The sequence below is a fragment of the Dermacentor andersoni genome, chromosome 9, assembly GCF_023375885.2.
Source record: "Dermacentor andersoni chromosome 9, qqDerAnde1_hic_scaffold, whole genome shotgun sequence".
In the NCBI taxonomy this organism is placed as follows: Eukaryota; Metazoa; Arthropoda; class Arachnida; order Ixodida; family Ixodidae; genus Dermacentor; species Dermacentor andersoni.
This window is the reverse complement of record NC_092822.1, coordinates 18,394,998-18,467,086: the sequence shown is the minus strand read 5'-3', so window position 1 is coordinate 18,467,086 and position 72,089 is coordinate 18,394,998. Positions and strand designations below refer to the sequence as shown.

The following is a 72,089-nucleotide window of genomic DNA, read 5'->3' as shown; positions in this document are numbered from 1 at the left end:
TGCATCTGGTTACTTCTCGTTTCTCTATCTTTTTTTTCTCTTAACATTTCTACCCACCTTCCCTTATCTCGTGCAGCGTAGCCAATCGCATATGGGCCACCTCTGGTGAATATCGTCTGGTTAATCGTGTTGCCTTTCGTTACTCTCTCTCTCTCACTCACTCTTTCTCTCAGTGCGACGTGTCTTTTCTCTTTCTAAATCATCCCGATAAGTTGTGATGAAAGAACTTACCACAAATCGATTAGGCCTTTTGATGACCAAGTCTTGAATCTCGGATACTAGAAAGTTTCCCAAGACGGTGGCGAGCACAACAAGGCTCACAATGACTGACGTCTTGTCCAGCTGAGTTGCCGACAACGTTATATCCTGGGCACGAAAAACAGGAAGAAAAAAATCATTCTGCCAAAGTTTGGCGGCCAAAGTAGCTTTGTTTACCACGAGCAAGATTAACGATAAATGCAGTCACACACACTCGTGTTTCCTTAAGAAACAAAATCTTGCTTTTTTTTTTCCGCGGGCGAGGTTGACAGAGTATCGAGACATGATTTATTCGCACAATTAAATATACGTAATTCAGTTTGATAAAAGTAAGAAAGCTCAATCTGAGCTCTCGAAGTCTAGCCGGCGACCACACAACGAGAAAAGCAACAGGCGAGCAGGAGGAGCGATGATAGGAGAAAACGAAGAGCATTTTTAAAATTTATTTACAAATATTTTATACTGTACAATACCCAAGATGGAAGGGCAAAACACGGCAGCTCTCATTGTAATAACTACAAATAATATAAGAAATATAAACCATGGGCATGACATACAAACACTTCCGTACGGGTAGTTTATAAGATTCAATCACAATTAGTAGCAGTATAGGAGATTATGTAGTTCTTTTGCTAAATAGTCGACAAGCACGACGAGTTCGGACAACTTATTACAGAGTCCTCCCGTGTTCTTGGCAAGTAAGAATACATATATGCATCAGTTGTGGCCAAATGAAATGTCAATACGTAGTTATGCCTCTAGCTTGTTTTACGTGTGGTTAGAATGTCTAAATAATTTAAAGGCTGCCTTTCCAATCGAGTGTTGATTAAAGAATGTAAAAAAATCATAATTGGGGTTACCGTGCGTTTTCTTCGAGCAGACTTTACCATATTAGCTAACATCGCAATAGCACTATAGTACGCGCGTGTACACAACACTGTGGCGTAGTACTACCAAAGTCACAAACCCAGTTCCACGTCACGCCAGAAGCCAGCAACGCATTAGGTTCTGAATCACAGCTGGTTCTTAAGGCAATATTGCTTTACGAAACTGCACAAGGGAGGGGCCACGGTGAGTAGCAAACAGACGCAAAGAACGCCTGAAACGCCTCTTCTATACTGTTGTGACAGCCCATACTGTTGCAGTCGCACACACAAGTACGTTTCCTCATATTATTGGAATTTCAGAACAACGTTTCACTTATTTCTCCGTTTCTACCTTTGATTTATGTGCGTCTTATTCGATTTTGTTTGACTTATCCGCTCTTTATTATTTATTTTTTCTTGTAATGTTGCTCGATACGCTTCCAATGAAAAGCCGCTGTCAAATGTAAGCGGGTTATGCAGCCTGCCATTGCAAGAGTTAATATTTAAGCCTTTTTAAAAGAATTGCTGTGATACACAACAGGTCCTAACGCCCACGGATTAAAAAGGAACTCTGGAGGCCTGGAGCATCCGAAGAGCCACGTGTATCGAACCACAAAGACTAACAACAAATATAGTGAACACGTCGAGTAGGCCACACACGTTTGACAAATGCTGTACATACGTGATCCTCCTTGTCTTCGCGTTTTCTGGCATTTCGACTCGCATCTAGCTTTGTTAACCAATAAAAGTATACAACTCGAACTTCTATTATTTTTGTGTTAAGAAATGTATTAAGCAGCTGCTAGCGTCTTTTCTTTCTGGAAATTATTAAATATTTTATAATGTTCCGTGCATTTTGCACGAAGTGGCCCACGCAGAATCTTGGGCATCGATACGCATACAAACGCTAACCAGTTGTCAGGAAAGTTTTGGCAGATGCACCGCACTTGTTGGAATATACGTTAGGCGACGCTTTCTTGAATCGTTTCGATTAAATGCTGCGAAAAGACACACATGATGCGTTTAATTACATTTTATTTGCAACCTAAGTAATTTGAACAGTTGCGAGGGAGGAGACCCCCTACACCTTAGCGACAGTAATGAGACAGCGTTATCAAGACTCGTCTGCCTCCGGAGCCGGCGCGCTTTATAATACGCATTAAAAATCTTGCAAGAGCACACAGGACTCTGGTGTGAAGATCGGCTCACCAAGTCACCACCAATGATTACGTCATCCGCATGATCAGCCCATTCGAGTGTTACATGTCTACGAAACCGGTCTTGCTAATTCAGCGAGAAAACAAACACCAACCCAGCTCCCCCCCCCCCCCCCTCCATGAAACCCTATTCCAGTTAGGCAAACGAAGCTTCGCCAAAACGTGTGTGAGTGTTTGACTTCGCTTCTCGATACCACGTCCCGGCGTACCTTCAGCTGCACCGCGGCCGTGCACTGGCAGTAGACGTCCAGCACGCAGGCTGTGGACAGCAGGCCCAGCAGAACAGCTGAGAACCCTGACGGTGGGAGGCACTGACGCCAACGCCGCCACAGCAGGATTGTCAGGAATGCCTGCATCGTTGTTGACAGCGGACAGAGAGCAAGGACAGTGGAATTGGTGCATACAACGAAGACCCGCCTCCTTGGGTACACTCGTTCGTTTAGCTGGTCCTGGCGAAACGTAGGAGTGAGCATCCTCTTAGTTTTTCACCACACGGTCTGCCATACGCCGTATTATCGTTAAATAAATGCATGTTATCATCGTGAAGGATCGGCATAAGCGGCCTGTGGAACATATGGTACATAGTTAACTGTTCGCAGTATGTGAGCAGGTCTGAATGACTGTCTTTGTAAGCAGGTCTGTGGGACAAAGAACATTGTCCGCTTATACGAGAGTACTAGAGCACTGTCAAATAGTCAGTGGCGAGATGGCTCACGGGCTAAATTCTTGGGCGCACCACAAACCTGCGGTGTAAGAGTACATTCAAGAACACCTGAATCACGACTTCAGCCTTCTCATAGGCTCAATTGCGACGGGCGCCTTTTTATGGTGTACCTTTGGCATTGCGTTGCATAATCCTTTTCGACAACCAAGCGCGTTTGTAATATGTACGTTTACCTTCTAGTGCAAGAAAGCCATACTTCCTTATGTTGATCTTTCTCTTTATTTTTGTTTTCCTTCTTTCTTTTCTTTTTCTTTTTTTTGCTGTTGAAGTTATATCGCGCAGAGCGTACTTTTCTTAACGATGCATTCAGTTCTATTTCCTGTGAGTATGATTTGCATGGGAGAAAAATGTGTATCGGATTCTTACAAGAGATATTGCCATCGCAAAACTTGACGTTGCTTCTCGTAGCTTCGATAAGCTGATGTAGTTGACAAGCTCATCGTTCTGCAAGGCATACGAGCCTTTCGTGATGGCCAATCCACTGGAGACCAACAGGAGCACCTGTGCAAAGATAAGCGGTGGTATGTTAGCGTTGAGCCTTAAACGTCGTCTATCAGTTTCAATTTTTCTCGTGAATGTACATAGCCACATTATGGCTTGAAACAACATTAACAATTCCCGCTAACCTTTTTATGGATGAAATCATGCTTCAAATGCAGATGCACACTACTGCACCTCGGATTACAATTTTTTCGGCAAATTGTACCGGAGGTGCAGTAGTTTTGTCCCTTTCTTTTTGACATCCCAAATTCAGACAGCTGCTCAATGGCACACTTACTGCCTGAAGAAATAATTAAATTAAACTATTGAGGTGTGAGGCCGAAGCTCTCTCGGACTGTAGAGGAAGCAAGGATCAGATGCGAGAAAGATGACGTCAGGAAGTGTCTTGCTCCCACAAAAAAAAATTAAATTATGGGGTTTTACGTGCCAAAACCACTTTCTGATTATGAGGCACGCCGTAGTGGGGGACTCCGGAAATTTCGACCACCTGGGGTTCTTTAACGTGCACCTAAATCTAAGTACACGGGTGTTTTCGCATTTCGCCCCCATCGAAATGCGGCCGCCGTGGCCGGGATTCGATCCCGCGACCTCGTGCTCAGCAGCCTAACACCACAGCCACTGAGCAATCACGGCGGGTCTGCTCCCACTACTCTTCAATGCAAAATGGCGAAGTAGCCAAATCTGTCACCGTCTGCATTCAAAACCTGAACCTGCGCGCATTAGATTTGTCTCTTGACTTCAGGGTCACGTGACACTGAGGCTAAACAGTTTCTACAAGAAGGGATTAATATCATGAATGGTTGAAATTGGTTTTATTCGACATAGGAAAAAGAACATAGACAGTCAACAGAGAGGAAATTGGAGAGGTTACAGGCTAGCAACAGCCACCGAATGATAAAAATTCATGGCGTGAAAACATAAATACTGAAAGAAGGTCGACCAAAATATTTTTACGTAGTACAGGAATACTTTTCGAGTTGTATTGCAGAATATTTAGCCTTCTTGTTCAGATGGTTCATGCGAACCTACAGCACAAGCCCTTCATATTCCGAACACCTACTGTCACTTCATCACTCTGCGTGCTTGTTACCGAAACCGTACCCTTTCTGACGAGCTACTCGAGGTATCTGGACCATTTTGCGACTCGCTACAATCGCATGACAGTATTCACAGGCAGTTTCATCATTTCCTTACACCTCAAACTCCAACACCTTCACTTGCAATTAAAACACTTAACCCTTCTTGAAAAAAATCCCCCTGAATATTTCTTCACATTAGTTACGCCTGATAACTCAGCAGAAGGTGGAAGTGCCACAGTTGAATTTCCCTCTGCTACGTATTCCGTGAGCAAAAAGTTGACTGTTTGACGAACCATCGGTTACGGCTGCTGAACTGTTTGGTTGATTGTCAGTGGTAAAATTTATATAGGTAAGAAAAATGCTTCCTGTAGCAGATAGGCAGCACACTGGCTCGAGAACAGTCCTGTAGATACTAACTGCGTCACACTAATATTCTGATACTACAGTCACCTCGCATAACTTCATAAACACTACATATTTCATCTGTGGCGAAGAAATCGATTCATTTAACTGGCTCACAGCATAAATATAGCTTTTTTTTTTTTGACGTCGGAGAAAGTGGCGCACGCGCGCATGCATTTCGCACACCATACAGCATAAATTTAGCAACGAGGAAATAATAATAATAATAATGATAATAATAATAATAATAATAATAATAATAAATTTAACTGGCTCACAGCATAAATTTAGCATAAATTTAGCTCACAGCATAAATTTAGCTTTAAAAAAGCTAGATGCGAGTCGAAATGCCAGAGATTTAGCAGTAGGCAGGATATTCCTCTTCTTGATTTATTGTTGCTACACCACAGGAAGTGATCTAAACCGGAGTAGGAAAGAGGAATAGCAACGAGGAAAGACTAGCGGCCTGACACATTTAAAAATTGTGCCTAAGCATAGCAACTGCCGGTAGCTCTTGGGCAGGCTGAGCCCACCTGCAGCTGGTAGCACCCTTTACCCCCTCCCCTATTATTCTATTCTTAGATAAAACAGGTCCGTCCTATTTCCACATGCCACCTTAAAGCGAGCAAGTAAACAATGGCAGAAAATGCACGAGAAGAAGGGAGAGAAGCGCGGCGTTCAATTTTTCACTAGTAGGATTCATATGAAGCCAGCAGACAATGAAGCTAAGGAAAGCATGAGAAAGAATATTTGTAGTTTTTATTTTGAAATGTAGGAACAGTTATGACGTAACAGTTCTGTGGAAACCCACAAGGCGGCGAGAAGTAAGGAACGATAAGGTGAAGAGAAATGAAAGTGGACGAATAAACAATTTGCCTAAGCGGTGGGAGCCGAACACACAATCTACCCATTAACTGTGCGGTGCTTTATCATAGAGATACAGTGACCGTTCCACCCACGTCTCCATTCCTGGGTATGTATGTGTGTACACGAGACCTCACCCTAGGGAAATGTTAGCCTGCGCCACTCAAGGCCATGGCGGCAGATCTAGCGCATCCTTTTGACCGTTGGCGTCACGTAGTGTGTGAACATTCAGGAACAGGCGGCTGAACAACAAACCCCGCATGTCGCCTGAAGGCATCAAACGAGCCGTAGTCGATACCCTCGCTATGACAAGTTTCGGGCTCGCCTCGCAGCGGCAGCAGGTTGCTGTTTCGTTGATTTCATTTCTCCCCTTTACCTTACAATTCCTACATTTCAATCGAGAACAACAAAAACAACCCCCGAGTTCTCCTTGGTTGGATATCTGTCGGGTTCAAATGGCAGACCATGCAGGCGATGTGTTTTCGTGCACCATAAAAAACAACATCGAGATAATGGTAACATGTAACAGACGTTTCTGTCACACCACAAAAGGGACAAGAGACAACGAAGGACGCGCACCATACAGACGCTGGCTGACAGCTGGCAGGTTTATTACAAAAAAGAAACAGCGAATAAATACAAAAACGAAAAAGCATACCTGCGCGCACGTGCACTAAAACGACGACACGACACCTTCCAGCAAATATATTTCAGAACAAAACAAGAAAATATAAATGACTCATATACGATTACCAGCTTTTCTTTATTTTTTCCTGATGGGGGAACGCTTCCAGAATATCATGTGCTCTCTGACTGACGGTAAAGCGAAATCATGCGCTTTCTGACGGTAAAGCGAAAAGGAAAAAAAAATGAAAAAGAATCTCCAGAAGTGTACATCTGAACATATCAATTTGAGCAAATTTAAGTACACATATTATATAAGTGGCTTGAAATACAATAAGAATACAACAACAGAAGTATTTGCAAGTGGGCGGAAGTGATTATGCGTCTCACATCAACTACCACAGTGCCGTGATCCGCGGAAAGTGCGAATGACGAAGTTCACCTATTTTTCACGCCGAATAATGCAGCAAACAAGAGGAATTCAGATCCAGCGTATACCTTGGGATCTGTGCGAAGTAAAAAAAAAAGAGGCTTCGCGAAGCGGTTAATGAAATGCAATTAAATTTGCCCGATTCATTTACTCGTCGGAGAAAGTGGCGCGCGCGCGCATGCATTTCGCACACCCGTGCTGCGCACTGCGACCCACGCGGTGCCAGACAACTGGTCGCAGTTGGCACCACAGAGGCATACACGCGCGATTAGGACCCAGCGGTTAGCGCATCGGGCCTGCTGTGCTGGGTGACCGAGGCTTAGTGCCACCAGCGAGCGCGTAATTTAGTGTTTCTTAAGCGTGAGCTATTCGGAAAGACAGCGGGAGCACCCAGCAGCCACGGTCAGAAAATTCCCGTAGGATTCACGAAGAGCTCTTCTAGTTGAAAGCAAAGAATTCAGTGTGTTGAAACAGGAAGCACACGTGGCCATGCACGGTGCATCGCCGTTACATTTCCTTTATGCACCACACACCGTACACCATTTGTAACCACAACAACCGAAGATGCGACTGCTGAAGTGACAAAAAAAAAAGCGAATAGACTGATTCAACGCTGACAACGTCATCTGGCAGGAAGTTTCATGTTTGCGGCGGAAGCGGTCTCCACGCGCGGAAATTCATCGAGTTCAAGCAACGCGGAGAGCCCCGCATTTTTTTGCGGCGCCACGTTTCGAATGAAATTGTGGTTGACAATGCTCTACTCGCCTACACTCCCACGCGCCTTCCTCGACCTTACAGAAAGTAAGCCCGCACACACGACGGCCTCGCATCCTGTGACGCTTTGCCGCGTTTGCAATTTTATCGCACGTGCACTTCCGGTGCGAGCTACTTCTTTTTTTCTGTGTCTAGGCTCATTAAATAGCCTGCGCGCGTGCGCTGTTTCTTAGCAGCAGCTGCCATCCGGTTGAGATCGGAAACGACATGAATGCATTGTGACGGCGACCAAATAAACATTTTTTCACACTAGAATAACACTTCATTGTAAACCCGGCCTCAGTATTCTCTGCCACATCATAGAGCATCGCAGACTCCGCCAGCTGCTCAGCGACTATGCTATGGGTGATGTCCAAAACACGGCCTCTGTGACGTGTTTCCGGCTCCTGAAGTACTTCCGGCGCATGCAATCAGCAAGACACAGTCAGCAGCCTTCGAGATCTGTCTCTCTTATCCACAGAGAGCCGTGGATGGGGCGTGGATTTTGGCACCACCTATTCAGCCAATGCGCCTCGTCCGCGGGTGCAAATCCAGCCCTGCCAGCCGCATTCCAGTGGCGATGAATAACCATGCACAGTGACTGTGTATTGTCTTCCCAGTATACTTTCTCCAGGAGGTGGACATTAATGTTGACACTAGCAGGAATATTAATTGTGCCTAAGACGTAGTCTTGAAGTGTTACCAGCCAATAATAATAATAATAATAATAATAATAATAATAATAATAATAATAATAGCGGAAGCAATCGATGAGCCAACCAAGCTCAAACATTCGACCGACCACACAAGAAGTGCGACCATGCAGTTTAAGAAAATCCCCAGAGACATCTATTGTACCGTCGGGCCATGCGTTCAAGTGCGTTTATTGCGTTCTTCTTGCAGTACGCCTATTCAGCTGTTTTACATGTGCTCTCTAGCAACATGTAAAAACAGCGCAATAACCCTAAAGGCATGACTCGACAGTGGGATGGATGTGGCCGTCGGACAGTACGGTACGCGGTGTGTGCCGACCTGTAATTCTTGCAACACGTAAGTGGCAAAATTTTTTCTTTCTCCGCGTCTGGCAAACTGCCGCAGGAAAAAAAACAAGAAAGAAATCTGTATGTCGCTGGTATCGAAACCCCATTAAGCATAGGGATCGCAGGCTCTACCGCAGCGCTGTAGGAAACGGGCAACTTCAGATCATTTCTGTACCCGCAGTATAACTTGTTGACTACAAACTGCTATGTGGCGCATAACTTTTGTTCATTTCGCCTTTTGCGAGCGCCAATTCTTGCGCACGTTACGTGTTCTATACGGTAACCTTTTATCTATAACGTATTATCTATATCTATAACCCCTGCAGCGCTCATAAACTTGTTTCGTTAGAAAAGCACGCCCTCGGCAGCGCTGGCACTAGTCACCACCGAAGTGGACTACTGTAGGTAGATTTTCGGTCATGTATGCGCAGACCCCCACCTAAAACATTCACTACTTTAAGTACCTCAGTGGCTATGGTGTTAGGCTGCTGAGCACGAGGTCGCGAGATCGAATCCCGGCCACGGCGGCCGCATTTCGATGGGGGCGAAATGCGAAAACACCCGTGTACTTAGATTTAGGTGCACGTTAAAGAACCCCAGGTGCTCGAAATTTCCGGAGTCCTCCACTACGGCGTGCCTCATAATCAGAAAGTGGTTTTGGCACGTAAAACCCCATAATTTAATTTTTTTTTTTACTTTAATTAGACAACGCACCATTAAATTATAAGCATGCGTTGACACGGCCACTTATTCTTTGAAACGCACGCAACCATCGCGACTGTTCGCGAACGAAACCTGCAAAGCAACTTTTTACAGAGCGGTCAGCAAAGCCAACTGTTCGGTGAGCAGTTGTACTTGGTTACATCGGGCTGGTTAACATTTCGGTTAATTTTGACATCGAAGTTCCGGCTTCAACATGTAGGTAATTAGTAAATATACCAACAACAGCTGCAACGCGGACACATTTCCGCCACTCACACAAGCTGATCGGTAGCGGAGCGTAAATGCCTCATTGGTTCATTTGCAACAAACACGCGTTGTCTCAGTGTCGCATCAAGAGGTTGCGAATGGAATGCGTTTTATTTTTTCTTGTGAAAACGCGCATGAGTGCTGTGGAAGCCGATGCGGTGGTTGTTGTGGCAGTGATGAGCGCGTCAATCTGCGGCTGCTGCGCCTCACTCGGGCGCACTGCAGCGCACGAGACACATAGAAGGATCCTTTACACGAGAGAAGCTCGTATTTAGCGTATGTCATGTTGACCGCCATTGTAAAACGAAGACAGAGAAAGAAAAACACTAAACGAGTGGACTTGGTGATGCGTTCTGTGCATGTCTTATTTGTCTATGTAATTCTACGTGTTGACGTGAATAAATCCCAAGTTATCGCCCGTGTCGTCGTTTATCTTTAAAGCGAAGCTGTACATGCCTAGCCGATTCGTCCGTCCATCTGTCGCCTGTACGCCGAAAACTCCTCTGGCGCAAACCCATGCGCATGCGCGAAAAAGAAAGAAAGAGAGGAGCGCGATTGGCTGCGCCAGTAGTAACGCCGTTGTTCTCTGTCGCAGCGGAGCGCGCGCGCAGCAATTTCTCTCTGGCTCCGAAAGGGGTAGGCCATGCGTCATACGTACTAAGGTCCCTCTATAATTTCCAAGGTAGCGCCATCTGCCGCGCGCGCCACCTAGGAAGTTCCTGTAGCAGACGGCGCCCACGCTAAACCGCGGCATTCGTGAGGTGAAAAAATATCGGCATACGCGCGGAAATAAAACCTTCTGGCGCCTGACTGTGGCGAAAAACGAAAGAAGGACCCGAACTGCTAAATTTAGTCCTTTAATTTCAAATAAGTGCTCCAAGAAAATAGCTCAAGAGAGCGTAATGAGGGCTTGATCGCCTCGATTCCGCGTGTTTACATTTCGTTCGTTTGCTTACGCTTAATCCCGTATGCTCTGTGAAATCTTTTGCATGTAAGTGTGCTGCGTACAGATAGCGCTTGCATTGAACGAAGAAGTCGTGTAAAAATGAAGGCTGACAGTCGCTTGGACCGGAAAACTTTCGACATAACGTCGCTCAAACGTGCGATTCTCAAAGCGCGCGACCCTCACGGCAACTAAACAACATCCTGTGTGTTTGTGGAAACGAATGCGCCAACAGTCTTCTTGTCGCTGAGTGTCTGTCGTGTAGCGATTACACGACGACTGCTGTGTCTTGTGGTTCAATGCTATGAGCCAGTGCAACTGTCGTGACATGATGAAGAGGTGGTATGGATCGTGTCAGCGTGTCTCTTCGATCGTGTTCGGGCTGCCAGCGCGATCTGATCTCGCGGCACACCAACATCGAGCGTAGTGTGTGCGCGTGTGTGAATGTGGTTGACTGTTGTCGTGAACCGTGCGACGTCGCCGCGTAAACTCGAATCATGACGCGCATTGTTGTGTTTATCCCTTTTCGCCTCCGTGCACCGCTAAATCCCCGTAAGAATTAGAGGGCCCTTATACGAAACGCACGCGGATTGACCCAGCTATTACTGCACTGTGTTTTGCTGGCAATCCGCGCATCGCTTGTGGCGTTTTTCTTATGTTCATTTGCACTTGTGTGTTTTTCATCAGTAAAATGGCAATGCCGATTACTGAAACATCTTCGAGTGTAAGGGAAACTTGGAAGGAACGAGCTTGCAGCTGTATGTAATGTACTTTGATATACTGTATTACGCTTTATTATTTGACGGCCAGTAGCTGTGGCTATGCAGTATTCGTTTTTAAAAACAGAGTAATGCAGGCACTTAGCAATATATTTATTCACATATGCAATGCACAATATACGATTAGGATATTGGAAATTACATTTTGCACATGTTGTAAAGCGCAGTTAACAACGCGCGCACAAACACAGGAAAGTGTAAAAGTAGAATTCGCTGCTGAATTTTATTTTTTATCGCACGTAACGCAATGCGGATATTTGTCAGCGAGTTAATGCGTTTCTGCCCCACTATTTACTTGCATGCTAGGTCATACTGCACTTGCTAAGTCAACGGGCTCGTAATGCACTAAAATCAGTAACCTCCTCAAACTTCGGCCATCAACATTCATGCGCGCGAATGAAATAATACTGCAGCTCTGCACACACAGGTGTATACTTTCTCTCGCACCTTCGTATCGCTCTACGTTACTTTCCTCGCATAGTCGTGCAGTTACCGACGGTTCAGTCTTTCCGTCCATTTCTATGCAACCAGAATTACCTTCTGGTTAGGTTTTGTTTGCTGCGCGGGATGCAAAATAACTTCTTGTCGTCCTCCGTCTGATCTCGGCACCCATCCGCACAGCAACAAGGCATTTCGGTCCTTCGCATCCTAGGTCATGCCGATCTATTCAGCGGGCTCACAGCGAACTAAAATAAATAATCTCCACAAACTTCTGCCCTCAACATTCATGCACGCGAGTGAAATACTATCACCGCTCGACACACGCACGTGTATACTTCCTATGGCACCTTTGTATCGTTGTATGTTACTTGCCTCGCATAGTCGTGCTGTTACCGACGGTTCAAAGTCCGTCCGTGCAATTCTGTGTAACCATACTTTTCGTCTGGTTAGGTTCTGGTTGCCGCGCGCGATGCAAAATAACTTCTTGCCATCCTTTCGTCCGGTTTCGGCACCCAACCGCACAGCAACAAGGCATTTCGGACCTCCCGGAACGAAATTATCGCAGCGATGTGCAAAGCACAACAGGCGAAACGCGCGCTCTTCGCCCGGCGCGCAGGAACTTTCATGGCGGCAAAGGGGCGGAGCAAGGTCACATGTCACCGATCAGCCTATCGCAGGCGTTGTCGGCTGAATCAAAGCCTGGCGGTACTTTTAAATGATTGAGGGACTTTAATACGTACTCCTAAGGAGCGGGCAGCTTTCGATCAGCAACGCCGCGAGCAAGAGGCGGGAACGAGCAAGTCTACGCCGTGCCGATGCTGCAGCACGGGCACGAGAACAGGCTTGTGCAGCCTAGCGCAAGCAGTAACTGTGTGCGGAGGATCCCGCAGCCTACCAAGCCATCGTTTATTGAACCGACGGGATTAACCTAGTGATGAACAACGGGGCCGCACCTTTCAGCTTCGGTGGGTAACTATCTGTACGGAGTGCCTGCGCGGTGATTTTTTTCTTTCTCTCTCATCGTCTTTCATTAGCGGTCAATATGACACGCAGTAAACACCAACTAGGCCAAAGTTCTTATGAAATGTATTTAGCGTTTCCACATGCTTACATGTTCGACGTATCTTAGCGCGAAGCATGTCGAAACCAACAAGATCCGTTTAACGCGCGCGTAAAAAAAAAATCGGACTGAGCTTAAGGCACAGCCTTATATTAAGTTGTTCAGGGCACTAAGAGACTCTCCAATATTTGTAGTGAGGTTTAGAGTTACAGAACTTTCACTTAACGCAAAAAAAATGTTAAGAGCCAAAAATTAGCGTTTCAATACTTCTTTAAACCGTGTCTAGTGAGTCTGGTGTTCGCAGGTAACGTAGCCCACACAGATTTAAAAGAGGGTGCATACAGTGTCGAAGCCACGACAGCGGGCTTACCACTTCAGCGGCATTGAGGAGCGTCCAGTACGGACCTCTTCGCACTTCGGGAAAGTTGTTGGGCAACGTCTGGGGTCCGGCGAAGAGCACCAGTATGACCAGCGGCGAGCATTTGAGCAGAAACGACGCAGCTTCGGCCGGCCGGAGTGCATCCGCCATCTGCGCGCCGCGTCCGTCGGAACCACAAATGCGGGAATCAACGCACCGAACACTTGCAGCGAGAGCTCAGCAGCTCGGCAAATGTATTGTACACATCCCGATGTGACCGTTCGTTCCCCACGACGCGAACATCAGAGAAAAAAAAAAAACAAATAAAACAGGTTACAGGAGGCGCGCTTGATAGTGCGTCGTCCTAGTTTCACCGAGCTATGCGTATGACAGCGAAAACAACTGGGACTTGCTGCGTGCGCGTCATGCTAACACCGAAATAAATGGATCAAATGTGCAGGCAGCGTTGCTGTTAGCACGCACACGCAAATAAATTGTAAGCGTAAGCGAATGACATCAGCAATCTGTCGTACCCAGAGTCAGTGCTGAATCGGCCTTGTGCGTAGTGATTCTTCTTTAATCGTATTGTTCCCAGAAAGAAATTCCGGCGACCATAGCTTCTAGAAGTGCAGGGATTACGTTTGTTACCGCTCAATTTCATCAAGTACATGATGGGGCAAGATTGCGGAATATTTAAGCGCAACGTGCTGTTCGACACTATCGGAACAGCATTACTTCAAAACTTTTGTGTCAGAACGACCTGAATATATCAGCACTGTGGACGAAAATGGCCGTAGGAATCCGATTATTTTGTTTCTTTTTTCTAGGAAATAAGAATTCGGGCTCAAATCGTGTTTCGAGAGCACACATTCCCGCACACGCACTCATTGCTGTGACAGATAATTTTTGTTTGTAACATAAGCTGCTGTATTTAACAGACGCATTCCGTACACCCAATTCTGAGATTGAATCTTCTTTGCCCGTTTCTACGGAAGTTAGATACCTCACACTATAGTCTTCGACTGAACGCTATACTTATTTGTGCCACCTAGGACCATTTACCAATCCGTCTGTGACAACTGTGGTGCGTCAAACGGTTGAACATATCTTACTAGAAATCCCAGCTGAGCGAGATCAAAGATCATTTTATGAAAGGCAAATGCACGAAATTGCTCAGGCACCACTAACACTAAGGAGTACTTTTCGACTCATGCCTTGTCCTTCAAGACAACATGCGGCTTTAAGCTTGTTGCTTGCTCATCATGTTTATGATGTTGGCTTGCTTAGAAAGCTCTTATGAATGGTTTAAAAATATTGAAATGATCGAACTATCCTACTTTTTTTCTCCTTTCAGTTCCACCTTCCCCCTCTAACCTGGGGCCTTTCAATCCCTTAATCCCCTCATCCACTTCCCCACGGAAAGCAGCGTGTATGCAATGTACGCACGCCGGAAGAAATTTCTGCCATTTCGTAAAAGATAATTTTCTCTACCTGCGTCTTACTAAGGTTGTGTTCCTGAAACACCAAGCTCAAAATATTTTCAGCGTTCTAGTTTTAGGTGTTCCTTTAGCTGTTTCTCTTCTTCATAATGTTCACTATTGGTTACTTGGAAACGCATTCTTGTAGTGGAAACCCCACCTACAAAGCATGATAAATTCTTAAACCTCCGGTGACACCTTGGGCATTATCTTGCACATTGATTTCAATCCGTCTCAAAATAAGCTAGGAAGCACCTAGGTAACATACATGTTCCGCCCGGATATGATGTAAGATGTACTCCTAAATTGCGTGAAAATGATTTACTCATATTCTTGCCACCAGCTTTCGAGGACTTCGACATTAATTTGACATGGGCCATTGTGGCCGTTACGGACAATCAAATGCAACCACGATGTGCGTTCAAAGACTCGAAAATGACTCGAAAATCTAGAACGCGACGTCAAACGATAATAAACCACACGATTATTCTTTGTTTACGCAATGAAAAATAGTTTTTTGCCTCACCAAACATAACGAGATGGTTATTCTGTTTACGTATATACAGGTCCTGCTTCTGGCATCTAACAGTGACGCCTTAACAAAATAAAAGAGCATTTCATGGTCGCAGCATACCAGTCGGTAATACGAGCCCACTTCAAGAGAGATTATCTCAATGAGCTCTCTTTTGGTCTCGGGAGGTTAACAAAATGAAGTTCCTTACCTGTGTTGAGGAAAAAACGCGTCCCTTTCACGTTAAAAATACAGCACGTCGTGTGACATTGTACACTTGTTTAAAGTGGCGCTCGAACCTAGAGCGTCGTGTCGGGCTCTGGACACCTGCTGCTCATCGTTAAAATATAGATGCTTTCCGGTGACGCACCTGAATCCCGTGTTTTCGGAAACTGGGATGGTCGATTAGGAAAGCAAATTTCCAGAATGCAACGCTGAGTGGCTATTCACCGGTGTACTGAACTCTGTCCCCTCGCTTCCTCGCTCCACTCGATTGTATTCACGTTTGCGTCGTACAATGTGACGTCAAGCAAAGAGAATGCTCATCTTCCATGTGTAAGTGACGTTAACCGCGAAACGCATCTGTATAGTGAACGTACTTAATGCCTGGCTCCAACCAAAGTGACTATTATGCACACGTGCTCTATGATGATGTCAAAGGAAACACTTAAACCTCGTGTAAACAGCTATTCGTCTATTCTTGTAAGCCCGAACCTCATTCACTGCTATTTGCTGTATTCGAAGGAATGGGGATTTAACAACACTGTCTGTTGTCGTCCTCGTTTTAAACAGTGTCTTTCCACTGGGAGAATTTTACTCAATCACGAATTTGGTCGTCTCTTTATGTGCGATCAATGTTTATTTCTAGCTTTCAGGGTGTCTTTCGCTTTTTTGGGGCGTTTTACGTTCACCTCCGATGAAATTGAATTGCTTTGACGGTCATGCTGTAATTTTGGCTGTTATGTTTCTGCTTTTGGTGCTGTTCTACTCGTTTATCTGCTATATGAGTAGCACATGTACGAAATGGAAGTTCCCGGCGGCGTATTTTGGTGCCAGTATCCTCTGGCATGTCAACAAACACGAAACCACGAAGGTGGAATGCAATCTTTTACTCTAACAGACGCGAATATTCTTTTACTTGCAGGGCTAGAAGCAGTAGTGGATATGGCAGGCACAGGGCCTCGTCACCCTGCAGCTGCTAGCTTTCAGAATATAGAAAGAGAACGAACTGTAGACTCCTGTCGAGTGAAAAATGTAGATGAAAAGTGTGCGCACATAGATATTCGACACATAGAAGAAATTTAGGGCTTCCATGCCACTTGTGTCACAATTGACCATACCAATCCTAGCTGGGAGAGTAGCCAAAGAATGGACACATAAACGATGACACATACCCAGCAGCACAAAGAATGTGGTAGACCAAATATAAGAAGTACGTATAACTAAGGAAAACGTTGAATGCCATGTGTGTTGAATGCTTATAGTTGTATTACGCGGAACACGGGTGAGCTTACCGGCAAATATTTTGTAAGCCAGAATGACGTTAACGATTAAAACAGTGCAAAAAAAAAGAAGCACAAATTTCCCCCACGAATACGATACTCCGTAATGCGAATATCGAGCGCAGCTGCTTAGCTGCTTTGAATTCGCGGTATGTTATGGCAAAAAAATCTGATTCTTCATGGACAAGGTGCCCTCGCCGGCGCCATGTGCCTCTGCTCGGCCAGCTCGTTTAGCAGCAGCAGCGGTCGAAGCATTTGCGTCGGTTACGTCGCTCATTGTTCGGAAAGAAAGCGCGAACACGGGAATCCGTGGCTCGCGCACAGCGCATGCGCACTAGGTCCGGAGCCCACGTAGGTGCTTTGTTTCCGCGCTGGCCGCATGCCTGCCTGGTCGTGCCGGCACTCCGCTTTCCTCCTCACCCTTTTCGCCATACCCTCCTCCACTTTCCAACTCCTGGTTCTCTAGGAGGTGTTCTCTGGTTGCGCTGCACCCTCCTCTCCACTTTCCTCCTCGCGTCTTTCATAACACTCCCCCCCCCCCTTCTCCCCGTCGCTGCGCTCCACGTTCGCTTTCCTCTTTCGCTTAACTTTCGCTGCGCTCGTTGCTCGGTTACGCCGACGGTCGCCGCAGGAACGGGCGCCTCATCAGAGCAGCGCTCTAAAACAGGACACAAAAACGAGTCCCTTTCGTGTGCTAGTTCCACAACCTTGTAATTCTGAACTCCATTTTTTGTTTCGCATTCTTGCGTCAGTTTGAAACCTGTTGCCATTCCTGTAAAGGGTCATGGCCATTCCTGTAAAAGGCATGTCACGTAGTCGCTCATCCTGAGTGCGTAAATCATTTGTTAAAAATAGAAAACCGTACGAAAAGCCGCGAGGTGGGGCGCCTACGTCAGTATCCGTCAGTTGCAGACGGAAGTTCGCACACACGTGCTCTCCGCGATTATTTGGCCTTTTATCGGGCTTGGCCTCCAGGCTTGGCAGACGTTCACACACGTGTCGCTCATGCCTCTGAGGTCGCCAATTGAAAGCAGTCGTAAATTTCCACCACTATGAGCAGAACCTTAAACACACAGCTCAGCGTAGGCGAACGTATATATATATATATATATATATATATATATATATATATATATATATATATATATATATATATATATATATATATATATATATATATAGTGTGTGCGTCTATTAAGAAGGCAATGCACCAAGGAGGACAACATAGGGGAAATTGAAGTTACTAGTTGCATTAAAGAAATTATTGGAAACGTTTATCGCAAATGAAGCGAAGGTACAATTGGTGATTGAGTCACCGTCTCCCAGTGAAAAAAAAAAACGCTCTGTAAAGCGAGGACGAGAACAGACAGTGCTGACCCGCCGTGGTTGCTCAGTGGCTATGGTGTTGGGCTGCTGAGCACGAGGTCGCGGGATCGAATCCCGGCCACGGCGGCCGCATTTCGATGGGGGCGAAATGCGAAAACACCCGTGTACTTAGATTTAGGTGCACGTTAAAGAACCCCAGGTGGTCGAAATTTCCGGAGTCCTCCACTACGGCGTGCCTCATAATCAGAAAGTGGTTTTGGCACGTAAAACCCCATAATTAAAAAAAAAAAAAAACAGACAGTGCTGTTAAATCACCATTCCTTCGAATACAGCAAATGGCCGTGAATGAGGTTCGGCCTTACAAGAACAGACGAATAGCTGTTTCCTTTCATATTATCATAGAACACGTGTGCATAAGAGTCACTTTCGTTGGAGCCAGGTATTAAGTACGTTCACTATGCAGATGCGTATCGCGGTTAACGTCACTTACAGATGGACGATGAGCCTTCTCTCTGCTTGACGTTACATTGCACGGGCGCAAACGTGAATACAGTCTCGTGGAGCGAGGACGCGAAGGGAGAGGGTTCAGGTAACCGGTCAATGGTGACGCAGCGTTGGATTCTGGAAACTTGCTTTCATGATCGACCATCCCAGTTTCCGAAAACACGGGATTCAGGTGCGTCAGCGGAAAGCATCTATATTTTAACGATGCACAGCAGGTGCCCAGAGCCCTATATGACACTCTATAGGTTAAAATATCACTTTAAACATGTGTGCATCATACCACGCGCTGTACTTCTAACCTGAAAGGGGCGCGTTTTTGTCCTCATCACAGCTAAGAAAATTCGTTTTCTTAACGTCCTGAGACCCGAACAGAGCTCAATGAGATAACTGCTTTTGAAGTTGACTCATCTTGCCAACTGGTATGCGTTCGAACAGGAAGGGCCCTTTCATTTTGCTAAAGTGTCATTTCTAGATACCAGAATCAGGACCTGCATGTACGTGAACAGAGTAACCATCTTGTCATGTTTCGTATGGCAAAAGACTGATTTTCGTTCTTGGCTTCTTATGATATGACTAATAAAGATCGAGTCCCTCGGTTCCCTTTCTTCTCGTTCATTCCATTACGCAGGTCTCGAATCAGGCAACATTTATGGCTCCAGGTAGCATGTGTGGATTTATTGACTAGTTGCCGTCACCCATACAGATAACTTACTCATAAAGCCTGCGGCAGAAAGGATGTTGCACATCCACTGCCTAGGTTTGTGAGTGGTGCGCTGGCTAACACTCCAAGGGTTAGTTCTAGTAGCAAGACATAAATATTACAGAAAGTGGATGGGAGAACGGTGCCACGGTAACTCAGTGGGTAAGAGCATCGCACACCTGATGCGGAGACGTGGGCTGGCATGTCACCTGCGGCCAGTTGTTTTTTTCATCCACTTTCATTCGCATTAATTAACAATTTATTTCATTCATTTAGTAGGTACAAGTAATTTTCCCCATGTTGTCCTTCGTGCCTGTGTTTGTTGGAGTGTTAAGATATGATTAATAAAAATCGGGCCGCTCGCTTGCCATGCTTCACGCTCTCTCAAAGAGCGTGAAGAAAATTAAAAAGAATGAAAAGACGAACGTTCTGGCATACACTTTTATTGACGTTACGGCCGGAGTACCGGCCTTCATCGGACTGATGTCACTCTGACGAATGCCGGTCCTCCGGCCGACATGTCAGTAAACATGTATGCCATAACGTTCGTTTTTTTTTTTCTTTTTTGAATGTTATACCTTCGGGTCTGGCGCGAAGACCTTCGTCTTCTGAACTTAAAGGGCAAACACCTAAGACGGACCACAAAAGGAAGATGCGACACACAGTCATTGTAAGTTTATGTTCAGAATTATGTACCAACTAGACCCAAATGAAGTTTTACTGAAATAGGCTTCGTCTTGTACGCATATATATATATATATATTGGCGCGAAATAAGTTTGCACGTGATGACACGGGACCCTTAAGGCGAGAACGACGAAGTTCGTGGTTGCACGCGCGCTCTCCTAGGACCAGCCATCGCTAAAGGCAGACTTCTTTTGCCAATCTGTAGGTGGTAAACTGTTTTAGTTGTAATAGCTGGGTGACATTTCTGGTTTAGGTGTGGGGTACGTCGATGTTAAGATCTCCGGAGCATACCCCAGACCTAAGCCCGGCGAGTAGTTCAGCCGAGCTTACCCCTGTGCACGTACGTGCCAGCCGACGTCTCCAGGGACTCCAGCCACAGCACGGTCTGCTACCCGAACGAACTAGAATGACGAATAAACCACCTCCTGCCACTCCTGCAGCATCGCACGTTGTCATCAATCACATCCGGACGCCGAATCTGTTCCACGGACGTGCTTCAGAGGACGCCGACGACTGGCTTGACCATTTTGACCGGGTTGCCAACCTCAACGACAGGAACCACGAGCGTAAGCTACGCTACGTGTACTTCGCTCTTGAGGATTACGCGAAAACATGGTTTGAGAACCACGAGGCGACACTGACGTCATGGGAAGAATTTCGTAGACAGTTCCTCAATGCCTTCGCCAGGGCGGACAGGAAGGAGAGGGCGGAGTTAGCGTTGGATGCAAGAATTCAAGGCCCGAATGAGCGAGTGACGGCGTACGTAGAAGACATGAATCGGCTTTTCAGACGTGTGGACCCTTCTACAACTGAAACAAAGAAGGTGCGCCATCTCATGGTTGGCGTCAAAGAGGAAATCTTTGCTGGCCTCATTCGAAATCCGCCGCCAACACTTGCAGAGTTCCATGACGAAGCCACTACTATGGAAAAGGCCCTTCAACAGCGGGCCAGGCAAAACAACCGCGACACCATGATTTCAAGAGAGCTCTCTGCCGTTACCCTCGGTAACGACGTTGGCGCCTTGCGAGAACTCATTAGGCCTGTCGTCAAGGAGGAACTGCCGAAGATGCAGACGACCACTGCCCCTGTGGGACAACTTTCCATTGCGAAAATGGTGCGCGCCGAGGTCCGACAGGCCGTCTATATTCCTGGACAGTACGAGGTACCACAGCAGGGACCGCACGCCGAAATGAGTTACGCTGAAGCAGTACGCCGTCCGCCATCCTCAAGTGCGTGCAGCATGGTACACCCCACTCAACAAATGGACGTAAGCTTCAGGCCGCCTCGCAGCCCACCACACATCGCCGAAGCAAGGACTAGGAAGAGCGACGTCTGGCGCACCACAGACTACAAGCCCCTTTCTTTTCATTGTGGCGAAGCCGGACACATCTACAGAATGTGTCCTTATCGTCATGTGGGGCTCCGTGGATTCTCGCCGAATGCACCTCGTCCACGACCTGGTGAGCGGCCGCCGGAAATAGAGAGTTTCGTCGCGAATCGTCGCAATGTTGATCAGCGATGGCAGGAGCCCCGTTCGTCGTCTCCTGCTCGTTACAGGTCACAATCACCAAGCCAAGCCTTTACTCGCGGCGCTTTGAGACGCCGCTCGTCAGCATCCGTATCGCATGTCACCTATGGAGCGGGAGGCGATAAAGCGTCAAGTTCAAGAAATGCTAAATTATGACGTCATCCAGCCGTCGACAAGTCTGTGGACATCGCCTGTCGTACTAGTAAAAAAGAAAGACAACACACTCCACTTCTGCGTAGACTACAGACGGCTTAACCGAGTCACCAAACGCGACGTTTATCCCCTGCCACGGATCGATGACGCTTTGAACCATATGCGTAATGCTCAGTTCTTTACTTCGTTAGACCTAAAGTCAGGCTACTGGCAAATCGAAGTGGACGAGCGTGACCGTGAAAAAACTGCCTTCGTGACTCCCGATGGGCCGTACGAAGTTAAAGTGCTGCCTTTCGGTCTCTGTTCCGCTCCTGCTACGTTTCAACGAATGATGGACACTGTACTCGTTGGATTAAAGTGGCAGACGTGTGTAGTGTACCTAGACGACGTTGTTGTGTTTTCCAGCATGTTCGATGAACATCTCGCCCGGCTACGAAGTGTCCTTACCGCAATACGCAAGGCCAACCTCACCATCAAGCCTGAAAAATGTTACTTTGGCTTCCAGGAACTCAAGTTTCTAGGCCACGTGGTCAGCTCCCAAGGAATACGACCAGACCCAGAAAAACTCACTGCCGTTGCCGAGTTTCTTCGTCCTAAAGGCAAGAAGGCTGTTCAGCGATTCCTGGGCCTCTGCGCTTACTACCGTCGTTTAGTTGAAGGCTTCTCAAGGATTGCTGAACCGCTCACGAGACTGACTCGACAAGATGTGCCCTTTGCGTGGACGGAAGACCAAGAGCAGGCCTTTACCGAATTGCGTAAACGCCTTCAATCCGCTCCAGTGCTGGCGCATTTTGATGATACCACGGCAACTGAAATACACACCGATGCCAGCAACGCAGGACTCGGGGCCATTCTGATTCAATGGCAAGATGGCGCAGAACGTGTAATTGCGTATGCGAGTCGTAGTCTGACAAAAGCAGAAGCTAATTATTCAACGACCGAAAAAGAATGCTTAGCAGTCGTGTGGGCCATCAGCAAGTTCCGACCCTACTTATACGGCCGGCCATTTCGAGCGATCAGTGATCACCACTCGCTCTGCTGGCTTGCCAATCTACGAGACCCGTCAGGTCGCCTCGCTTGTTGGAGCCTTCGCCTCCAGGAATACGACATAACTGTTGTCTACAGATCCGGCCGTAAGCATAGCGACGCTGACTGCTTGTCACGTTCTCCTATTCCCTTGACATCCTCCGACTTGGAGCTAAATTTGCCGTTTCTTGGTGTCGTCGACGTGGTGCGCATGGCTGACTATCAACGTTCAGGCTCTGAGCTGCTTCCAGTCATCCGATATCTCGAGGGAGCTGACGTTGTTGTCCCACGCCCACTTTCACGAGGGTTAAAGTCGTACTGCCTGCGAAACCCGAATGTCCTGTACAAGAAAAATTTCGAGAACAGCCAGGAAACGTTCCTTCTCGTCGTTCCGACGGCACTGCGCGAGGAAGTTTTACAGGCGTGTCACGACGATCCCTGTGCCGGCCACTTAGGCTTCGCGAGGACATTAGCGCGCATACGGCAAAAATACTATTGGCCACACCTATTTTCGTCGGTTCAGCGCTATGTGCGAACGTGCCGTGACTGTCAGAGGCGTAAAGTTCCACCCGTCAACCCTGCCGGCTTCCTTCAGCCTTTGGATCCGCCTCCGGCGCCGTGCCAGCAAGTGGGAATGGACCTTCTTGGGCCGTTCCCCACGTCATCCTTGCAAAATAAGTGGATAATCGTGGCAACTGACTGTTTAACTCGCTATGCGGAGACGAAAGCTGTGCCACGGGGAACTGCTGCTGAAGTAGCCAGCTTCTTCGTCCACAACATCGTGCTTCGTCGCAGTGCACCCGCTGTACTCATTACTGACCGCGGTGCAGCGTTTGCAGCGGAGTTATTGCAACAAGTCGTCACACTGATGCACATCGACCACCGAGAGACCACAGCCTATCATCCTCAAACTAACGGCTTAACAGAGCGCCTAAACAGAACATTGGCCGACATGCTCTCCATGTACATTGATGTGGAACATAAAACATGGGATGAAATTTTGCCATACGTCACGTTTGCTTACAATACCGCTGTGCAGGAGACCACCGAGTTTACACCATTCGAGCTTGTTTACGGACGTCGCGTTACAACCCCCTTAGACGCCGTGCTCCCGGTAGACCGAGGAACCACAAGGAATGACACGACTGAAGATTTCGTCGAGAAAGCCGAGGAAGCTCGCCAGCTTCCTCGGAATCGCATCCGCACCCAGCAGAATACCGACGCCTAACGTTACAACCAAACCCGACGGTATGTCCAGTACTTACCAGGCGACCGCGTGTGAGTGTGGACACCTATCCGACACCGTGGGCTCTCAGAGAAATCGTTGCGCCTCTATTTGGGCCCCTATGAAGTTGTACGCCGCCTCAGTGATGTGAACGGCGAGGTGGTGCCTCAAAACACTGATCCTGGTTCGAACCGACTCCGTCCCCGTGCTGAAGTCGTCCACGTAGTACGGATGAAGCCGTACTACGCACGCGAGGGATAAGCAACCTTCACAAACCGCTTCAGCATTGTGTACATTCCTGTATGTGTTTTTTTTTTGGCTTTTCATGTTGGCACTCTTGCCCATAGTGCGCGCCCGCTGCCCTTGAAGCGACCGGGCCGGTAGCTTTTGAGAGGGGAGCAATGACGCGAAAGAGGCTTGCTTAAAATATTGCTTAACAAGTCATCTTAATCCTGACGTCATAAACTTACAAGAAACCTGGCTTACTCCTGAGAAAAATTTTCATTTTAAAGAGTTTCGATCTTTTCGATTAGATCGCCTTTCACAAGGAGGTGGCTTAATGATTTTGTTGTCATCTAAATTCTGTCATAAGGCGAAAATAGCTTTCAAGTTAATGTCTCCGAAATGTGAAATTTTGGCAGTGCACCTTAGCATCCCAGGCTACCGTTCATTTTCAGTTTTAGATGCTTATTTCCCTACTGGCGTGCACAGTACATACCAATTGGATAGTGCGCTTGCCAGCTGCAAAAATGAAGTCATTCTTACTGGTGACTTCAACTCGCATCACGTGTCATGGGGTTACAAAACAGATTCAGGTGGGACACGTCTGTGGAACTGGACCATAGATAAAAACCTTTCATGCCTTAATATCAGAGGACCTACATTTGTCCGCGGACAATCTACCTCAGTGTTAGATTTGACGTTTTCTAGCACAAGTGTCGCTGTGACATCTTGGACAACGATTGATTTCTGTACAAACAGTGATCATCTCCAGGCATACTTTGAAATTGCATGCCTTTTAACATCAATTGAACGACCAGGCAGAATATTTGTGAATTGCAAAAAATTTAAAGACTGCTTGCGGTCCTAATAGTAATGACGAAGAAATTGGCTTGAATATTTGTTCAGCGTTACAGACGTCCCGACAAAAGTCTGAATTTGTAATTCAGACAGCTAAGCGTTCCTCATCTAGTCCCTGGTGGAACAGCGAGTGCACACGAGTTTATAGAAGAAGGAAAGCTGCTTGGAAAAAACTTCTACATAATCAGAGCCCACAAAATTGGAAAGATTATCAATTTATTTCGGCAACCTTCAAACGTACTATTAAACATGCAAAAGATGAGTACCATAAAAACCATCTTGATTATCTATCTAAATCCGAAAACAAACGCGCTTTATTTAATTACGTTCATTTTAGAAACAAACTCCCAATGAGGATTAATGTAGACTCAATCGTCTATACTTCACAGGAAATGCAGGAGTCCTTAGAACTACTGGCTAAAGGACTGGAGAGCCGGTTCGCAACGCGCCATCAAGCTTCTGTTTTTTCTTCTGCATTCTCGGGCTACATGGAGATATCCTATTCGGAAGTAGCAAAGGTTATGTTACAGTTGCCAACTACAGCGCCTGGCCCGGACCGCATAACAAATGCAATGTTAAAGATTTTCTTTCAAGAAGCTCCACGTGAGCTTCTGAAATTGCTAAACTACTCTGTTAGTAACGCATGGATTCCACAAGAATGGAAGATCGCCAAAATTATTCCGTTACTTAAAAAACAAGGGGCAGGGTATACTATCGACAACATCAGACCAATTGCGTTGACATCAAACATAGTGAAACTTATTGAAAGAGTGCTTCTCAGACATATAATAGAGTTTATTGACGACAACCGATTGTTGAGTCCGTGTCAAATTGGATTTCGATCTGGCTATTCAATATGGCACGCGCATGTTGACCTTGAAAGTCGCATTAACATCGCCAGACAGAAAAAACAATACGCGGCTCTAGTTACCTTAGATATATGTAAAGCCTATGACAGCATTGAACATACAATTTTAACGAATCGGTTACAGAGCCATTGCTTTCCAGGCTATATTGTAGCATGGGTGCATGAATTTTTTAAAGACAGGGAGTTCTATTGTTTTCGAAGCGGCTATTCTTCCAGTAAATATAAGCAAACAAGAGGTGTGCCTCAGGGATCGGTACTTTCACCAGTATTATTTAATATTTTACTGAGCAGAATCCCCGTTCACCCAAGTGTCAGTACATACGTTTATGCTGATGACATTGCCTTTTTTGGTATGGCTATCGACATATACTCTCTTTACGAAATACTGCAGTCGTATTTAAGGGAACTGGAAGGCTGGCTGGATAGCTTACACTAAAACCTGAATGCTAATAAGTGTGCTATCCTTGTTTTTCCCGTTAAAGACCCAGTATACATATCGCTTAACTATCATCTCGAAGATATCCCACAAGTAGAGTCACTAAAATACCTTGGAGTTATTACAACGGAAATCTTAACTGGCGGCCGCATATTGAATATATTGCGACAAAAGGAGGTCGTTCAATGGGCATTTTGCGCAAGTTGAGCAACCGAAGAACAGGTATGCGAAGAAAATCCCTCTTGATGGTATATAAGATGTATGTTCGTCAGGTGTTAAAATTTGGATGCGTTTTATTCTCAGGTGTTCCATCATGCAAGCTTCGGCCGCTAGTTTTGTTGAAACGAGAGGCGCTACGTCTGTGCTTAGGCCTCCCAAAATACGTTTCGAATGCCGTATTATACCTGGAGGCAAGAATTCCACCCATATTATGCCGATTTCACCTTCTGACCGTTCAGACTTTATTAAGGCTGTATGAATGCCCCATTAAACCGCCTTCAAATTATTTTCCTCTCTGATCCAGAATTATTTTTTCCTATTCATTGGCCCAGGTTTCATAGACCACATATTATATTTGTGCAAACATTACTTGAACCACTAAATATGCAAATTCGCGAAGTGCTTCATGGTAATACGCATTCAAATTACCCAGAGATCAGGTTCGATGACATTTTCCCAAACCACGCGAAACTACTCCCTTACGGCATCTTAAACGCCATGTTGCAAGACCACCTAAGCACCCTAGAAACAAACGTTATTATTGCAACAGATGCCTCACAGTGCGAGGAAAAAGCTGGCGTTGGAATATTTTGTACTGCACTCGAATGGTCTTTTTCTTTAAGGTTGCCTGATTTTGTGCCTATTTTTCTGGCCGAGTTGTTAGCAGTAATCCTAGCTTTACGTAAATTAGGCCCAATGATTACAACGGCTGCCATTCTGACTCCCGTTCTGTATGCTCTTGCCTTACCGCTACTAATGAGTCACCCATGCTAAAGCTCTTCCACTTACTAGTTTCAGCCCATGTGCAATGTGTTCATTTGATTTGGGTACCAGGGCATAAAGGTTTGTCTTTAATGAAACTGCTGATTCACTGGCAAATGCATGGCTATCCGGCCCTGTTCTTCCTATTCTACCAGTGACAGCACAGATCACGGCGGCAAGATTTCGGATGAGATCAATAAGATTAGCCTTATCGAACCCACATTTGAGTGCTTCTCCAGAGTATAAGCACCTGGCATCTCCCTGGCGAATCATATGACACAAAGATGTTTGAGGTCTGCCTCACCAAATTACGCTGCCTCTTACCCTCGCGGAATTTCTATTTACACAGGTCGGGTTTGGTTCCCTCCCTCTTCGGTTCTTTTTGTAATGAGGAAGAGACGATACACCACTTTCTTCTATCTTGTCGCCGCTTTACTGCGGTGAGAAAAAGATGGTTGGAAATACCTTTTCGAAGAATTGGCCTGGACTTGACAGAACCTGCAATTATTTCGTTCGGAGCGTCCACTTTGGGATTCAGCCACAGGGATGCATGCTTCGCTGTCCGAACGGAATCTAAAGGAATGCCCTGCTAAATTCCTTTCTTTTTGTTTTTACTTTTAAATTAATTATTACTCATTCAATATGACCTTCCTGATCTTATTTAACAGGTAATTCTGCGCTATTCAATGCTATTTCTATAGCTATTAGGAATTTTATGCTCCATAATAATTTCGAATAATCCACCCATTTCTTGGCCAATCCCCCATTGTGGGTAAGGAGCCACACGCGTCACAGACTACAACAACAACAACAACAAGTGGTGGAGTGTGCTGTCCGGTTCCTTCGCCCTCTCGCTCCCGGTCTCTCTCCAGCTTCACCTACGCTACATCCCTGGAGCTCCGCTCGGGTCGCCGTCTCTATCAACTGCACTCAACCACGTCGCAAGACCAGCAGACGAATACCACGACATCCACCTTGCATACTCCTGCGGGAACTCCTTCTTGGACAGTCACCACCGCTCAGAAGGATCCAACGGTGTTTGCTGGGCCGGCCACGGCGGCCGCATTTCGATGGGGGCGAAATGCGAAAACACCCGTGTACTTAGATTTAGGTGCACGTTAAAGAACCCCAGGTGGTCGAAATTTCCGGAGTCCTCCACTACGGCGTGCCTCTTAATCAGAAAGTGGTTTTGGCACGTAAAACCCCATAATTTAATTTTTTTTTGTTTGCTGGGCTTCCAGGTGAAGACGCTGAAGACTGGTTGAAGGTATACGAGCGCGTGAGTCACTTTAACCACTGGAACGGATCAGCAAAACTTGCTCACGTCGCCTTCTACCTAACCGGCGTTGCGGAAACTTGGTTTTAGAATCATGAGCTCGATTTCGTCAACTGGAGCACCTTTAAACTCCATCTACGCCAGATTTCCGCGAACTCGTCTGTCCGCTCCGATATCGCCAAGGAGCTTGCTGAGCGGGTTCAGCACTCGGGCGAGTCTTACACTTCGTACATAGAGGACGTACTCGCCCTCTGCCGCCGCGTGAACATCTCGATGGCAGACAGTGGCCGTGTACGCCACCTGCTCAAGGGTATTGGGACGGCGGCATTCAATGCTCTTGTAGTGCTGAATCCCACTACCGTCGCAGACATCATCAGTACATGCAAGCGTCTCGATGAGCTTCATATGCTGCGCTTACACCCTGATACATCTGATTTCAAGGCGTCCATCGACAGCGAGCTACGTGCCTTGATTCGCTCCATCATCCGTGAGGAACTGCACGCCCAAGCTTCGTCAAACCCTCCTGAGTTTCCTCTGACGCTTCCTGGTGGCGGCCTACGCCATATCGTGAGGGAAGAGATAGCTGCCGTGTCCTGCCCGCAAGTCCCGAGCCCGCACCCTATCCCTACGCCAACTTACGTTCAGGTTGCCTCTATAGTGCCACCCTCCCAGCAGCCACCACAACAGGTACCTGCACCGCACGTGTCCCTGAACCTTATCACTACAAGACCACCGCCTGTTCCGTGTTTCAACGCATGGAGCCCACCTCGACCGGTTGGTTACTACTGCGGCATCCGTGGCCCCATTTCAAGGTTTTGCCGACGCCGTAAGGAAGATGAAAGACTTGGCTATGACGGGTTTGAAAGGGATGAGTTTTCTGGCCCTGTACCACGACGTCGGCGTTCTTACTACGATTATTATCCACGATGTTCCCCATCTCCAGAGGACTTCAACACTGCAGGTTCATTGCGTTTTCCGCGTCTTCGCTCTCCATCACCGATGCGGCGCTCCTCTGCCCCTCTACGACCAGCTACTTCGTCCTCCGATCACCGCCCGGAAAACTAAATGGTGCAGCTTCAGGAGGGAAAGCTGCATTCTTTGGACAACGTGAAACTCCTCCGGAGCGCCCGTCAAATGTACTTTTGGTGTGTGTTGAAGGTGTCGGAATCGAAGCCTTGGTTGACGCAGGTGCATCGCTTTCCGTTATTAGTGCTGACTTGTGTTCTCGATTGCGAAAAGTGAAGACAACGTATAACGGCCCTCCCCTTCGTTGTGCTAATGCAGTTCTTGTTCAGCCCTCCGGTGTTTGCACCGCGCGCGTTTTCATTGACGGCATCCTTCACCACATTCAGTTCGTCGTGCTGTCTTCGCGTACCTACGCGTTGATTTTGGGATAGGACTTCCTGTCGTCCGCCTCAGCTTTCATCTCTTGCCGTCAGCGAATTATTCATATGACGGACAGTGAATCTTCGTCTGCTGTCGATGTTCATAGCCTACGTTTCGTCACGTCTACCGACTGTTTCATTCCCGCCGGCAATGAGCATATTCTCACACTGACTTCCGACACTATTCTTATTGGTGATGTACTTCTTGCATCGAGCGGTCCCTGCATTTCTGGTGGGCTTAGCCTTACTCGTAGCCTGGCGCGGTTTCAGAACGGTAGAGCGTTAGTCGCTGTTCGTAACCCTACTTCTTCGCCAGTTGTGCTCTACCAGGGTGCTACTGTGACATGCTTTACTGACACCGAACCTCTTTCGCTGGTACCGCTTCACACCGAATCACCACCTTTGTCTGCCACAACTGATTATCATACTGCTGCCGCTGCTTTAACGGCCGCGATAAATCCCGATCTGACCACTGCGCAGAAAGAAGACCGTTTTGTACTCTGCAAAAACGCAGCGCCTTATTTGACGTTCACTCCAAGCTTCTCGGGCGCACTTCCGTCGCAGTACATCGAATCGAAACCGAAGGCAGTTCGATTGTGCGCAGCCGTCCGTATTACATGTCTTCCGTAGAACGGGAAATCATTGCGGATAACGTTGATGACATGCTCAAAAAAGACATCATTCGGCCATCGTCCAGTTCTTGGTCGTCTCCTGTTGTGTGGGTTCGCAAGAAAGACGGCTCTGTACAATTTTGCTTCGATTATCGAGTCCTTAATAAGATAACGCGCGAAGATGTATATCCGATGCCAAGAATCGACGATGCTATTGACTCCCTCCAGGGTGCAGAATACTTCTCTAGTCTAGACCTCCGATCCGGATACTGGCAAATCCCCATGCACGAAGCGGACAAGGACAAGACAGCCTTTGCAACACCAAACGGACTGTACGAGTTCAACGTCATGCCCTTCGGTTTATGTAATGCTCCTGCAACATTTGAACGCATGATCGACACAGTTTTACATGGCCTGTCTGTGCTATTCAGATGACATTGTTATTTTTTCTACAACTTTTCGTCAGCACCTTGAGCGTTTGGACGAAGTTTTCACATGCATTTCCAACGCTGGACCCCAACTCAACAAAAAGAAATGCCATTTTGCCAGAAAGAGCATCAAAGTGTTGGGCCATCTTATCAGCAAAGATGGCGTTCGACCAGATCCTGAAAAGGTTGCTGCCGTGCTTCGCTTCCCTCGCCCTGAAAATAAAAATACAATTAAGAAGTTTCTTGGACTGGCATCCTACTTCAGCCGCTTCATGAGTCATTTTGCTGCCGTGGCGTCACCGCTGCACAAGTTGCTCACGTCGGGCACTGCTTTCCCTTGGACAGACGACGGCGAAATTTCTTTTCAAGCCCTCAAGCAAGCATGAACCACCGACCCTGTCGTCTGTCACTTCGATGAGAACGCACCAACTTGTTTGCACACCGACGCTAGTGGCCATGGGATCGGTGCTGCCCTTCTACAGCGTGATACCGCCTCACGAGAGAGAGTTGTTGCCTATGCCAGTCGCGCACTAACGGCTGCCGAGAACAACTACTCGATCACAGAACAGGAATGTGTGGCAGTAGTCTGGGCGATCCAAAAATTTAGACCGTATCTTCACGGACGCTACTTCACGGTCACAACCGACCATCACGCCTTATGCTCGTTGTCATCAATCAAAAATTTGTTCGGACGCCTTGGTCGCAATTTGGTCCGCTTACAAGAGTACGATTTTGACGTTGTCTAGAAGTCTGTGAAAAAGCATCAAGATACCAACGCGCTCTCTCGCTGCCCGCTGCCACTATTATCTTCAAGTACACATCTCCATTGCTCGCCACTTGATGACGAGACTAAGTCGCCACTCCCGTTATTACCTCTAGCGGTTACTGACACGTTATCTTCCGATCGCGTCACTCAGCCCTCCTCGTGTCAACGTTCTTAACCCCTACTGCAAGAGCATTATCCAACGCCTGTGCGGAACTACTTCTGCACTAAATGCCAGATTACGTCGATAACTGCGACTATTTAAGCTTGACAACGATGTGCTGTACCGCTACATCTACAACTCCGACGGACACCGCTGGGCGCCTATTCTTCCACGTTCGATGCGCACACAAGTCCTTGAAGCCTTTCATGACGACCCATCTGCTGGACATTTGGGTTTCCACAAAACATACCACCGCGTTAGTAGCCGTTTCTTTTGGCCAGGTATGTCTGCCTTTGTGGACAAGTACGTCGCTTGTTGCGTCCAGTGTCAACGGCGGAAACGACCGACTTCGCCTCCTGCTGGGCTCTTACAGCCCATCCCATGTCCAGAGACACCGTTTGCCATTGTTGGGATAGACCTAGTAGGCCCTCTGCCCATAACGCGGGTAGGTCATCGATGGATCGTGACAGCTGTTGACCAGCTCACACGTTACGCAGAGACTGCTCCTCTACGCTCTAGTTCGACCTGCGACGTTGCCACCTTCTTTCTGGATGCCGTTGTGCTGCGTCATGGTGCACCTCGTGTACTGTTCAGCGACCGCGGCAAGACTTTCATGTCAACAATGATCGCAGAAGTACTCGGAGCTTGTGGCACAGTTCATAAGACGACATCCGCATATCACCGACAAACAAATGGCTTAACCGAGCGATTTCATCGCACACTAATAGATATGATATCAATGTATATCGGGCAAAACCACGACAACTGGGACAAATTTTTACCTTTTGTAACTTTTGCTCACAACACCGCTTTCCAATAAACTACGGCGTACTCACCTTTCTACCTAGTTTACAGCCGTTCATCGACATTGACCATCGACGCCGCTTTCTTCGATGCCCCAACTAACACCTCGGCCAGTATATCCGAAAAGTTCGTCTCGAGACTTGAGGAATGCCGTCAACGTGCCCGCTTCAACACAGAAGTCAGTCAGCTAGATCGCAAGCAACGTTACGACATCTCTCGTCGCGACGTCTCCTTTCATCCTGGAGGGGAAGTGCTTCTTCGGACGCCCATTCGTACACACGGTTTGTGTGAGAAGTTTGAATCCCGCTTCCTTGGACCCTACATTATTTATGAACAAACATCCCCCCTGAACTATCGCGTTACTCCCGTAGACGTTTCTTCGGACCATCGTTATCATGGCTCAGAGATCGTTCACGTTTCGCGCCTAAAACGATTCGTTCGGCGTTTCCCTCCTGGCTAAGTCGCGGCCTGGCGGGCTGCTTGCGTGCGAGGGGAAATTAGTGTGAGCGTTATTCATACGCTTCTTAATCGCACCTGTACGTACTCATCATCACCAGTAGGCAGCCTGGTGGTGGGGCTCTCACTCGAGAGAATAAAGAAGACACTGGCGGCCTAAACCTCGTCTCGTGTGCGTGCGTGCGTGCGTGCGTGCGCGCGCGTGTGTGTGTGTGTGTGTGTGTGTGTGTGTGTGCGTGTGTGTGTTTGTGTGTGTGTGTGTGCGTGTGTGTGTTTGTGTGTTTGTGTGTGTGTGCGTGTGTGCGTGTGTGCGTGTGCGTGTGTGCGTGTGTGCGTGTGTGCGTGCGTGTGTGTGTGTGTGTGTGTGTGTGTGTGTGTGTGTGTGTGTGTGTGTGTGTGTGTGTGTGTGTGTGTGTGTGTGTGTGTGTGTGTGTGTGTGTGTGTGTGTGTGTGTGTGTGTGTGTGTGTGTGTGTGTGTGTGTGTCACATGCGCCTATCTTGGCACTGAGTGGCGCTGGCTAACACTCTAGGGCTGGATCTAGTAAACATAAATACCCAAGTTAGTGGACCGTTGGATAGCTGTCGCCAGACAAACAGTGCACAGAGTGCACGTGTAATGCAGAGGCTGTGGGTTCGGCTTCCACCAGCGACACCTTATCTTTTCGTCCACTTTTTTGCAGTGCTTTATTGCTTGAGAGTAGCTGCAGTAATGGTAATTTAGAGTAATGGCAGTAATGGCAGCAGGGGCGTAGCCAGGGGGGGGGGGGGGGGGCTTATGGGGCTTCAGCCCCCCCCGAAATCTTTTCGTGCCGTCCATGCACCGCCTACCAAAGCAACCCCCGCGCCGGAAATCATTCCGGATTTTGTGTAGAGCGTCTTTTTCACGCTCGAAAAGCCATTTCACCGCGAAAATTGCGAACTCGGGCTGAATTTCGCGGCAACGCCCATGCACCGGGAGTCACATAACACAAGTAGCCCCATCCGAGCACAAAGTTTCAAGGTCGTTTTGATGGCGAACGGGCTCGCCGCGGCATCTCGCGGAGGCCGCGGAATCTACACTCTATCATGGAATTTACGCAGCGCGTGGATATCAATTGCGAAACTTTATGGGTATAAAGTTCTCATAAACTTTTTATGTGAAAGGTGCATTGACATTTCGAAACGTGCGCTTTAGATTTTCAATTGCGGAACATTGTAAGTTTAATGCTCCCATAAATATTTGACGCCAAAGGTGCATTGACTTTTCCAGAGTCGTACATCGGGCCATACAACGAGACAAGCCAAATTAACACACTATCAGACAAGTTGGCAAAGCCGGCAGCGAGGCCTGATGAGACGAAGCGTTGTGGTGGTTCATTCGTACCGTCATGTCACATAAAAAAATATCAACATTTTTTTTTCACCTGCGCCAAAGCATCCAGTGGAGACACTAAAGCCAGCAAAGGTAACTAGGTTCTTATTTATTGTTTCTACTTTTACTTTTAATCGCGAGGACACGTTGAGCCTATTCAATTTTTTTGTTCTCGCTCCCCTACCCGCGTGCTGCCAGAGCCAGCCAGAGCGCATGCGTTTTTCTCGTGTTGCCCCGTCCATCAAGCAGCGCACTTCGGTGCGCGCTCGGTTTTCTCTGGCCGAGTGCATTTTCGCCTGGCAGAGTTTTGGATGCTTTCTGGTTAGCAGACGAGAAAAAGAAACAATGGTCGCTAGCCGCCATCACTGTGGGGGCTCGACGGATTGCACCGCGTTCGCTAGAGCGCAACCTCTCCAGAAAGTCTTGTCTCGCCGGTGTAGGATACCGAGCAGTATGCGCATGGTTCTTGGTGGACCAAGCGTCTCGTGTTTTTTTTGACATTCCTTTAATAGCCATATTAGTTGCCCAAAGTAAGCATTCGATTGTGACCAACATACTTTGCGTTTTTTTTTATTACGGTGCCCCCGCCTCACAAAAGAAAAAAAGAAGCATTGTTGCGGTGCAGCGAATTGTCGCATCGTGAAAGTTCTATTTTGTTACTTCTTTTGCGGAAAGAAATGGGCCATGGGACGCTTCAGTTGCCGGATACTCTTACAATATTTTTGTGATAGCAATTATATGGACACTCAAGGCGCACTCCTGCCGTCGCCGTCGTCCTCATGTTCCGCATAAAGTCCAAGTGCGGTAACATCGTGACCCCGCGCCGCATGCTGTATGTGCAAGTGAAAGCGTGCGGGGGAGGGGGGGGGGAATGGGTGAGCCGACGATGGTGGCTGTCTTGTGTGCGCAAGGGAGAAAAGTGAGGAGCAAGCGCGCCGCCTTCCGTCGCGCGCGATACATCGGATGGAGTGGATGGAATTGGGCCAGGATCTAGGATTCTGTGAATCTATGATTGCGCAACATGTTTATTTGCCTTGTTTGACGCATTATATACCGTGACTTTTTCTTAGATACGTAGATTTATTAGAGACTTATTTATACGTATGCTTAAATATCTTGTTGCGAGGTTTTGTGTATACGTGCAGTGAACTTTGTTTCCAGTGGCAATTTTTTGCCCTTTATCAAGCTGTTTCTTCCCATTTGTATATTCCATTGTATCTTTGCATTTCTAATGTACGAGGGCGAGTCAAATGAAAGTGAGCATACCCATCGCGCGCAATTATGGTTCTGTTGATTATCTGCAAGGCCTGCGCGTAGCACACAGGGATCTCTCATATACAAAAGTGACACGCTGGTGTGAGGATAAATGTTTTTTAATGCTCTCATACACTGGGTTGTACATGGTTGCGTGCCGTAATGGACGTTCCAGAAGTTGAGCAGCGTGGTGCCGTGAGGTTTATGACAGCTGAAGGTGTTTCTCAAAAAGAAATTAGTCGCCGTATGTCTGCCGTGTACATGGAACATTGCATTTCATTGGCCACTGTGAAGCGTTGGAACAAACGGTTCAAAAAAGGCCCTGAAAGTTGCAAGGACGATCCCAGACCGGGCCAAAGCCATCGTGCAATCACCCCTAACAAAATTGCAAAGGTTGATGAGCTGATGAGACAAGAACGGAGGATAAGCATCGATGAACTGCTAAGCGTGTGAATATCAGTCACGGTTTGGTTCACGCCATAATTCATGAACATCTCGGTTATCGGCTCTTGTGCGCGCAGTGGATGCGCAAGATTTTGAACTACCGCCAGAATACGGAGAAGATCGGCGTAGCCTTTACTCATCTGATCCGCTATCACAATAAGGGTGACGATTTCTTGTCTGCAATTGTGATTGGAGACGAACCATCATGCCACTACTAAGAGTCTGAAACACGACGGCAAAGCTTACAATGGAAACATTCGAACTCGCCACCCCCAAAGAAAGCAAAGGCCGTCATTTCTGCCAGAAAGGTGATGTTGGCTTTTATTTTTCGATCGTCAGGGGCCATTACTAATAGAATTTGCTAAATCTTGAGAGACTATCAATTGTTTCCGATATTGCGAAACGCGGGATCGGCAGTGTGCCCCAATCAAGAACAAGCTACGTGGAAAATTGACGAATGAGGTCATCTTGTTCCATGACAATGCTCGTCCCCACATCGCTGATGGGGTTAATACAAACTGGCAAAGTTCAAGCGGGAAACGCTGCAACATCTGCCACACAGCTAAGACCTGTTGCCTTGCAACTTCCACATTTTGGGGCAAACGAAAAAACAGCTCAAGGGAACCAGATTCGTCTCGGACGATGAAGTGAAAGTCAGTTGCAGAGGTTTTGAAGGAGCAACCCAAGGAGCTTTATGAGACGGGAATTGCGCGACTCGTTAGTCAATGGGACAAATGTCTAAATGCTCATGGGGGCTACTTTTAATTATAGTACCCCGTTTGTCATATATTCGCATTGGCTCACTTTCATTTGACTCGCCCTCGTATATTCTGCAGAACTCCTGCTTTTTATACGTGCTCTGTTGCGACTATAATTTCGGTGCAATTGCGATACACGTCCGGTGACAGCTGCTGCTGCGTAATACGCTGGAACAAATGACAGCGTCATTGAGATTTTTCACTGGCCGTTGCATATGTACAAAAATGTAAACAAGGATCTTGAATGACAAAGTGTAATTAATATATTTGTTCACAACTTGTTCATTTCATGGCCTTTACATTTTTCATATCAGCGGAATGCACTGCTTTGCTGGCTTCGAACTGATGTAGTTCTAAAGTTCGTGTGATATTTTCTTTCCTTATTAAATAGACAAAACACATGAAAGCATTGACATCAGTTTGTGGGGCACAATTTTTGGCACATACGAGTATATTCTTTTATGGAAAAAATAAATATTTTACTTGTATTGACAGTGCTTAGCGTTCAAGAATTCGTTAGCAGCATCTTTGGCAATGGCAATGTAGTTATTATTCATGTATTTGATCCCTAGGCAAATTGTTTGAGAGGAAGCTTTAGCTCGGGCCCTACTCCGACGCGGCCTATTCAGATACATGTAAAACGCAGAAACGCTTTTCTGTGATAACTCCTGAATCGCTTTTAACGAAATTTATTGCATTTGAGAGAGTAAGTTAAATTCTAGTGTCTGTTGGAAGCGGAATTTCAATTTAGGGCCTGAACTTTGTTTAAATAATATAGAAAAATTTGAAAGTTCGAAAAAAATAGAAGCACGAAGTTTACAAATTAATAGCTCTGCATCAAGAACAGATAGCGCGGTTCTATAAACGGCATCCATTACACCATTCAAAGCAGACAAATTTGATATGTCAATTTGTATCTTACGTGGATTAGTCATGTTATGTACAAGGGTTCTGCAAAAGCCGTACTTCCATAATACTTAATTTTTTTAGACTCATGTGTAACATATCAATATTGTCCGCTGTAGATGTACTATTATGTGCGATTCACAGAATTGTGATATCAATTTTCATTGCTGATTTACAGAGCTGTAAACTTAATTGTCTCGTTTTCTGAAAATTTTCGATTTTAGCCACTTTCAATAAAATATTGACCTAAATCGAAAATTCGAAACAAACGTTCACTAGAATTTAAGTTTTTCTTTTAAATCCAACAAACCTCGTCAAATTTGGTGCAGTGGTTGCCGAGAAAAACGAATTCTCCTTCTACGTTTATTTAGACAGGAGCATCCGACCTAATGCTTCCTCTTGAGGAGGCCGACCTGCAATGTGAGCCCCCCCCCGAACAAAATTTCTGGCTACGCCACTGAATGGCAGTAACGGTAAATAACGGCAGCGACTGCCGCTGGTCTTATTGCCATTTCTTTTTCCCTTTGCTGCTCCTCGTATTCACGCTCCTCCTCGGAAGTCCTAACTATGCTTTGCCTACGCCTAGCGGTGTTGCAACAACGATGAAGCCAGTAGCTAGGCTCGTTCCTTTATATGTAGGAAAGGCTAGTTGCTGCCGTCGCTGCTGACAAGCTGCCGTCGCCGTGACAGTTTCCTCAACAGCAACATTTATTGGTAAATGTATGCGCGGAGCACTACGTGCTTCGCATTGTTATCATGAGCGCCTTGTCATCTATTATATGGTTCGAATGCTTGTTTTGTGCTTGTTCTTTATTGAGACGAATGCTGTCCTGTACGTCGTACGCGGGATTCTAAAGAATGCACGTACTTTTCGGTTCACTTTAAAGGATGCGTGCTCGAAGCCTGCTTCATCTCCGCCGCGGGTCGTCCCAGTGTTGTACTACCTTCGGACTCGGCCTACATTTTCTGCCCACAGACGACGACACGAAAAATTCCGGCCAACGAGAAGCTAACAGCTTCGCTGTAAAAGCTTTCTGGCTTTTTTTTTTTTTGTTCGAACAAATGCGCAGACAAATGACTGACATTTCATTAAAGTGAAAGACAGGCGAGCAAATGCAGCGATCAGGCACGTGATACGAACAATGAAAACAGCTGCCCTTGCCAGTCTTCTCTGCGTTCTCAAAGTTCCTGAAAAAAAAGAAAGGCAAGAAATACGCGCATTTAACAGATATCTGGGAATCCATGTGAGAGAGAGATAAACGAAGAGGGAAAGGTAGGGAGGTTAAACAAGGACATGCTCGGTTGAATCTATGCGAAGTAAGGCTTAAATGAAGCTTCAGAAAAGTATAGGCTTGGGCTGATTGGTATATGTTATATACGTTATTGGTATATGGTATGTTGGTATGTTATGTATATGTTAGCTCATATGTTAAGCTTATATGTCCTCCTTTCTCTTAGCAGAATGAGTTGCATATATATGCTCCTCTTCCGCAATAAACGCTGTGTTGAAAGTTAGCGCTTGTTCTGTTTAGTCTTTGTCGATCATCCTTCCCCTGCTATGCTTCTAGTGTAACTACTAAATGAAGCGCATAAATAAATGCTACGGGACATACTGCGATCCACACAATTTTGTTTATTTTCACCCTGCACAACGTGCTACCTCATGCCATGTTTACGTTCGTTCGTGCATTGCACAGGTCTCTACTTTATCCACGCAACGTTTAGGTTTACTATACGCTGTTCACAAGTTATGCCGAAATGCAAACACGAAACCAGGCGGATCGTCACTTTGAGACGTCTACACGCACCGATGTGACGAGGACGGAGGCCTCCTGACTCGACGTTTGTATAGGGAATGATTGTGATGAGAGATGTACAAGCACAGAAAAGCACGACACGTATATAAATACATTTTAAAGTTCTTTACCCTTCGTGACATAGCGGCACAGACCCGTTCTTACCTGCCGTGGTTGCTCAGTGGCTATGGTGTTGGGCTGCTGAGCACGAGGTCGCGGTATCGAATCCCGGCCACGGCGGCCGCATTTCGATGGAGGCGAAATGCGAAAACACCCGTGTATATATACTTAGATTTCGGTGCACGTTAAAGAATCCCAGGTGGTCAAAATTTACGGAGTCCTCCACTACGGCGTGCCTCATAATCATAAAGTGGTTTTGGCACGTAAAACCCCATATTTTTTTACACCCGTTCTGGACGACTGGCGACACACATATCCAGTGGCACATATCCGATGGACTAAGAATTGGGAAGACATGTGAAAAATTGGAGGACGCTTAAGCTTCGCCTTCAAGAGTGGAACGCGATAGCGTTATCCCACCCCGTTCGCACCGCCCACTCAAAACGATCTACGCGAGCCAAACGTCGTGATCGGCACGGACAGCCGGGCCGCGACGCGCCATGAAGGCGGACGCGATCATGGGGCGAGTGGTGCGCCAAGTGTCGGGGCAGCGCCGTACATTGTGTGGAGGGGGTCTTCTGTGTTTGCCGTAAGATGGCTCTGCGTGTGCGCAGAGCGCGGAAGAAATGTAGCGGAAACGTACTTCGCTACTCGTGTAACTGCGACTTCTGTAATTTATGGGCGAAGCAAAATGCGCACCAGTACGTCTGGCACAGAAATGGTAAAATTTTGGTGCGGAAAGCCAATGGTGATTCAGTGATTGTAGTGCGCAGTGCACGTGATCTTCCTACATAATTCTTCTTATTACGTTATAGCCATGTGTATGAAAGTTTGCCATGGCTAATCGCAGTTACCTTCTTCCTGATGAGGTAAGCACAGTTGTAGCAAGTTATAACAAAAGTTCCCTCAAATGTCTTCACTTAAACACCCGTTCACTGTGTAACAAGGAAACCGAAGTTGATGCTTTTATTTCTAGCTTTTCTTTTTTGTTTGATGTCGTCATGTTGACGGAAACTTGGTGTAAAGACGGCCAAAATAACTACACATTCTCCTCTTATCAGTCATTTTCGTTAAATCGAGCCACGCGCCGTGGTGGTGGTGTTATGTTGCTGATAAAGCCGGGTGTCAATTGTGAACTGCTTGATTCGTTTTGCGTTGTTTGCAATGACTTTGAAATACTCTCAGCACGTGTGAACAAACACGTATTTTCTGTTTGCTATCGGCCTTCTGACGGAAATGCTCCGAATTTCTTTAACCTTTATGAGCAATTCCTGCATTTTATTTCTAACAATAGTTACTATGTGACTTCGGGCGGTGATTTTAATATTGATATGCTGGCAAATACTAATCTGCAAAAAACAATGGAAACGCTCATTATCTCAAATGGGTGTGAGAATACAATTACATTACCCACAAGAGTAACAAAAGACTGTGAAACATTACTTGACCTTTTCATAACAAACATTGACAAAACGAACATCACGACGGCAGTTGTATCATCCGATCTTAGTGATCACCTCCCTATAATTCTCATGGTACAGAAACACAATATGGAAGCCCGTAAAATCCGACAGCGCGTTGTTTGTCAACCCATTACGAAGGCTGGTCTAGACAGTTTTAGAAACGAATTACTGCAATCTGACTTTGAATGGCTTCTAGAAATAGAAAATGCTGATGACGCATACAACAGGTTTATTAATAAAATAACGGAGATTTATAAGAAACACTTCCCGCTAAAAACGTTTACCCTGGGTAGAAATATTCGTAAGCCCTGGATTACACCCGCACTGCGCAGCAAAATTAACTACAAAAACTCGCTTTACCATAGTTTTGTTAAAACAAAAGATCCGAATCTTCTCAAGAAATATAAAACATATCGAAATAAGCTAAACAAGGAGATTAGAACGAGCAGATCTCGTTACCTTTACTCTGAATTCGAGAGTTGTCTATACAAAGGTGATCAACTGTGGAAAAAACTTAATACCTTTATAAGGCCTAGAAAATCGACACCAGGTATCTGGAAATTGTCATTGGATGGCAGAGAAGTAAGCGGCAATGCACTTGCCAATTCTTTTAATGATCACTTCCTTGAGTATTCTGATTGTGGAGTACTCAATGAGTTCATCGACTTCAAGCCTGCTCACAACCAACGTTGCGCTTTTCTCAGTCCAGCAACCGGATCCGAGGTGATGTCAGTTTTTTCCTCTCTTAAAAATAGTCCAAGCTGTGACGCAGAATTTATGCAAATTCGTCCAATTAAATATGTTCTTGACATTATGTGTCCGTATATAACTTACATTTTTAACATCTGCTTGTCGAGCGCCTTATTTCCGAAAAGAATGCAAATTGCAAAAGTGACTGTACTGTTCAAAAAGGGTGATGCGAATGACATGGGTAATTATCGACCAATTTCTGTACTACCCATATTCTTAAGGGATTGGAGAAGGTTATTCATATTCGAATGTCCAGCTTCCTTGATAAACACAATTTAATCTCACCTGCACAGTTTGGATTCAGCAAAAACAAATCTACGGAAATGGCGTTACTTGAACAGAAATAATTTATTTTATCACATTTTGAAAAACAAATGTTAGTACTGGGTATTTATGTGGATTTCTCTAAAGCCTTCGACTGTATTCATCACTGTACACTACTTAAAAAACTTGAAATATATGGAATCCGTGGACATTTCCTGCAACTAATTCAGTCATACCTTAGTCACCGGCAACAGTTTGTAAAATTTGAATCATATCAATCTGACTTGAAATCTATTATTAGAGTTGCTCCCCAAGGGAGGATTCTGGGTCCACTGCTCTTTAATATTTACATCAACTACCTTACAAATATCTGTACAAAATCAAAATATATTTTATATGCGGATGACGCCAGTATTTTTATAACAGCTCCCGATTGTTATCAACTGGTAAGTGCAGCAAACTCCCTCCTTATGCACCTGAAAATATGGTCAATAGCAAATCAGCTGAAAATCAATGTTAATAAAACAAAAGCTGTTACAATTAGGCCGAAATCGAAACAATTCAACGCTCCAGCAAACTTAACGTATGGGGGTGAACCACTACAAATAACTGATCAGATTAAAATCCTTGGCGTAACATTTTCCAATAATATGCTTTGGGATAACCACATTGACACTGTTTTGACCAAGTTAACTCATGTAGTTGGCGCCTTATCTCGCCTAAGGACATGCCTGCCATTCAAGGTCAAACTACTTCTCTATAATTCGCTTTTTTACTCTAATCTAAATTACTGTTTATTGGTTTGGGGCACAACTACTCAAACTAACTTACAGAAACTTTTTGTCCTCCAGAAAAAAATGGTCAGACTGCTTTATGACTTACCATATAACAGCCATACACACAGTTTTTTTCAAAAAACAAACATTATACCAGTCAAAAATCTTTATGACTATAAGCTAACACTAGCCTTCAAACGCGAAGTATTTGATAATAGAACGTTTCTACGCGACTTATCATCACTAAAAGAGAACATTTCCATACACATTACCCGGCACAAAGAAAAATGGAATGTTATAACCCCTCGGGCTAACTACTCTACAGAAAAACTGTCCTTCACCCTGCCCACTCTCCTGAATAATTACAACAAAACTACCACTGATATTTTAAAGGTAACTAATGCTGCAATACGACAACACTATATATAAGGTAGTTAATCTTTCTCATTGAATAATTTTTGTGTTCATTCCCAGTGTCCATTTCGGTGCCTATGTATGTTTTTCGATGTTCTTTTCTGTAACCATTTTACTGCCGCCTTGTAGAGGGGGCTGCCGGCTCCTGTCAAGCTGCCGTTCGTTCGTGCAGCTTTTACCTGCAGCCTCCTCCATCTTGCTTGATGGGAAATAAACATTATTATTATTATTATTATTATTATTATTATTATTATTATTATTATTATTATTATTATTATTATTATTATTATTATTATTATTATTATTATTATTATTATATGGTCATAATTACCGATATACACCACAGTATAACTTTCTACGGCCCGTTTCTAAGACAACACCGCATTCACTAGAGGCGCCTTTGTCCTGCTTTGAACTATCGAACTCATGGCTGAGTGGTAGCGCCTCCGTCTCACAGTCCGGAGACTCTGGTTCGATTCCCACCCAGCCCATCTTGCAAAGCTGTTTTTCATTTATAAATTTATTTCCTCGATTTTTCGCTCACGGCGAACGCCGCCGACGCCGACAACACCGGCTTTTCTGCGACACGAGCTCCTCAACGCTGTCGCGTTAAAACAATTAGAATTTGAGGAAGCCATTGATTGACATGCGCAAATATAGTAAGAGGTCTGTGTGCTATGCGCCGGCATTATATGTACACGTTTTATGCACTGATTTGAAGTTTTCTGTGCATGCTTCAGGCCGTGTATAAATCCTTGTGCGTACTGCCCAGTGTACCCCTCAGGTTCCTCGACGCCTGCCTTTCGCCGCTTTTCGCCAGATACTCTCCCAACTATCTTGTCCGAAATGAAATTTTATATGGCAGACAAAGTGGCCTGTTTCGAGTAGTGTAGAAGGGGTCGATCAGCCCATTTGAGAGCGGCGGACCTGAACATGCACCTGAGCCTGCATAAAGCGGAAGATCGCAGACTGAGATGAAGAAGTGTTTCAACCAACAGTCTGGGTACCCACATTCCCTTCCCTCCTAATCCCCATCAGCGGCCTATAGCCGTCCCCTTCCTTAAAATAAAGGCTTTATTCATTCATTTCTTAATTTCTTCATTATTTTAATACGCTGGGCAGAGGTGTGCTCAGTTGCACTACTTTGTCTGTACGACATTGCGTGCTATGAGCCGCAGTACCCGGCGACACATACTGAGTTACCAAAGAAAGCGGTAGTGCAAATGCGAGAAATTTAGGACAACCATTCATTATCATGCGCTAGTCTAATAAGAGGTCTGTGTGCTTTGTGTATATATATATATATATATATATATATATATATATATATATATATATATATATATATATATATATATATATATATGTATATATATATATCGCAGCGATTCGCGCGCTTGGCTGCTAAGTGCACACATACGCAGGGACATGCGTTCGAATTGCAGTGTGTGCGTCATTTTTCTCAAGTTGCGCCGCAAATGCAAAGGACAGTCAGGTTGTATTACAAAACATTGCTTATAAAGCACCCGGCTGGCAGACCAAAAGGTCTCCAGTTCAAACCAACCTCGCAATGTGCGCCTTGGCGGAGAGAATGACGGAGACAAAAAAAAGAAAAGAAAAAACACGCGACACATTGCCACCACCGATCACAGCCACTCAAACCTTCAGATGCCACGAAGTTCTCGCAAGAGAGCACGTGCGTCTAAATTGGCGTTCGCCGACGAACGCGCATCGCAACTCGATTGCGCGAGAGCGCATGCCTTTGCATGGACGTAGAAAATCCGTACGGCCAACGGCTACGCGAACCGGCGAAAGAGACACGCGCCCGTGCTCGTCAATGTGTTACGCAAGCAAGCAAGCAGTACGACGGGTTCCACGACGCGACAAACAATACACCGCCCCCGCTTGGGCGGACGTTCACGTGCTCCATGTGCGCCTATACACTGTGCCCTACTCCGCTCCTGCGCATGTCTATTGCCCAAAAAACATTCCTACCGATATGCGCAGCTCGAAGCGTGCGCCGCGGACTCTGACGGGGCAACAGCTGCGACAGAGCAATCTTGTTACGAGAACGCGCCGCGAAACGCAGCCGACGTGCGCATATGTCGCAACTGACAGCCACATGCCGCGCATCAAGTGCATCACTTCCTCGTTGAGATTTGTTTGGGAAATATTCTCGCTCATTCAAGCCTGCTATCACGTGCGAAAAGGGCTGCGTTCTTCTCCTACAGCGGCATCTATTTTATTGCGATGGCAATTATACGGACACTTCAGGCGCATTTTTGTCGTCGCCGTCGCCGTGATGTATCGTATAAAGTACAAAGGCGATAACATTGTCGCTGGTCGCCGCCTGTTGTAGGTGCGAGTGTAAGCACGCGAAGGGAACGGACGATCGCGGCTCTATTTCGCGCCCGCGCAAGGAAGGAGAGCGGGGAGGAAAGGAGCTGCCTTCCGTCGCGCAAAAGGCCCCTTGGGAAGAGGGGAACAGGGGGCAGCGTTGTATTCCGGCAGCGATTGAGCGCCTCTTCCTCTTCTTATCTACGTCGGGGAATGATTCTAGGTGCGACGGCGGCACGTACCTTTGTGCGGGCTGCGTTCTCACCGCTCAGTTAGCGCTGAAGCGATATACACAGCCCGAAGGCCACTTCTCTCGCTGCTGGTGCCGCGCTTCCTCACGCCAGAGTCTTGGCAGCGAGTGTCCGCAGTCATCGAGTGGTGTATGTTTGTTGGGAGCTCGGTTTGACGGAGGCAAGCAATGCACGTTTTGATAGCTTGAGAACGGAGAGTCGACCTCTCTTCAACTCTCCTCTTGTCCTTTGTGTTTTTGACTGGTTTTTTCGTTCAAGTATGTACCAACTGGCCCAGATTTCAACCCTTCAGTAAAAGTAGGTTTGCCGAGTGGCTGTGGTGGTGCCCCATTCGGGCAGCCGCCTCGATTTCAAGAAAGAGCAGGGGGCAATGACCCCCACGGCGAGGCACGGCGAAATAAACTGGATTTCCGGAGCAAGGGGCAATGACCTCCATGGCGAGGCACGGCGAAGTGACGGACGGCCGCTGCATGTTCGTATTTGCCTGTGCGCGCTGGCACCATGCTTGTTACTTTAGGTAGTAAGGGGATGTTTACAAATCTGTACGGCCGATAAAACTGCTATGCATACTTCGTGTAGCTGTCTACGCATTTGCTATCGCGATCGGTGGTTCGACTTTCGGGCGAAACTACGACTTTCTTTATTTAGGATGACATTTTGGTCACCGTCGAATTTTCCCACAACCTAATCTCTGATTGACTCGCAGAGCGGCTGAGCCATTTCTGATGTTCTGAAAGTATGAACGTCATGGCATTTCACTGTCTCCCGAATGGAACACCAAATCTCTGCTTTCGTCTCTGTGCTGTAGTCGCAGAGCTGCTTATGCCAGCAGAGCTATCAGCTACGGGTGCTCCCTTCCAATCTGCGTCATCGGTTCGTCCATTTTTCCCCTTTCAATACTCAATTGCTGAAGGATGCTCAGTTTGATGTTCATGCTGATTCTTTTTCAGGTGTCAGGCCGCCAGCCAGACAGTTATATGGTCATCATGTTTTCCACTTTGTCAGCCAATCTCTCTTTCTCTCTCTGTACTGAGAGTTCAATCCATGAAGATTATCATCTAACTAGCATATACAGCTGACATTCGAGGTGAACTGCAAACCAATCTGGAGACAAAACATAATCTAGAAGATGTAAATATTAATTGCGAGCCAGGACAGTGGATCGACGTTTTCTTAGTACGTTAGAATCCCCGGGAATCGCTATAGGCCCTTTTTCAAATAGCTGTCCTTTGCTCCGTTCCTGAAATTACCTTAAAGGGACACTAAAGTGAAAAATGATTTCTTCTGCATCAGTAAATTACCGTTCTACAACACCAAAAACACCACTCTTACAACGATAAGACTTTTGGTAAGCCAGAAAAAGCGCAAGAACGAAATACGGGTGGCGACGCCTACTTAAGTTCCCGCACCTGGGGGCTGTGACGTATTGGATTTTGATGGCATCTTCTAGGGCCTACTAATTATATATAGCGGTACAGATTGACTACATTGTGTTCTAAAGGAACCAAATATTAAACATGGCAAGTTTCAGGAACCTTTACTCAGCCAACGCGGCCCAAATGCGAAAACATACTTTGGAATCCCTGACGTCACGCTGACGTACCGGCGTTGGGGTTTCGGCGCGAAATTCAAATACCGATACTTGGACCTTCATTTCCTCATCTAATAACCAAACTTCCTTTTTTTTAAGACTGCCTGCAGGGTTCTCAAACAATGCTTCATTAGACTAAACTGATTTGTTGTTTCGTTTTAGTGTCCCTTTAAGATCACCATAAGAAAACATCGGGCACAAATCTCGCTTAGCGAAACAATCTTGGAAGTTATTGTTTAGATTAATATCTGAGTAAAGCGCATATAGTATCAAAGAAATGCTAGAACTCCGCTTATCGCAGATCGCGCAATAATAATAAGAGAAATATCACTGTGGTAAATGTGGTGCTTTAGAAGGGCGCCTCAGGTAATCTGCCAATAAGGGATTGCGAAAGGCGCGCGATGCAACGGTTATTTAACCTGTTCGACAGACTTCGTTTTTTTTTTCGTTTTTTTTTTTTTTTTTTTTTTGTGGGAGGTCACACCCTCTCGTGGCGCACCGAAAGTTTGTAAGCCCCAGAGAGATAGAGAGAGAGAGATCTTTATTAACAGGGATTACTCAATGCACTAAGCAGTGATGAGGTGGTCACTAGTGAGGATAATAAGAATTATGCACATCTCCCGCCCTTTCAATCTCCCCAAATGTAGTGTAGCAAACCGGGCACGTCCTTCGCCAACCTCCCTAGCATTCCTCTTTCGGTTTTCTCTCTCATATGTGAGTGATGTGTGCCGCGTGTGCCAGAGGGAGAGGGCCACCTTGACGCACATCCTATGGGATTGCACCAAGTTCCCCAATGAGGCTACGACAAGTATAACGATTCCGCCGCGACTCGCGGCTGCGGCGGAATGCTACGACCACAAAAGCCAAACCTGCGCCGTCCAGCGGGTCTCGGCGGCTCTTGAAAGACAAAGGCCGAGCGAAACCGACGGAACGTTGCCCCTCAGGGCGACCGACCGCGGGAGTAACACGCGCTGGAGTAGAGTGGAGACCACCCGCTGAGAAGACGTCAGGGCCCGCGTCACGGCGCCATTTAGTCATGGTGTCGTTCTGCAGGCGACTACATGAAGTTCTCTCTCTCTCTCTCTCACGCACTGTTGGAATTGGTGCACGCGAAGCTTTCACGAGCCATCGAGGCAAGAAGGAGCGTAACGACAAGAGTTGCACTGCAGATTTCATGTGAGGAAAGCGTCCATCAGCCACCATGGTGGACTTCGCAGAGAAAGCGGTTCTTCTACTCAGCAATGAAACGTGTTGAATCACAATACACGAGGTGCTTGGTTTACCTTGTAGGAACGCACCAAAGCGCCACAGTACGATTATAGAAAGGCAGCACGTTTGGGTGACGAATACGCCCCGTAACTTCTATATTCATCCTCAGCTAGAAGATTAGTGAGCTCACGCCTTATGGTAAGAGACGCAGCAACCACCTCAAACCCTGCAGAGTTGCCCGAGATAAATCTTTAAACAGGCCCTGCAACACTTTTTATCGATGTCGGGCACGGCAACTCACGTGAAATGACACAATATCGTGAACGTTGTTACCATTGCATGCGCTTTTGTGGCCGTTGATAAAGGTAATATTTCTCGTGACATTTTCACACATCTAGCCGATAGTCGTATGAGGGCGCCATGGCGTCATCCGACTTATTTCGTATTCCGACTTATTTAGACCGACTTATTTCGTATATTCTAGATGTACAATTTACCACTCTAGGCTTTACAAATTTTTCATTACCTTTATTTACCCTCAGCAACACTTTCTAAGGGCTAATTTTGATTTCTACGCTCTTCCTCTGCGGAACGTGAAAGTCCACGAGTGAGTCCAACATGAGCAAGTTAAGAAAAAGTGCGATTGAGCGCGCAAACGATGATACGAGAGAGAAAGGATGCATCGAATGGAAGGGAGGGAGGACAATTAGTTGTATAGTTGTGGTTGAATACACTGTACGGGAGGTAGAGGTAAGGGTACAGAAAGCGAAAGAGAGGACAGAATAATTCACAACACCATGCACACAGTACCAACAGCTCTGTTTATGGAAATGGCACAGTAAAAACACGTAAAAGCGATGCACACAAACATGTAATATACTTTAGAGATACGAAACAGAAATGATAGTAAGTGTAACCCAGTTATACAGGTCAGTTTTCCTTCGCCTCAGATTTCAAATTATGGCAGCGGAGCACCTGTTCAAGCTAGGCTGTTGATACCATAATTCACATCTTGACTTTGAGTTTGAGTTTATTCAACCACATGGCAGGTACATGAAGGTGCAGCAACCTATTCCCCTTGGTTCCTTTGTTTTTCTTCTTTTTTTTTGTTTCTTGGGCCATAAAAAGGAGCAATGGTATTTCTGGTGTGTCTGTTTCATGGAAGTTCGTTGATCTCGCACACTTTTGATTACAAAGCTTATTGTGATGGGACAAAAATCCAGGGTGCCCGCAATTTTGTTTTAGCCACGACCTTTTAGCCTAGTACCTGATCATAAAAGGTCTCTTCAGTGTAAAGCCCCACTCTTCCTTGGTGAACTTCGAACCCATAAACAATTAAAAATAAATTAGACAGTAGGGTGTAGTTGTATAGGAATGATGGTTCGCGATAAAAAAAAACGGCTGCAAAACGAGATTATCACAAAGTAGTACTGATTAGTTCGTCCTTTCGAACACTATTGATGCCGGCCTCTGCGGCCATATTGAAGAACATTGACGATTCATCAGCAAGTAGCCTAGATACCGCGTCGAACTCTTTGACTTTGCCGTCTTCGAGAACGAGTATCCTGCAAAAATAAAAAGATATTTTGTTGAGCTTTCCCTTGAAGGATGTGACAAAACACGCAAGATTGCCACTTATGGGAACTTCAGATACCCAATTTTCAAATGCGAGCCTGTATTGTTCGTTCTCTGTCAGCCAAGAACAACTTGCTTAGAGGCACCACCTTATCCTTTAGTACACAGTCAGCAACACAAAAATGAAGAGTAGTCAATGTTTTCAGCTAATTACAACCATTAAACGTATCTTAAGGTTAAGATTGGTGTAAGGTGACGAGATATTGAACAATGAAACGAAAGCGTTTAAATATATATATATATATATATATATATATATATATATATATATATATATATATATATATATATATATATATATATATATATATATATTACCTGCCGTGGTTAACTCGGTGGAAGTGGCATTCTGTTGCTGAGAACAAGTCTGTGGTGGGCTCGGTTTCTCGCCGCGAATGCATTCCGATAACCTTGTCCGTGTGCTTCGACTCAGGTGCTCTTTGACTAATACTGTGGGGTTCAAATTTGATCACCCACGAACCTCTAACGCGAGGTTTCTTAAAACTAAACCTCAACCCTGCTCAATTTTTACTCGTATCAAAGGAGCCGGCTTGTCCCTTGACGAAAAAGCTGGCAGCGCAGAGGAACATATGTATTTTTTTTAAAACTCCTGGCGAGGAACACATGATGGGCGCAGCCTCACGCACGTCTCATGTGGTGTGTTCCTTTGTCTCCGGCGACGTGATTTCTCTGGGCTCCCACTTGTCCCCGTCAAATACCACCCAAGTCAAACATACCAAGGCTTAGTGTTAACATTTTCACAGCTACTGCTTTTACCTGTCATAGTCGAGGACCGTATGCAGACGATGTGCGATGGTAAAAAGCGTGCACTGCGCAAAGGCGTCCCTCAGGGCCACCTGTATGAGCTGGTCGGTGTCGCCGTCCATCTGCGAAGTGGCCTCGTCGAGCAGAAGGATCTTCGTTCCGCGAAGCAGAGCCCGCGCGAGGCACACCAGCTGCCGCTGGCCCACGCTGGCACCGAAATCCGGGGAGACATATGTTACACATTAGGCCAAATTAGACTCTTTAAGAAGAGAGAAGTCACGACTTTGAGCAACTGTTTCTCAAACTATGTTCCGCTCGTAACCAGAGGCATTGATTTCAAGAGAGACGGAAACATCAAGAGAGGTGACGGGGATCCACGGTGACTGCTGACCCGCTGATGTGGCACAGTGACATTGGCGTCCAGCTTCTGAGCGCGATGTCGCGCGTTCGAATCCCACCGACAGCGACCGCATTCAGGTGGGGAGAGAATGCCAAAAGCGCTCGAGTGACGAACATCGTGCGCGCTTTATATAATTCTAGGTCGCCAAAATAAATTCGGAGACCCCCCCCCCTACTAAGGCTTGCCACATGTTCATCGATGAACTCGACTTTGGGAAAGCAATACACATAATTTTTTTAGAGCCCATCGTCTGTTCTGTAAACTTACGATTGACAAGTACTATCGACCGTAAAAGCGCGACAAGAAGAAGCAAAATCATTGTGTCGAAGCCGCTAGCGATGCTACCAAGAGGGTTTTTGTCTTCACATATCGGCGCACTGAGACTATGCTTTTCGTTAAATTACTTGCCTCAGGTTGCTGCCGCCGTCGGCCGTCTCAAGCAGCAGTCCTCTGGGATCGTTCGAGACGACCTTCGCCAAGTGGGCTCTCTCCACGCAATCCCATATTTCGTTGTCCGAGTGCGAGTCCGTAGGATCCAGGTTCATGCGCAACGTTCCCCTCACGAGGCTCGGGTCCTGAGAGTCACAGAAAATTTAAAAAATAACGAAAATCATTCCACGTCGATTCACGGGGAACCAATTCTAATTGTGAAGTCGTGAAAATGTAAACGACACTGCGTGTGTTCAGCTGCACTTCCCATCGAAGGCTGTATGCTGAATGTCGTCAGTGTGTCACAATTTCTCAATTTCTGATGGACGAAATTACGTACTTACACACTTGTAACTACCTTATGGTTAAGAAAGTCATTTGCCCTAAGGATGAATTTGGTCGCATGAAAGTCATCGTGCAGCACGGGCAATTAAATTTTGGCTCGTTGGTTTATGACAAGATTTATTGGTCATCACTAGTGACCAAAGCTTTAGCTAAAATGCCCATTTTTTTGTTTGCGTGCTTATCATGTATGTTTAACTTATAAGTACCATCTATGGGTCTAGAATAAACTTCCTGTGTTTTCTGCAAGCCTCATTTTGTTTATTATGGTACAACCCATTGAGGAACTTGCGTGAATGTCACTGATTCTTTCCACAAACACCTAGTAAGTATAAAGGAAGTTATTAAAAGGTTTGCGGAAGACAAAAACACCGCTATGAGAAAGACTCAAACTGCTATACGCGACGATGTACTTGAAGGCGACAAGGCGTCTTGTGCGATCAGTTCACATCTTCAATCAACATCATCGAAAAACAGATGCTCGGACGTCATTTTGACGCGGAATGTAAGGCTCATTTTGGTCACTCAGAAAAGGTTCGCCACAATTCACAAATAGAGTTACTTCGAAATTGATGTCTGTCTCACACAAAATACCCCAGTTTTTGGTACTGCAAGAACTCTCACAGATTATGACCGGCAAATCTTCCTCAATTAGTAAAGGGCATTGGATCATCGAACGTTCGAAAGTTCGTGTTCATAACTTCGGTGGATTGTTGAGCAATTCTTTTCTTCGTACATACATACTCAGAGATAAAATACACATTTATACCCCAAAATATTAAGATGGCGCATCTTTGTTGCTGCTTTCACAACTTGTAGCGTTTTGGTGTCTAGTCACATTAAATTTCAGATGAATCTTGTAATCGACGCAACTGGCCTCGTACCGTTTATATGGAAAACAAAATTAATCTCACAAAACAGGGGTTTAGTGGGCTGTGTTCCTTCAAACATGATAATTTATCGCCATGATGCACATCAGAAGTTGTCATTAATAGAGCCTCTGCATGGGCCCAGAAGACAATATTTGGTGCTAATGTAAACCTGAAATGACAGCTTTAGGGCCTGTTATAGGCCCGTAAATTGTATTTTAAGTGCGTAGACATCCGGTATCATAACTCGCTTCTTTTTTTTTCGACACCCCCCTTTTACAGCTACTAGAGATCTACTCTCATGAAAACGCTATTTTGTTTCCCGTTCGAGCCAGGAAATTCCGTACCACTGTATTCTTATGCATGGTTCGTTCAATGACCTCGCATGATCTTATGTGAGATGTATTACATTCCTAGCGTGTTAAACATTTACAAGACGCACGTTTTCAAAATTAAAGTAACACCGACAGAGCTACCTTTATATAAACATGACATTGGTACGTTTGCAAAGTTCAAATTATTTTCGTCATGTCAAAAGGTTGCACCAATAGAAGTAAATGGTATAGGAGCCATTTATAGCAACTTAAGCAACACGTGCAATGTGTCTTTTACGCAGTTACCTGCAATCATGAATTGGGTGTCTTGCTACCTTCACTTGGTAAAATGTAAACAGCTGCGTAAACTAGCGGTGTAGCACTTCTGGGTTTGACCCTATTCCGGTGACCCATCCATGACAGCTGCGCATAGTAAATGAAGGCACAGAAGGACAAAGGCTGTGTCGTCACTTACTGTGCGCGCCTATCGTGGATATGTTCTGCGGGGACGCCCGAATCTCACGCGTCCCCTGATGTTGTTCTCCCCGCATGGTTCTCACATATCCTGTAATCCGGCTGCCCCGCGTGGCTCAGTTGGTGTAGTCGCAGAATAGTGCGAGAGATGGTGCGAGTGTTGCGCTGCGAACAACCTCTTCCTCTTTGGCTCGGAGTAAGCAGAGCGCGCGGACTCGTCACTTGCCAGTCGCCACGTTTTGCTGGACCGTCTCGCGAGGCTTCGGAGCGGGGCACCGGCATGGACGAACAGGATCGTTCAAACGCACCGCAGGTCGCGTGAATTTACACGCGTACGATTAGCCGTTGGTGTCCGGCACGGGGCAAACATATTCGCTCGATATGGTGACGCGGTGTTGTCGTTCTTTTGTCCTAAGAGCACGTTTTCAACCCCACAGTTTCCAACTCGCTAGATTCTTCATCGTTGAGTGATTCTTGTACTGTTGTACGCTAGTCTGCCGTGTGCGATTCTTGCACTGGACGCTACAGTACATCGTATGCTGTGTAACTTACAAACCGCGACTTTGTGCATGCTAAGCCGTAACAATATCAAAGTTGATGTCAACGGCTTCTTCGATTACAGACATTTCCTTTTTTATTGTAGGGGAACCCTGAAACGTGGTTGGCACAGCACCACAGTTTCCGATTGAAGTTACCTGAGGTATGACGGTGATGATTCGACGCAGTTTCCGGAGCGGCACTCCAGTTATGTCCACGTTGTCGATCATGATGCGGCCCTCTGATGCTCTGAGCATGCGCAGTAGAGCGAGCACTAGGGATGACTTGCCCGCCCCTGTGCGTCCGACAACACCGATCTGAAATTGCCAAGTACTAATGTCATGCTGCTCTCTTTTCTATTTGCAGTTTTAAGCAAAGGCACTCTATAGATGTCGACGAGAGGCAGAGAAACGACAGGTGCTATTTCCAAATAAGTAAGCAAGAATCGCACACCGCAAGATGCCTGCGCGGAAAAGGAGATTACAACGTTCGATTATACGTACGTTCCAATCTATGTTCCATGCAATGTATGTTCCAATCTAGTAAAACAGCATCATCACAGCAATTTCTTGTTTCTATATTTACATCTACTTTTGCGCCGGGGGCAAGCAATGCACGTGATAGCGAATAGAGAAATCTGTGTACGTGAGGGGCTAATTAAAAAAAAAAATTTGCACGCACTAACAGTGGCACTAGTCCGTTTGCGCGGTTGGCGCAGATAATTTTTAAGTCATTTTTGAAAAATTTGTACGAAACATTTTTTTCTAAAACATCCGCTTTTACCCATGTGCCTGGGTCCCAGGTGTGACAATAGTTCAACGGCACGTTACAGGTTCCCGAGCCCACAGGGGTATGTGCCATTGAGCTTGCGCCCTTTCTGCGCTATCACCACCAAGATCGGCCCACATGATTATTTGTTTCTGTTGCCGGACTCCGAAAAAAAACTACGGAAGGTTAGTCATATACAGTTTTCGCTATAATAATAATTATGAAGAACCAACCCTGAAAGCTATCCAAGCATGAGTGTATCATGCTATGGGAGGTTGTCGTATTTGAGGTACTATATGTGGCCACCGTGCCTTAGCCGTACGCGGAAGCCAACCGTTATTTGTAACGCCACGACCTCAAAGACCAGTTCGGAACCGCGTGCGGTGTCTGCGACCCCATCTGGTGCCAGGCGCTACGACCCGAGGTGCAGCGTTTCAAACGCCAGCAGCTGTGTCTTCCATCTGAGAATGTGTAGCGTCCCAACAGCAACGTCTCAAAACGCGAGCTGTCACGAGGGAGGGATGGCAAGAACGCTACGCTTACTACGAGTGCCATAGGCTATGGTACCACCGCACAGTGGTACCGTATCAGCGTGCGGTATTTTGCCGCTGTTAGACTGCCCTATATTTGGCATTGGCCCACGAAACCTTTTTACAGTCTGAAGAAATCGTCGTTAGTCCCCAAAGATTGTTAAGTCCATTAAAAACAATGTCTCTGTCAATCGAAATGCATTTTAACGCTGAGCTGTCCACGGCTGCGAGTGAAATGAATTAAGCTTCTCTTGTTTTAGAAAGTCGATGAACTAGCGTGACTTTTATTCCCAAACGCGTTCCCGGCGGACGTGCGCCTTTCTGCTTTTCCTGCGGAAGGCACTGCAGATTTGGGGTTGGGGTTCCTTGAATGCCCCATAGCTTATTCCGCCTTCCTTACAAAGCATTCGATGTTTGCTCCTTACTGTGCGTGATTAATCGTTGTGCCGCTGTCTCATTGGGCGCTTTCGATTGCGGTCGACCCCAATCGGGATTGAATTTCTCCGTCACAATTGATTCACGTCTGCAGCTTGCGCGAGGCCGACAATCGCGACAGAGAAATTTCGTTCACATCCAGCTCGACTTCAATGAAAAAGTGTCCTGCGAGGCAGTGGTATTAAAGGTTGAGCGACTACAGGTGTGTCTGCATCGTTCGAGTTCAATCTATTATTACTATTGGTTTGGAACACGCGTCTTCCTTCTAGTTTGCGCCACTGGAGCCAAGATTCGCTTAGTTCAACAGTCACTGTTCATTGTAGTTGCTGCCCTTATGCTTGTCACGTACTAATTAGCGTAGTACTCACCTTTTCGCTGGGATTGACCGCAAAGGTGACATTGGTGAGGACGTTGGGTAGTATGCCGGGACGGTAGGAGGCGGAATAGTTCTGGAACTCTACCCTGCCTTCGCTTGGCCAACTCGAGAGTTCATCATCAACTGCAGCTTTCGCTTCTTCAGTCAGCGTAGATGAAACATCCTCCTGAACAATGAATTTGGAAAACGTCCTTTACAGATGTAACGATGTATATATATATATATATATATATATATATATATGAGTAAGAACGATCTGCGTTTACTGCTATACTACTGTCCGTTTACTTATATACATGCGTAGTCTAAATGCGAACGTCGTAAATTAATTTTTTTTTTGGTATACTGTGGTCAGTAAACTTCAGGACTGGTTATTCGCAGAAAGATTGAGCAAATTCGTCAGAAACTGTATTTAGGGCCTTCTGGCAGGAACATCTTGCCAAATTCTACAAAATTTCTACATCGGTCTTTGTGATCAGTCTTCGTATGTTGTAGAATGACCAGCCGAACTGACCTTTTTCTATTGATATAATGTTCCTCACATGGCCTGATTCATTAACTTATTGTACTGCGTTTCTTCAGGATAATTGCCAGCGTGGCGTGTCCATACTTCTTTTAGAAGCAAAATGTAGAGTAAGAGAGTCACGCGCTAGTCAAGTAATCAAAAATTTTAAGATAAACTCAAGTTTGTACAATATCAAGAAGTAAACGCAACACAGCTTAAGTAAATGTGATTATACAGAAAGCGATAGAAGAGTCCGACCTGATTTGCAATCATGTTGGTGTTCCAAATCTGTGAAGAGCAATAAACCTTGAGCATGTAGAACATCTTGAGGGCCTATTTGATTCATGATTAAGGACTGAGACTTATTGCGCGAGATGGGCTTCAAAAAAAAATTCTGAGGTTTTGCGCACCATGACCACGATCTGATTATGACGCACGCCGTAGTGTGGGACCCCGGAAGTTTGGACCACTTCGGGTTCTTAAACGTGCACCTAAATATTAGTAGACGGGTGTTTTCGCATTTCCCCTCATCGAAATACGGCCGCCATGGCCGGGATTCGACCCCGTGACCTCGTGCTAAGCAACCCAACACCATAGCCACTAAGCAATCACGGCGGTTGAGATGGGCTTTCCTTTTCGATACGAAAGCGTCAGATGCCCCATTCAGTAATTAAGCCGGTGGCGTCTGTAGCAGCGAAACGGCACCTAAATTCCCATTGGCAGCGACGCCAAGTCACGAGCTCGCCTTCACGGAGCAGAGCGGGCGAAAGGTGACACCTGCTGGGTCACTAGCGCACCAGGTGCTGCCTGAGGGGAGCAGGCATCGCCACGACGCCACGTCACCCTAGCTATCGCTCTCGGAAGCCGGCGCGTGGTCCCTACCTGTCTCGCGCCCACGGGGTTTAGCTGGTGCGCGAACCTGCCGGCCTTGGTGGCCGCTCCTGCTTCCTAGCTCTCTCGTCGCGCAGGACGTCGGTGCCATGCGGCGTTGGTACCGCAGGCTGCTGCTGCTTGTAGGCTCGGGCAGCACGTACGGCCATGGTAGACTACTCTGAACGCAAAATTGAACGGACCGCTCAGCGGCGTTCAATTGGGCATTAATACTTTCGTATTCAAAACTCATAAGAGCTTAAGTGTCCCCGTTTTCTTTTTCTGTATTTGGGCTCATGCTTTTCTCGTGCTCCTTCTCTTTGTGTTGTCTTTTTCCCGCCTCAGGCAATAAGTATCCGTCCTTAACAAGAAACGTAATTTTCACCTAAAGCCGCATAAAGAAAAATTTGGCTGAGTGCTTACAAAGTGCTTACAAAATCCAATTTCAGGCCTCAATACATTCAAACGGCCTCGTGTCATTTTTAACCACTTTTCGTGATATATACTTGGTCGCTAAAAATTACCTAAAGCGTGTGTTCCCCAATTTCAGAATGTTTGCATCACGTGCTGATCTGTAATAAGTGATTGCTGCTCCTTATGCCTTCAGCATGCTGAAATAGTGCCTATTAGAGTTTCGACATGAAAGAAGCACATTGCAAGGGCGCAAGTGGTCCAAGGAAAGTACCTCTGGCGGAAGTTCACTGTACTCGACGCAACGCTCGAAGGACACGATCATTTGCAGTACGTTGAACAGCATCACGCACAGTGACATCAACGAAAGTGGAACCTGCAATTGCAGACATCGAAGCGTCAGCGAGGCTTTTGCTAGCCCATGAAGATATGCATATGCAAGCAGATTAGCTGACCTACACTTAAACTAGCGGTCGGGTGAAAGAAAACCCCTAGAGTCGCGGCAAGTATTTCTGCGTACAATCTTTAACTAACGTCGGAAACTTTACAGTAATAACTGAAGTCTCTATAAGTTTTCAGTGTCAAGACTACAAACTTTAAAGGAGTACTGACACATACGTGCAGACGCGAGAGAGCTACGCGTGCTTCTGCTAGCTACGCTTACCGACTGGCAACTGTGGCGATTGCAGAAATGGAATGAGCCAGTGTAACATGACGACGCGATGCATCGAGCTACGGCGTACCGATACCGAAATCGGTTCATGGGATAAAGTAATAATTTATTTATTTATTCGTAGCATTCCGACGCTTGCCAGCATTTTTTCTAGGGTTTCGGTTGTGTGGAGCTTCATTTAACATAAAACATTGACAATTAAGAAATGTCATGCAACTCCTCCTTTACCAAGGCTCTCAACCGTCTGCCTTGGCGTTTGACCGCTCTGTCAAGACTCTTTGCATTATTTGTAGTTATGAGGCGGTGTTCTAAACATGGCGGTCATGACGTGTTTCCGGCTCCTACAATCGCTTCGGCAGGCTGCGATACGCGAACGCGTGGCTTTCGAAACCAATTTCTGTTAGTTTCGGAGAGAAATCCGCTGCTCGGGTTTCAATGCGGACACCCCCTATTGGCGAGATATCTTTTTACGCGCTATTTCCGGCTCTGACCACTGTCTCTACGAGGTATACCTTGTTCCAAAAAAAGCTTCACATCGATATACCTTCTCATCTGCTTCAGTGACTTCAAAATTGCTCCCATGTTCATACTAGTAAGCTTGGATTAGTCCTTGACCTAATATCGCTCAGGCTAGTGGTGTCCAAAGCATGGTGTTCATGACGTGTTTCCGACTCCTGAAATCGCTTGTGGCACATGCAGCTAGCACAGACACAGTCTTCCAGACTGGTGATTGTTACTCGCAAGGAGCCGTAGCTAGGTTTCGATACCAACTATTCGCTTAAAGTGGAGAATCCGAAAAGTCGCAGACCGGACGAATTTTCACTGGAACAACCGGGTAACCCATTATAAACAAGTACGTGGATGTGCTGTAACAAGACGACATCTGCCTTCACACTATTCCTGAACGGCTTGTATTGGCGGAACCGCTAGGCGCTATGCAACTACATACAACGCCATGAAAGCGTATAAAACGCTATAGATCCAACGTCAAATCAATGAATAGCATGCAACATTAGAATCCGCTAAGCCAGGATTTTACTGTAGAGGATTAAGCCCAAAAAACGCCATGTGCAGAAATTTTGGAAGTTGTCCGTTCGGCTATCCGCCGAACTTCACAGCAGTGCTAAAGCATTACTCAATCTAAATGGGTAGCATATTCAAAAAAATGATAATTCAGAAGGCTGGCCGAATATCAACACCTTTAAGTTAGCAACGTCGAGAGCTAGGGCACACCCTTTTATTGACAAGCATATGTACGACACTTAGTCTTAACGTTTTTGCTGCATTGCGGCAGAATTTCGGCCACGATTAAAACACCGCTATAACGCAGCGCGGAAGTTACGAATAAGCCCTGTAAATAGGCACGTTAATAGAAAGACGTACCATCTTGATTCTGATGACTGGAAGTTGTTGAAATTTGGGGGTCTTTTGAAACATTACGTTTATCAGTGCTGCCTATTCAGTCACGCCGCTGCATTGCGGTCAAGTTTTACCGATGGCCGCAGGGGCAATGTTTCAAATTCCTGGGTACAGCACTCTTATTCTCTTCCGCTGCCACATCGCCTAGCTTAAGAGCGCAACGCTATAGGCTACCCCGATGTCCATTTACCCTTGTCATGCGCGACGCAGACACCTAACGTCCCATGAACACAACGACGCGAAAGCTCCACCCGGCGCTTGAGCTTACAAGGACACCGCTCTGAGGTTTGAGAGCCAATGACGGAATTAGTGTAATCCAAGGGTGAGCCGCAGCGAATTCCGCTGTTTAATTAAGATACTTAGTATCGTTCTACGGTGTTATCAATGCGTATAAATCGTTTTAGAGATGATTAAAATGCGTTTCGTCCATTCACAGATGATTTGAATTACCGTCGCTGTACCGTCATTGACGCCATCTTGGGGTACTAGCACGTCTGGAAGCCACGCAAACAAGAAACGGGATCTGCAGCTCGACAGGCTCGTCGAGCGACAAAAAAAAAGAAAGAAACAGCAATAATCGCGGGTAAAACGCTCACCATCCAAATGCAAGACAAAGTATGCAGGATGATACGGTGCACAGACATCATCGTGGCCGCCATGCCTAGGTGCTAACACTGTTGGAAGCTGCGTATGTGACGTCACGGGAAAACAATCTCTGGCATGGCGGTATTTTTATTTTTCAAGAACATCTAAACCCACACCAAGGTTATTCCATGACGATAACCTATATTGGCTCAGCCAATAATAGATGTAAAGAAGAAAGCTCGCTGTTTCTCGTGACCGCACAAGTTCGCATCTCCGTGCGAAGGAGGGAATAATTATTATTGTGCTTGAAAAATTTTACCATATACGACTGACATGATGGTAAAGAAGGCAACAAGCAGGCTGGCAACTGCCACCACCGGAATAGGCACACAGCCCCTGCCCACTATTTGGGGAGAAAAGAATAGAAAAAATAGAGATTGAAAATACAAACAGGGCAAGGAAAGAGGAAAGATAGAACAATAAGTAGCGTCGGAAAGACTTCTTAAACATGGCAAGGAGCAGATGCGGCAACAGGGACATAACATATACCGAGGTAGCCGAGCTCAACGCCAGGCCGAGGCTGCTCGGGTCTGGTTTGTCGGGTCCGGCGAACACGGTGTTGGCCAGGAGCGTACACACGACGACCACAAATCCAGCGACCGAAGTGAGCATGCGCGTGAATCGATAGGTGGCGCTGAAGCTCGCCAATCCCCGCATCGTGTTGTCCGTCAGGCGGCAGAAGTGTCGCCGGAATCGGTCGGTCGCGCCGTACGCTCTGACGCTGCTCAGTGCATCGATGGTCTCGGAGACGTGCTGCAGCAAGCGCGACGTCGCCACGCTCTCGTAGTAACGGCAACTGTGCGAAGCTTTGACGGCCAGATTCTGCGCAGATAAATATGCAGGAAACATTTCATAGAAAGAGGACAGGAAGAAAGGACAGGAGATCGGATAAAGAGGTCTATATTTAGAAGTCTACAATAGATCGAATAGCTAAGAGTTCCTTCATAGTTCTCCTGCGCAAGGTGACTTGCGCAAGAGAAGCTTGTCACGCGCTTCCGCCCACCGACACACACTGTCGGGTTACGTAGAGCTGGCAGGTGGCGAGGCCCGGATTTCAATCTCGGTTACGAGGTCAACAAACTACGTCAAACATGGCGTTTCGAGCAGCCACTGCGAAACACTATTACAGCGCGAAGAAAGACGAAACACAAACTGAATTGCACGGTTCGGCGATTAACCTCTATTAGTTTTACTACACAATGTATTACAGTAAACTCTCAGTTGTACGAACGTCGGTTCATCCAATATTTCAGAATAACGAACTTTTTAAAATCCCCGGCAGTTTTCTTATAGATTCTATGCAAAAATGTTTCACTTAAACGAATTTCGGAACAGTCAATACTTCAGTTTAACGAACTCGCTCAGAGGACCAAGGCTTGCACTGAACTGTACTGCGGGCGCAACCAATGCACGCCCTCACCAAACCTCCGCTCCAGCAGCAATCGCTGGCGCTACAGCGCCCCTGGGGCAAAGTGGCGGCGCGGAAAAGGAACGGCAACGAGGCATCGCCTCCGAGATTGCCCGCACAAAACGAGCAAGCATGTAATCTCGGAGGCCATGAACAAAGTAACATCGCTTGCGCTTACAACGCCGCAAGAGCAAAGCAGCGATCTGTCACACCACAAACCACGTGGTGTGTGTTTTTTTCCGACCGGCTAGTCGCGGCATGGTCGTCGTCTCTTTCTTTCCAGTCTCGTCGGTTCCGCGTGTGCACACAAGCGACCCACGTGGTGTGTTTTTCATTGATATGTACAAATTCCATTTCACACATTTCTAACACTATGGATGTCATGTCTGTTGCTCCATGAGTTGCACTTCAAACTTTTGACTCTGTATGCCATGTCTTATGTTGGTCTAGTGAATAGTCAGTTTAGTGAACTTTCAGTTAAGTGAACTATTTCCTTCGGTCCCTTGAAGTTCACTCAAGTGAGAGTTCACTGTACTCGTATGAGTGGCTCCCACGTTCGCTGCCAAATTCGCGAATACGTCACACGCTGTGTACATTGCTCATACCGCCCATCACGCTCGTGCATCATACATGCTGTTGTTGAAGAAATCAATTCTTTAGGTAATCAGAAATTTGCTTAAGAATTGCTGTCAAAATTTAATTCTTTCTCTTTTGGTAAAATTATCTCAACTGATGAGACAATTAACACTGAAAAAAACTTCCGCTCATCTGTTGATGAAGTTATTTCCTTTCAGTTTAATGCATGTAAAGTAGCCATGAACTATAATAATAATGTACGACTTCCTCAGCGTTCGTTCTACAGCGTTGCTATGAAATAAAGTTAGAGTAGGAACTTTGCCCCATATTTCTACTTGCTACGTATGGATACGTGGCAGACTGACCATTCCGTATCCGGCCAGTACGGTGACCACTGCTGTGACGCCCAGCACCACGGGCGACTGGGTTCCGATGACAGCTATCTTGGCGAGTGTAATGAGAATGTTCTGAACGCTTTGCTTGGCGCTTAGAAACGTTCTTGAGTCGATACTGTCGATGTCAGCCGAGAAGCGGTTCACTATCCTCCCCTGCGGGGAGGCGTCGAAGAAGGACACCGGACTGTGCAGCACGTGGTCCAGCATTTCACTGTGCAGCGAGCGAGACATCCTCTGCGCCGACATGCTCAGCAGAAAGCTCCCCACCATGCGTAAGGCCACTGCGTCGGGAAAAATGGTTGTGACGTGGCAGTAATGATATGCTCACCTGGTGGTGTCACCGAGCATCTTTGATAACTGTGCCTGAAAACATCTAGTGAAAGTCTACCTGACCCCACTTAACTGTACTTCACCCGATATGACATCGTAGACATTTTATGCCGCATCACGCAGGCGTGTTATTTAGAAAGCACGTTCGAAAAGTGCCCATCCACGCATCTAGTAGTTAGGGCGTTATAACATTCACCAGCTCAATTGAGAAAAAAAACCTTTCAGAACATAAACGACGCATCACAAATGTTGTAACTGCGATAGTCTTGAGAAATGGACTAGGTCTTCTGCAAATGAAGCGGTGACAATGCCTTTTCATGGTTATGAAGATGCAAGATATCAAGATATAATTTGTAGAGAACAGTGTTACGTTGCTTCTGATGAAGGCTAAGGCATCGACAAGGACGCATCGTACAGGCTGCCGCCTAACAATGTACGGTCATATACTCTGAAAAATTCCACCTTGCTCCTTCATTAGACTCGGAAGTTAAGAAGCAAGCCGACTGAAAGGGCCACCTGTGCCAAAATCTTAGCCATAGCAATAAAGAAAAAAGAACACCTACCAGAATGAAAAAAACATAGCAAATAAAAATTCTACACTAAAACGAAGAGCAGAGCGAAAGAAAGAAATGTTTTGACATACAAAGCGTTCAGATATAACACACTTTCAATATTCACACTCATTCTCAAAGGTGAAATAAGTACTGCAGAAATATATGCGTAAATTATGTTAATGTAAAACACATCCAGACAAGCACTAATGTTCACAAAGAATCCCGACATTGCCCACGCGAGAGTGCCGTAGACCTCACGGATATAGAATCAGTTTTCTGATACATGATTAAGGTCGACGTACTTTCCGCATAAAGAAAGTACGTCCAGATACAACAGTGAACCTCTCACAGTAGGTGACATTGTGGATAGTAGTGTGACACTATTCGAAAGTTCACAGGAGTAGATGCTTGTGCTTGTCCTTTAGTTTGCACTTCGAGGAGTCGGACACTTCCAGGCCACATCAAAGCGTAGCTGGTTGTAAGAGCGAATATAGTGTACTGTCGATGTTGCAGGTTTACTGAGAAGAGATGCATACAATGTCAGTAACGTACTGCGGAGACAGCTTTGAAGGTAGTCGCGTGAGTTAGTTTTAGCAATCTCACAAGAGAGCAGCAAAGCGTCGTATGGATTGTTTTTAAGGGATGTCACGGAGGTGGCCTTTTCACCGCGCTAGCACCCAAACGCGGCGGCCACGATGACGAGAGCGCATCATATTATCACGCGTATAGATTGCTTTGCCTTAGGACGGTGACCGTTTTCCACTTGATTATCACAGTTGTCGATCTGTTGCACGGTGCATAACGAGCCTGTTTTGCCACGTTTCTTGTTTACGCAGATTCTCGTAATGCTCCACGACGGCGGTCAAGATAAAGTCAATGCAAATCATCAATTGCAAATAACAGTGTGACAGTGTCTCCAAAGCAGCTTCAAACCAATAGAAAATCAGCCAATTGCAGGGGCTCGTACTTTCAGCCGCGAAATTTCACAGCGCGTAGAATGCTTCGTAATTATGAGATTCTGTACGATGTCTAGAGAGACAGCTGATAGCATTCCCGTCTACTGCACGCTTGATTGTGAAAAGTCAGTTCTCTAACTAGTACAGACAACTTGAACTGACGTCTCGTGGCCGCCATCTTGGTGTACTAGCAAGTCGAGAAGATGTGTGAACAGAAAACGTGACAGCAGGATAACAGTGATAATGTGGCGAAAAACGGTCCTTTTCAAAAACAGAAACGACGTGTGCGTGATAATATGGCGCACTACGTCATCGTGGCCGCCATGTTCGGGTACTATCACGGTGAGATACTGCTTCCGTGAAGTCACGTTAAAACTATCTACATGTTAACTATTACATACATCTGCGATCACCTAGAATGCAGCATCCCTGTAGGTGGCTAACGGACTGTAGCTTACCGTCTGCGATGCACATAGACACGAGGACTTGAACCCAAAGCTGATCTTCCGCTCCAGACGCGGCGTCCGCGTGTGCCGCTGTGTCCGTCCACTCCTTGATCCAGATCTGCTCGAAAGCGAAAGCGCACGCCCCTGCTGCGAACACGAGCACTGCGATGGGTCCAGGCCACTGGGCTAAGCGCAAGAGGCTACACAGAAGCTGCCAATCTGTCTGAAACGAAGAAGAAAGGAAAGCTTTAAGTCGTTCTTCGCTCCATCAGCGTTACTACGGAAAGGATGACGATGACACAACAATGGCGTAGAACGTGACAATTTTACAAGCACAGAATTTCCTACAATTAGTGCAGGGAACTCTGGCGGTGTGATCGTTCAGCCACCCTGGGAATGATGGGTGGTACATGGATTTGTGTGATATCCGCTCTTAGGGCTTCAGACGCTCTTGTGGTTTTATTACCTTTTATCTAGGCCTAAATTGGCCTGCATTTCAAAGCCAATTATACTTTTCCTAATGCAGAGGGTAATAAGGCTCTGAAAGTGCGTATAATCTCTGCTAATTGCAGTGGTTCCGCTTCTCCATGCGCACATGGCGTAACGGTTTCAATATCGGACTTCTGTGCTAGAAGTTTTGTGTTCGAACCCTGCCGTTGGACAATTTTAATAATGATTATTCAATTTTTCATAACACAGTACTCCCTTAAAATCCATCACTTTGCAAAGTCGTGAAGGCACCTAAAGCCAGAAGGACGAACTGTAGGCAAATCCATGTACTACACATCATTCCCATGTTGTTTGAATTGCCCTGTTTACAGCATCCGTGGACACTAGCACCGCAGTATGAAAATCTATAGTTACAAGTATTAAACTGACTAGGTGCTTTTTGGTTACAGTTCAAGGATATTCGCGGTCGGCTAGGTGGGTGTCTGGCCTGAGGGAAAGGTCACATGCTCGGGGCCGATGGCTAGTTGTGGGGTGCCTTGTCTCCGAAGGCCGCTGCGCGTCTCTCGTCGAGGTGCACCGTTTCGTCTTGACGGCTCACTAAAGCTTCACTGAACTACCACAGTGCATGGAATCCATCATCATCATCATCATCATCAGCCTGGTGACGCCCACTGCAGGGCAAAGGCCTATCCCATACTTCTCCAACTACCCCGGTCATGTACTAATTGTGGCCATGTCGTCCCTGCAAACTTCTTAATCTCATCCGCCCACCTAACTTTCTGCCGTCCCCTGCTACGCTTCCCTTCCCTTGGAATCCAGTCCGTAACCCTTAATGACCATCGGTTATCTTCCCTCCTCATTACATATCCTGCCCATGCCCATTTCTTTTTCTTGATTTCAACTAAGATGTCATTAACTCGCGTTTGTTCCCTCACCCAATCCGCTCTTTTCTTATCCCTTAACGTTACACCTATCATTCTTCTTTCCATAGCTCGTTGCGTCGTCCGCATGAATCCGTGGAATCCGCATGAATCTAAAGCGAATTGTTGGAGGGGTATGTGGCCTTCGCGGAGCAAACAAGCGGTACAGGGTGCGCAGCCATCGCCGTCACGCCGCACGTCATTCCGTCGTCATGCTTCCGTCGTCTCCACCCTGTCACGCCGTCATACCCGGCAGCCATGCAAACAATAAGCTGGCCGGATGGCCAAGGAAACCTCGTCGCTTTAAAAGCTTCGACCGCACTCACTTTTGTCGATTTGCCCCCCTCTTCTTGGGTTATTCGTCCAACTGTATCATTCTCTTCCATATCCTCGTAGCCTGTGCTGAAAAGAACAGGGCGAAGGTTCACATTGTGGTAGCCAGCCTACAGACAAAATTCAAGGCAGCATTCAAAACTTAAGTGGGCTAGTTGTTTACGAGTATTATGAAACACGGTTTAGGGCGCAATTTTACGCGTGACACAGTGAGATACACAGGACTATCGCCGATTCTGATTATCTCACTGTGTCCCTTAGAAAAATGCGTCATAAAACTGTTTCATAATATTCGCGGTAGCAGCAATGCTGTGGAACAACGGCACTTTATTTTATTTCGCTGCGTAAGACAAGAAACCCGAAACCGGTAGACTTCCCTAGCCCAACCTGAGCGTGCGGCCTGCGCAGTGTACATGTTGACTCCACACTACGTGGTCGGCGTCGTGAAGTCATTATGTTTTCACATCTCTCGCGTTTTTGAAACAATTCTGCGGATATGTAAATCTGCGATCCATATATTGACGACAGGAACGCCATACTATCAACAATAAACGAGAAGAGAGGGGGTTGACCGAGGGGCCCGATTTTTATTAGTCATATCATAAGAAGCCAACAAACACTGACACCAAGGACAACATAGGGGAAATTAGATGTGTTTAATAAATGAAATGAAGAAACAATAAATTAATGGAAATCAAAGTGGATGAAAAAAGAACTTGCCGCAGGTGGGAACTGAACCCACAACCTTCGCATTTCGCGTGCGATGCTCTACCAATTGAGCTACCGCGGCGCTGTTTCCCCATCCACTTTCTTGGGTATTTATGTGTCCGAGTAGAACCCTGGTAGTGTTAGCCAGCGCCACCACTCATCCACTCATAGACCTAGGCGGCGGACGTGGAACGTCCTTATCCACTTTGATTTCCATTAATTTATCGTTTCTTCATTTAATTTATTAAACACATCTAATTTCCCCTATGTTGTCCTTGGTGTCAGTGTTTGTTGGCTTCTTATGATACTATCAACAATGTATGTTTTACAGCGTTAGAGATGGTACTGAGACCAAGTTATAATCATTATACCACAACGAACACACTCACTGCTACTGGCTAGTAATCTCACCCGGTTTGATTAAAATTTTGGTCACTGCGTTGTTCAAGAGCTTCTCGAAAGTTCTTCGGCGAGTCCGGGTCTGTCACAAGATCTTGAAGCTTGTCGTAGACTTTGATACGCCTCCCGTCAACCAAGACAAGCTTGTCCATGTGCCGAAGGTAATGCCCTTGATTGCAGACCATGATCCGCGTCTGCAAAAAAAATGCTCTCGAATTGAGCAAGGCGTCGCAAAAGAGGATGAGAACAAACATGGTTAGAGATTGTTGCGCGGAAGCGATATTCAAATAAGGAAGATGAAAATTCCACAGCAAAACCTTTGTGGCACTAACAGCGCTAAGAAAAATTAACGATGCAGTCAAATTAGAATAGACGCGCGCAGACAATAACTGATGCGACCAAACACTGGTTTCAATAATTTGCCCGGTACCATAACACTGTTTAGATAATTTCCATTTGTTTTCCTGTTGGCCTTTCTGTTTCAGCATCGAACTGCTACCTTTCATGTTAAGAATTTTCGTTACTGAAGTAATTAGACTCCAGATATACTTAGTATATCGTTTTATGCAACCACAAACGCGAACTGTCACTTCCAAAACAGGTTTAGTTATTGCGCTTAGTGACATTCGGTTTTTCTATTCTGTGACTGATAGCACAATTCTAGTCCATGAGCTGGTCTACCGGAAGAGGCGTACATGTACAAAAAATAGAAATGCATAATCGACAAGTTAACATTTTTTTACTAATGATGTTTTTAGTTAATTAACTTATGGCACATATAGCAATTTACAAATTCTAGCGGGTTAGACTGCCAGACTTATCAGCTTGAACATAATTATGTGGATGACACCATTTAAGAGCAACGCGCCATCAGACTTGCCCTAGAGATGCACTGTCGTTCGAATTACTTTGTTAACAAAAGGTGGTTTTATGCATTTATAGCAAAGCAACTGGAACTCCAATGCATTTTTCCGCAAAGTTCGAGAATTAATATCTCGAAACAGGTGTCATCCCGGGAATTCGTTCCAAATGGCTCCTCCTTGCGAAAACCCCGGCTAGGATTTGTAAATTGTAATCTGTACCATAAGGTAATTAGTTTAAAAGTTAATTAGTGAATGTTTGCTAATTAGTCGATTATGCATTCTAATATTTCTTTTAATTAATGTCCGCTGCTTTGAGTGGACTAGAATTGAGTGGACTGTTCGCTGAAACAACCAGTATATAAAAAAGTGTACAAGCGACCTAACCTTTAAGGTTCCTTGTAGGATACGGGGAATGAGTCTTCAATTAAAAAGAGATGTTAATGAGTGGAATATACGTATAGTTCAGCCACACTAAAATCGAGCCGGATTTCGTGTACTGGGTGAAAAGGTTGAATTGTTGTAAGGTAAGAAGAACGAAAAATGAAATGATTAAACAAAATGTGCACATAAACGCGACGGAGGCTGCAGCAAAAAATTGTCACAGCCTTCAGTGCGAGAAGTAAGAACGTCTTTACGAAGCGCAAAGACCATTTTGCAGGCGTCGGTACCGATGTACAGACAGAAAGGGAGTGGTTTGGATCAGAGAGCAAGCGGGCATTGCCGATATTCTAATTGACATTAAGCAAAAAGAATGGAGCTGGGCAGGTCATGTAATGCGCAGGTAAGACAACCGTTGGACCATTAGGGTTACAGAATGGATACCAAGAGAAAGGAAACGCAGTCGAGGACTGCAGAAGACTAGGTGGAGGGATGAAATTTGGAAATTCACGGGCGCTTGTTGGGATAATTGGCATAAGACATGGATAATTGGAGATCGAAGGGAGAGGCCTTCGTCCTGCAGTGGACATAAAATAGGCTGATGATGATGATGTACAGATGTCAGTCAGCAGAAGTATCCTTAAAGCAATAACATTAATGCCAACACGTTGAATAAAGGAAGTGCTTACAGGATGAATGCTACATAGCATTCGTGCAGCGTCTGTCGTGTTAACGCTACTCTATTTGCTTCTAATATGAGCCGAATAGCCCGAGAACAAGTTATGCAAAGCCATCCGTACTCTTCCTTCGTTCTTTTTGGCCTAGACTGACAGTCAGAAAATAGACTGTCTTCTCTGAGCTACAAATATGACAAGCTCGGCTTTCGACTGTCCCAATGCTAAATGAAGAGACATTCGAGAAGCCCCTCCGAGCCAGAGAACACGAATACGAAAAGCGTATTCAAGCTACGAAGGTAGTGCTGCTCAATTGGTCGAGCTTTACTGTGCCAGTGTAGTTCACGTGTTATTCTGGGGGAACTTCAAGGAGGGGGCCGGTGACGGGGGCGTGTCACTGAACGGCAATGAGGCAGCCCTGAGCGGATTTTATTAGCTTGCAAATCACAGCGACGTTGCCGGTAATAGGTAGGAGGCCCTTGGGAATAGCGCTTTTGATGTTGTCATAATACATACGTGTCGTGTTGTTCATGTTAGCGAAGTAACAAGATAATAACGCGAACAGCAAAGTAGATGTGATCAGGAACACAATGGTACGGAAGGGCTTCTACAGTACCTTTACTTTTTCATGATCGCCCAACACATTCTGTTCGAACAAGCGCAAAATTATCCAACATTCTGGACTACTAGACGCAAGGCAACATATACATTACTCCCTCTTTCCTGCTTTCCCCGTTTAACCTTTCCCTATTGCAGGGTAGCAAACATAGTGCACCCTGGTTAACATCTCTGCCATTACTTTTTCTTCCTCTTTATATCACTCGTTAACAAAGTGCGTCACCTTATTGCTGAGCATTCCACGGTTTCCGATGACGTCCCTGAACACCCGACTGGCCACAACAGGATCAAGAGCGCTGAGAGGATCGTCGAGCAAGTAGATATCACTGTTGCTGTAAACGGCACGGGCCAGAGAAATCCGCTGTTTCTGTCCTCCACTGAGGTTCGTACCCTGCGTCAGCGTCGATGAAAAGAAACTTTTTTTTTGTTTCGGTAAATGTCTCGATTCATTTCCTTTTGAGCTCTAGTTTGTTGTGCGTTTAGAGAGAGGTGAGATTCATTTACAAGAAAGACATATGGAGAGAAATTAATGGTATACATTGTTATTGTTATTATTGTTGTTGTTGTTGCTGCTGCTGGCTTAGCACCACAGTATCAACAATATTTATCACACAGGCTGTCGTAGATCACATTGGTTATGTAGTCTGCGGGGTGTCCCCGTATGTGCAGTGATTGCGTAACCTGAAGCCCCAGACGTACCTTCTCGCCGACTTCGGTCATGTCTCCCGCTTGCAACTTGTTCATGTCATTCGTTAGTTGGCAGCTTCGAATCACTTTCTCGTAGAAAACACCGTCCATCGCC

General features: G+C 46.1%; 1 protein-coding gene and 1 long non-coding RNA gene across 2 annotated transcripts; both read right to left on the bottom strand.

Moving 5' to 3' along the window:
• Nucleotides 1-49,684: 49,684 nt before the first annotated feature.
• Nucleotides 49,685-51,824, bottom strand: LOC129383778 (uncharacterized). Its single transcript, XR_011890262.1, has 2 exons — nucleotides 51,295-51,824; nucleotides 49,685-50,447 (listed from the first exon to the last, which is right to left on the bottom strand). It is a non-coding gene; the product is annotated as an uncharacterized lncRNA (long non-coding RNA).
• Nucleotides 51,825-51,947: 123 nt separating this feature from the next.
• On the bottom strand, nucleotides 51,948-67,711 carry LOC126527160 (ATP-binding cassette sub-family C member 3-like). The gene is made up of 8 exons (XM_050174912.3): nucleotides 67,641-67,711; nucleotides 65,957-66,167; nucleotides 63,629-63,939; nucleotides 61,769-62,101; nucleotides 58,817-58,918; nucleotides 56,749-56,922; nucleotides 54,806-54,964; nucleotides 51,948-52,257 (listed from the first exon to the last, which is right to left on the bottom strand). The coding sequence occupies exons 1-8, from the start codon at nucleotides 67,698-67,700 to the stop codon at nucleotides 52,078-52,080; spliced, it is 1,530 nt and encodes a 509-aa protein (XP_050030869.2). The 5' UTR covers nucleotides 67,701-67,711; the 3' UTR covers nucleotides 51,948-52,077.
• Nucleotides 67,712-72,089: the final 4,378 nt, after the last annotated feature.

What these genes read in the sequence shown, in the direction of transcription:
- LOC126527160 (XM_050174912.3), bottom strand. Translation starts at nt 67,700, where the DNA reads ATGGAAGAGAATGATACAGTTGGACGAATAACCCAAGAAGAGGGGGGC. An exon ending in GTCTATGTGCATCGCAGACG is followed by an intron (nt 63,940 to 65,956) that starts GTAAGCTACAGT and finishes TTCCCGACGCAG; the next exon opens with TGGCCTTACGCATGGTGGGG. An exon ending in ACAGTGAACTTCCGCCAGAG is followed by an intron (nt 56,923 to 58,816) that starts GTACTTTCCTTG and finishes TTCATTGTTCAG; the next exon opens with GAGGATGTTTCATCTACGCT.